General features: G+C 36.6%; 1 protein-coding gene across 1 annotated transcript; it reads left to right on the top strand.

The window, feature by feature from the left end:
* Nucleotides 1–31,476: 31,476 nt before the first annotated feature.
* Nucleotides 31,477–70,178, top strand: ANO5 (anoctamin 5; the record flags this gene model as incomplete). Its single annotated transcript, XM_084237304.1, has 20 exons — nucleotides 31,477–31,655; nucleotides 35,219–35,260; nucleotides 37,434–37,547; nucleotides 38,717–38,785; nucleotides 40,169–40,453; nucleotides 43,030–43,143; nucleotides 46,541–46,656; nucleotides 48,354–48,488; nucleotides 48,855–48,960; nucleotides 49,058–49,118; nucleotides 51,689–51,840; nucleotides 53,861–53,935; nucleotides 54,879–55,101; nucleotides 57,113–57,282; nucleotides 57,914–58,011; nucleotides 63,054–63,184; nucleotides 66,161–66,366; nucleotides 67,970–68,148; nucleotides 69,335–69,440; nucleotides 69,945–70,178. Exons 1-20 carry the CDS (start codon nucleotides 31,581–31,583, stop codon nucleotides 70,176–70,178), a joined length of 2,691 nt encoding a protein of 896 aa, XP_084093430.1. The 5' UTR covers nucleotides 31,477–31,580.
* Between the last annotated feature and the right edge of the window lie 1,911 nt (nucleotides 70,179–72,089).

The following is a 72,089-nucleotide window of genomic DNA, read 5'->3' as shown; positions in this document are numbered from 1 at the left end:
GCTCCTCAGGAATTTGGGAGGCCACAGAGGTCAACTGGGAGGAATACAAGAGGAAAAGTTAAATGGCAGGGAAATCTGCTCCACTTCAGCCAGGTTAATTTTGATTTTCCTTATTTTAAAGCATTAGACTGCTATAGAACACTTGTTTTGGATAAGTGTATACTCTCCTTCATCAAAAGGTTAGAAAATTTACTTAACTAGATAAATCTCAGCATACTGATAAGAAAACTGAAGCCTACACAAAATAAGTGAAATAAACCAAAGCTACAGAGTTAGACAATGTAGAATTTCTGTACTAGCTGGGAAAATAAAAAATCCTCAACAATAACAAAATCCCCCAGAAAGAACATAAAGTTAACCTGTAATAACAAAGAGTGATTCCTCCTTTTCTCTCCTCCTTTCACCTTTTTGGCACTGCCCTTCCCCTCTTGCTGCTTTTATTCTCACAATATTTGCTAAATTATCAAGAATGGACTTCACAAACCAAATGAAAGATTTCACTTTCTGATTTTATAATGAAGAGTCATTCTGTAACTAAGTTCCCAGGCAATTTTGATTCTACCATTTTCCAGATGTAAACTCTAGATTTTTTTTTCAACTGAGCCATCATTGGCTTACAACATTTTATTTGATTTAGAGGTATAGGATCACAACCAGATATTTTTTAACGTTGAAAATCTTCTAAAATAACTAGTTGACTGTCATTCATTTTTATTTCTGAAGTAAATTTGAAAATAATCAAGCCTTAGTTCAGTCTGTATAAGGACTCCTAATAAACAGAATTAGTCAAAATATATTGTTATTCCTGCCTTACAAACACCAGAGGGCACTAAATACTGGAAAAGCCAGAAATTTTAAGAAGTGTAACAAATTTATTTTCTCAGTAGAGGGATCAAAAAGGTAAAATAATACACTACTTATGGTCTTGAAAATGTCTCTATAAGTAGAACGTATCTCATACTTTATGATAGGGGACTAAATACTTATTTTAACCTAAACATATTTCTGTCAAAAGGATTATAATAAAAATTAACCAGGTGTCTCATATCTGCTTCTTCTTTTCCTCCTCCATTTTTATCTCCCATCTCTAGACAGAGTTTTACTTTTATACATTTATATATATAAACAATGATAGATCAATTATAGAAATCGCAAAAAGCAAACAATGAAAAAACCTCTCATAAATGGAAAAGTGCAAGGCATGGAAGCAAAATTCACAGAAGTAGTATGCAAGAGAAAATAGTTAGTTTTGCAGCTTATCTTATATGACCCTTAGTTTGGTTCCTCTATAGTCTACATATTAGTGACACTACCTGGTACTTATCATTCTACCCTCTCACTTATTTCACTTAGAATTATCCCTTTCAGCTCCATCCATGTTGCTGCAAATTACACAATTTTATATTTTTGATTGCTGCATAATATTCCATTGTGTATACATACCATATCTTCTTGATCCACTTGCCTGTTTGGTGGCTTTTATCTTATTTCCACAAATTTAACTATTTAAATACTGCTACAATAAACATGGGAATGCAAGTTTCCTTCATATTCGTGTTTTGAATTTGGGGGGAGTGAAATTAATGAGTCTTATAGCAGATACATTCTTCATGTTTTGAGACACCTCCCTACTGCTTTCCATAAGGACTGGGCCAGCATTCATTCCCACCAGCAGTGTAGGAGAGTTGCCTTTTCTCTACACCTTCACCAGCACCTGTTATTTCTGGTCTTTTCCATATGGACTATTCTCATAGGTGTGAGATGATATCTCATTGTGGTCTTGATTTGCATTCCATGATAAGAGATGATGAACATTTTTTCATGTGCCTGTGTGCAATCTGTATATCTTTTTTTTTTTTTTTTTGGAGAAGTGTCTGTTTAATTCTTCTCCCCATTTTTTGATTGGGTTATTTGTTTTCTTTTTGTTGAGTTCTATGAATTCTTCGGAGAATTTGTATATCAGTCCCTTGAGAGATGTGTGGTTTACAAAATTTCCCCCATTCAGTTGGGTGTCTTTTCATTTCAGTTAGGGTTTCTTTCACATATAGAAGTTTTTTAATTTGATTAGTCCTGCTTGTTTATGTTCTCTTTGTTTTCCTTGCTGTTGGCTTTGAATTCCTAAAGTCATCACTGAAACTTAGGTCATGAAGTGTTTTGTCTGTGTTTTCTTCTATGTATTTTATGGTTTCAGGTCTTATATCAAAATCTTTTATCCATTTTCTGTTTGTGTTGTTTTTTTGTATATGGTGTGAGATAGTGACCTAGTTTTATTCTTTTGCATGCAGCTGTCCAGTTTTGTATGAAAAAGTGATTGTAAGGAAAAATGTTTACTTGTAGAAATAGTAAAGCAATATACTAAGATAATGTTTAAGAGATAGTAGAGGACTAACATGAATTTGCTTTTCAGTTAAACAGAACATCATGTTTGTTTCTTATACTTGATATATGTCTACTTTGAACTCAAATGTGTCTGCTCCAAAATTCCTATGTTGAAATTCTAACCTCCAGTACCTGAGGATATGACAGAATAAGGAGACAGGTTGTTTAAGAAAGTAATTAAGTTGGGCTTCCCTGGTGGCGCAGGTGGTTGAGCGCAGCACTGTGAAGCTGTCCGCAGCCTCTGCAGCATAGGTTCAACCCTAGCCGGCCGTGAGAATCCCACATGGTGAAGCAGATCTCTCCTGTATTGCGCACTGCTCCCCTCAGCAGTGTATTTCCTCAGTCTGCCTGTTCTGTTCCCCACTCTGTCTCTGGTGAATCCTCTTACCCTCCCGCACATCTGGCCTGTACCCCGGTTCTTGTATAAATAAATCTTTTTTAAAAAAAAGTAATTAAGTAAAAATAAATCTGATATGATGGGCCCTAATCCAATATCACCAGCATCCTTTTCAGAAGAAATTTGAATGTACAAAAGAAATCTCAGAGGGGGCCTCCCCGGTGGCGCAGCGGTTGAGCGCTGGGTTGCTAAGCTGCCCGCAGCCTCTGCAGCGCCAGTTCGATCCCTGGCTGCTCCCCAGCCACCGGAGGAGGGTCCCGCATGGCGCGCAGACCTCTCCTGCCGCCCGCTGCTCCCCTCAGCAGTGTTCTTCGGTCCTTCTGCTTGCTCTGCTCCCTGCTCTGGCTCTGGTGATTTCTCTCATCCTCCCATGCTTCTGGGAGGATAAATAAATAAATAAATTAATTAATTAATAATAAATAAATAAATAAATCTTTAAAAAATAATAAAATAAAATGTCTCAAAGTTATTTAAAAAAAAAAAGAAATATCAGAGGGAGGATCATGTGAGGATATAGAGAAAAGATGGCTATTTGTAAGCCAAGAAGAAAAACCTTAAGAGAAACTGAGCCGAAATTCTTGACACCATAATCTTGGACTTCTAGCTGCTGGAACTTTGATAAACATAATTTCTTAAATGCATCCCACCTCCACCATCAGTGGTATTTTTTTTTTATGGCAGATAGCAGCCCTAGCAGATTTCTTGTTCTCTATTTCTAACCCTAAACTACTCCTTAAACCTAATTCACTCTCTTGCTCTTGTGTTAATATTCTTGTCTTCTTTCCTTAGCTGCAACCGGCATCTCCTCTCTTCCATTAGGCTACTTTTAGTCTCTACATATATAAAATGAACAGCTCTCAGTGGATACTGACACTGTTCCTGAGATCTCTTTTACAGAGCTAAGGCAACCACCAAATCCTATCTTTTCCATTCTCAACACAAAACCTGTGGTTGAGCCAAAGTCTGGCAACTACACCTTAGATATTTCTCATTGACTAACATCCCACCAAGACTTGGAGAAATGAACTTCCCTACCCTAAGCATCAAATATAGTAATGAGTCACAAAAAAATTGGAGTACAAGTTCAAAGTTTTTGATGACTCATTATTACAACAGGATCAGCTTCAGAGAGGAGCTATTTGTCTTGACAACCTCCTACCTGCTTTAAGGCAATGATTCTCTCCTTTCCTTCTACTTTTTCCTTGTGCAATGAGTATGTTATTTGGTCTGGAGCTGTGTGTGTGTGGTTAGGTGACACTCCTCCCTTTTGCCAAGAGTTCTCTTTATGAAATGGTGCTTTGGCTAGAATAAGAGATATTTTTGCCCCCCCCCTTTTTTTAAAGAAAAAGGCAGCAAGGCAATAGAAGAGAGTAAAAGTAGAGGCATTGAGGTAGTACTTATTGCCCAACAAAATCCTTAAGTCATATGAGAAGTTCTGAGTGGGAGGAATTAGGGACTGAGTATGACAGAGCTCCTGTAGGAGGAAGCTCAAGAGAGTCTAGGTAGGAACTGCCACTGCCACTATAAGGCTCAGTTGCCAGGAAGTTGAGAAGAGGATCATTTCCCCCTTTCTAGAAACACTGTGCTTTGACCTCAAAGACATCATGAGTTTTATCCTGACTGGATGCAAATATTATGATGGGCTTGCTGGGATTCCTTCCAGCAGGGTGAAATACTAGATGGGCTTTGACAAGGGAGAGTAGAGCAATGTGTGGCAGATGCTTATGCTGCTGTGGTTGATCTGAGAGATTGAATCTTAAACATGTTCTTCGGCTCCTACTCAATGAAGTTTAGACCATAAAGATTTATGAAGTGTGATATATTCTAGTCACTCATTCAGAGGAATATTGCTGACCCAAGTTAGAAAGACATTTTAATCTGTCTTATCCTTTTATATCTCCATCTTCTACACCAGCGCCACATCCTATTGTCTAAAGAGCTACTGATTTTTATACAAGTTGAATTTAAAGCCATTATAAAAAATATATTGCAGAATAATATTGTGTAGTATAGTAGAGCATAATATAATGTAATATACTACAGCTGAACTTGAGTAAGACTCTAAGTCTTACTCAATTTTCTGATTTTTTACAGATAAGCAGTGATAGGCAAAGACCCTGTCAAGCTGGAATGGGTAAAAAAAGACTCCTATATTTGAGTCTTAAGATCTACAGCCTGGCAGATACAAAGGCAAGAAGCCTTTAATCCTGTTAGGATTGCCTGGGGCTGGGAGGGTTTATATACAGAAAGAAAAGCAGGATAGTTCTCACTGAGTCCTACTATGCAACTTAGGTCACCAGTCAGTCAAGTTCTGAGTGGCACAATAATATGCAAATTCGGGAAAGGGTTAGCTGAACAGTGAGTGGTTGTTCTGGCTTCATTCCTGGGAGGTGTTTTGTGGGAGGATTTGTTTCAATTTCTTCCCTGACAAGTCTGAACATGTCTGATAATGCCTGGATGTGCCTGGGTGTGCCTGGAGAGGGTCCAGACTATTTTGATTTTATAGACTTGGATGGGTCTCTTTTGTTTTCTTTCTTTCTATTTTTATATTTCTTATGGGCAGTTGGAGAAAACATAGGTTAAGATACTTGAACAATATGACTGGGGAGTGGATCTACTTTTATTGAGCATATGTAATAGCATAGAGATTTAGAGGTCTCACTTACCCAGTTTTCAATAACTCTTCAAAAATGGTATTATGCCAGTTTCACAACTGAGAAAACTGAAATCCAACAAGAATTGGAGGTATGTGCAAGATGATAAAGCTAGTTCAGAACTATGATTTAAACTCCAGAATGCCCACGCAAAATGTCATATTTTTTTCCTTGGCTTCTCAACTTTTATCACTCTTCAGTAATTAGCTGGAACCATATAAAATTAACATGGACTTTATAGGTCAAAAATGGGGTTTTCATATAATTCAATATATCCTTAGAGATATGCTGTGCAGAAATCCTGGCAATTCTTTGCTTCTACTTTATCTTCCCTACCTTTTCCTTTGCTTTCTTAAGTTCACAACTTAACATCCTATAGGCTTGGACACTGATTGTAATAGAAAATCACTGGGAAGCATTTTGGAGGACTGTAAGAACTAGTCTTTGCTTTCAGCTGACTGTAATCTAGTTAGGGTGGTAAGAACAATCACACACACAAACACACACCCCACCCCCACCAGAAAGCAAAAGAATAAAGGATTCATCTGGTGATCAATTAATGAATATTCATATGCCAAGTCCTGTGCTTGCCTCGGGTGGAAACTGTAATGAAGATACGTAATTCCTGTTCTCATAGAGCAATCCAGGAGAAAATCGTGAACCAAATATGGAGACACAAACATAAAATTTACTCTGGTTACAGGACAATCTCAGGGAAAATAGGGGTCACCTGGGTGTGAATCCTCACCTGCGTGCTTAAAAACTCAGGCTAAGACCTGAAGCAGAGACTAATTTAAAAAAAAAAAGTTTATTTACCAGGAGAGTGGGAAGATATTAAGGGGCTGAAACTATCGGCAATACTGTCTGAGCTTAGACACCAGGGTGTGAGTGAAAGCTAGAAACACAGGGAGTGGGAATAATAGGGGTTTACAGTAGAAAACAGAGGATGTAAGTCTGACATGCAGAGATGGGAATAGAAACGATTTAACTAGTTGTTAAACCAGCTATGGAAGCTCTGCACGGTCAGAAACCAGAGGTGGGGCTATAGGCAATTGCCGTGATTACAAAAATGAGCATTGATCCTTACAGATCAACCCAACCAGACCCTAGATATGATGGAGTCCACAATAGGAGTGAATACCCCCCAAAAAAAATCTCCCTCAAAGAACTTAAGAACAAACCTTGCTCTGGCAAAAGACAACTGTCTTGAAAGGCGAGCTTCTTGCCCTTTAAGAACTGCCCATCTGGGGTCACCCTGATGGTGCAAGGGGTTAAGCACCACACTATGAAGCAATCCACAGATTCTGCAGCACCAGTTGGATCCCCGGCCAGCCAGGGAACAACCCACATGGTGCAGCAGACCTCTCCTGTCTCGCACGCTGCTCCCCTCAGCAGTGTATTTCAGTCAATCTGCCTGTTCTGTTCCCCCACTCTGTCTCTGGTGAATCCTGTCACCCCCTGCATCTCTGGCCTGTACCCCAGCTCTTGTGTGCATAAATAAATAAATCTTTAAAAAAAAAAAAACTGCCCATCTCCCTTCTCTGTTCCCTTTTTCTTAATAGACCTACCTGTAACAGGGTGGTCCCCAGGAAAGGGAGAGGTTCCAGGTTTCCTGCCCCACCCAAAAGGAGAGTGGAGCTTAGCAGGGAGAAGAAGTTGCTGCAGAGGAGATTGGTAAGGAAGGAAGCAGGATAGAGAGGTAGGAGACCTGGAGGAGGCACATGGAGCTGAGAGACGCATGAAGAAATTGCACTTGCCTTTTGGTCGTGGATTGGATGACACAGATGTGGGTGAGACAGTGGGGAGGTGACAATGGCGGTTTTTTTTTTTTAACATTTTTTTTTTAAGATTTATTTATTTATTATACAAGCACTGGGTACAGTCAGAAGCGCGGGAGGGTGAGAGAATTCACCAGAGCCAGAGCGGGGAGCAGAGCAGGCAGAAGGACCGAAGCACACTGCTGAGGGGAGCAGCGGGCAGCAGGAGAGGTCTGCGCGCCATGTGGGACCCTCCTCCAGTGGCCAGGGAGCAGCCGGGGATCGAACCGGCGCTGCAGAGGCTGCGGGCAGCTTCACAACCCAGCGCTCAACCGCTGCGCCACCGGGGAGGCCTGACAATGGCGGTTTTTGTCTTGATTTTGATTTTGCTCTTTTCCTTCCAGACTTGTCTGGTTGTTTCTGATCCATTTCTGTGGGTCCCCAATGGAAGATGCTTTAGACCTGGGCAAGCTTTGGGGCCTTGCTCTGGGCCAATCCTGCTTGGGTGGACTTTGACCCACGAGAGGACGGGTAACTCTGGGTGCTTGATTTAGAAACTATATTCTTTGCCTTTCCTGTATTGTTTCCTAATTGTATTAAAGTTCCTTTTCATTAAAGTCTCATATGTTTTGTGTTGATGCAGCAGATGGCAGAACCTATTTAGAGCAGGCAGGTTTGTGGGGTCTGGGGTGCCCCTCTCCCTGCCCTGTAACTTACCTTGTGCTGCTTAATGGGAAAGTTGCTGAACTCCCCACAGAAACCCAAGAAGTCCACTCACTGAACCCAAATAAGACACGTTCAGGTTTCAAGGCAAACATGGCTGCTTAACTCCACCCCTAGTTCCCCTATCCCTTCAAGAAGTCTGGTTGGTGGCATGCTGGGAATTGTAGTTCTGAGATCTCCTAGGCTCAGTGATGTGTGGCATCTGTAAAGAATTCAGGGGTGGCGTTTGTTCAGGACTTCATCACTGACTCAGAGTTTGCCCTTTAATGTTCCTCTAATACTCGGAGTTCCCATAAGTTCATTTCTCTTCTGTCTAATAAATACCCTAACTGGACAAGCCCTTGACCTTCAGATCCTGCCCTGGATCTAAAGGGACTTCTCTGCAGGGACTTCTCTGATCTCACTGGAATGGATGTTCATGAGTTAACGTTCAAAGCAGTTTGTTTATATTTTATCTACTCCCACTTGTCTTTCAACATGACTTTTTCAGCAATTCAAGGTTAGCACATCCTGTTAATGTAAAACAAATATGTAATTAAGCAGGATGGGCTCATTTTTTCTGTGACTGCTTGCAACTACAAATAAGTATGTAGTTTGGAGGAACTAAATAAAGAAAGTGAAGGTGATTAACCACTTTCTCTTTAAAACACAAAATTACAAACCACAGCAGACTCAGTTGCAAGCATATTCATGATCCGGGGAGGAGGGGAGCAAGAGTGGGCTGTCAAATATGTTCTTGATGCTTCTTTTGCTACTGGTGAAAACCATGTAGCCACTGGGTGGAGCACATAAAAAAGGATTTATTTAGGTAGATAGCCATAGATGTAACCACTGTGACAGTCAGAACCTTTAATTGCATTTCTGTGTACTCGTGGTTAAAACTGTAACAAAATTATATACTTTGAAAATGGACTGTACTTGCAAAACAGATAAAAACCCTAATTTTAGCATGCATTATATTATATGATTTCACAAACTTGAAGCTCTTTTATTTCAGTCAAGTTTGGTTTTCTATTTAACCCAAGTTTTAAAGACTCTTTTAGAATTTAAGTAGTGTGTATAATATATTTAGGGAATACAAACTGGCTGACAGCATATTTGAATCCATGTATGAGATCATCTTTTAATGGAAACCTATTTCTCAGAAGCTCTTATTTCTTTGCCACAGCACTAAAGATCAGCTGAATGCTACATAATGGAGTACTTTAGTCAATATTTTAGTCCATTGGGTCTTAAGAGTTCCTTTCATTGCTTCAAACAACATTTATATTGGCATTTTTATGCATCATGTATTTGATTTCAGAGTCTGGAAATCTTTCAGTTTACTTCCTAGAGTACTAGAGTATTACAGACTAACAAAAAATAAATTTCATGAAAATTAAAGGAATAAATATACATTTAACAATAAAAGGCTTGTTTCTACAAAAATCTACCACTTAAAATCAATTAAACAACAAACACAATAAAACGAAAATGACAGCCTGTGGTTTAATAATTGAGTAAGTGAAAACATACAAGTTATTACATCTATTACCTCAAACAACCCTTTGAGTTAGAAATCATTGTTATAAATAAGGAAGCTGAGGCATAGAAAGTTTGAGAGACTCACCAATTGTTATACAGGTAAGGACTAAGAAAACCTAAAGTCAACACACTTTCCCTTAAACAATATTACCTGATGAGAAGGAAGAAAATCAAACTTTGGAATATTATAGAACACAAAGATACCTGTAAAGTGATGACAGAAGAGATTTACTAATTGCATCTTCCAGTGAAATGAAATCATTCTTAGTAACTGCTGAGTGAGACATTTCAAAGAAGAAAAAATGAAAGAAAAATATAATTAATTTAAAATTTAAAATATAAAGCAACTGACAAAAAATAAAACTATTAGACAAAATCATAGTTTATTTTAGTTTCCACTTTGAAAAGCTATATGATGATTAAGAAATGAGCTTGGGAATCAGGTTGATCTGGGTCCAAGCTCTTGCTCTGTCTTGATAACTATTCATTTCTGAGCTGTTAAACTTTTGTTGCCTCAATTTCCTAAATAAGTTTTAAAAATATGGATGCAATATTAATTCTAAGGAAGAGGAGTAGGAGTTCAAAAGAGTACTTGGAAGTCAAACATGAAAGGAAGGAAAAGCTGATTCAAGGGCAAGAGGCTTACCTTGAAGATCTCTCCAAATGGACCTCAGATTTGCCCCTCCTTGGAATGGAAAAGGAGATTTTTTTTTTTTAATCCATCATTGCCTCTGGGTTAAAGTTGCCTCACACTATGCTTTTTTCTCTTTAAATGTTTGTACATGCGTCATTGTAGAAGAGTGGACATAGATAAGAAACCCACTTCATGAAGGAAGACAAAATCCAGGGCAAAATTTGTGAAATACTCATAGTGCTGAGCCACGCCCCTTTTTAATTATACATGTGTACATTAATTGCCCTGGCAAAAGCTGGAATCAAAAGATGAGCCAAAAATGTAGCTATTGTCAGTGGATGGAATGAGGGGATTTATTACAAATGCAAGGAGTAATTTTTGAAAATGTTCCATATTTGAATATGGTGATAGTTACATAATTGCTGATATGTCACAAACTCATCTAATTAGACACTTTGAAGTTGGTATATTTAATTAAAATAAGTATAACTATTAATATAGATTATACCTCAATAAAATTGATTTCAAAGAGTAAACCAAGTTGATGTGCAACATACCCGAGCAGTGTCTGATAACAAGTACTTGCCTCATATTGTTCTAAGGAGTCAATGTATTAATGTATGAAAAGTGCATTGACTGATACATTGCAAGTATTCAAATAGTAACTATTACAGTTTTTTGTCATTAAACTCAGATAATTCTGGTAACTTTAAAATAGTGGAAGAGTTGGGAAATTGTAATTTGATGGGAGATTGATTTAGTCTTGAATTTGTTCAATTTAGGTTAACGTTAGTAGATATAAGTAACTCATAAATTTTGTTAGGATCTAGGAATTTTAAGTGATCAGTAAATGTGGAATTGGATATTTTAGTGAGAGTCTTCCAAAGAAGGCATAGCTGTGGAAAAAAGAATAAATGAGTATAACAAGGAGATTTTGCTGAAAGATGAAAGAGCCAAGGAGATCATTTAGTATACAAAAGAAAGATGGAAACTAATATTGATTTAATGTCTCCTATGTGCCAAGGACTTAACATTATTATTTAAATTTCATAACCACACCATATGATGGATATGTTTGTTGCCATTATAAAGTTTAGGGGATTAAGCTATAGAAAGGCTAGCATACAAGCTCAAAGTTATACAGTCACTAGGTGGTTGAGTGGGGATTCAAACCTGGGACAGGTCTGCCTGATCAGAAGTTCTGACTTGACTTTAACCTGTGTATTATTCCTTCCACATCTTATTCTTGAAGAGTAGGAGAGTCAGAATTATAATGGAGACTCAGAATAGCACAGGTTAAGATAACCATTGTGAAGATTTGGAAAGAGGCACTGATTAATGACTGTTACAGGGCAATGAAGGGTAATCTTTAAGGAAACAGTTTCTTTCAGTGTCTTAGGTTAAAAAAAAAATGATAATAATGAAAATGTAGAAAGAGTGGGTGTAGAATCCCTTGATGGAAAACTTTATCTGTGAATGATGAAAGAGAAGTACAGCAAAATAAGGGTATTTTGCTCAAGATCCCGATTCCCTTACTTGGTACAGTGAATATATTGATAGGTCATAAGAGTTCATTTTTAAACCCTGATTTTGCATATTCCAAGAAAAGTAACAATCCTAGCATCTACTTAAACAAGAGGATGTGGTTGCTTTATACCAAAGGATACTCTTACTATAGGAATATATTAGCCCTAATGTGCAGGTGGGTCTTGGCTTGTCTCTTCTTGTTGACATTGCATGCCAAAGGTCCAGCATCTGTCTTCAAAGAGATGCCAGTACATTGCAGCTCTGATTTACTGTATTTAACTCTGATGATTATAGTAGTTTCTTTAGGTCCATTGATGAGGTTAAATTAAACTTTAGATTTAAACTGGGTTCTGAGCAAGTTGCCCCCATCAACACTCTAACCACCTAGAACATTATTTTGCCACAGTCTTAACAAAATGTTTATGCACCCAGAGCTTGCTAAGTGAGCAAAATGAAACCTCAAAGCAAAGCAAACTCAAATAAAAGCTAGACCCCAGCCCGTCACTTTGCATTCAGCCACTGTAGTCTGTCTGACTTCTGCCCTCTCCTCCCTTGGAAAGTACTTTCAATAAAACCTTGCTTCACTTTCTAACCTATTCTCTTTCAATCCACCCCCTGTGCTAAGCTAAACTAGACCACATCATAAATTGTTTCTTCAGAACTCAAAATTTATTTTTTCAGATTGGCATTTGGCATTTTCTGGGCCACTGCCCACTTAAAGTGTGTAATATGATAACTCGCCCAGCTGCTAGAAAGCAAGGGGCAGTGGAGGAATTAGCTACTGACTCAGGGAATACGAAATGTGATGGTATTAGTCATACAATTCATTCATCAAATATTTGTTGTCAGATACCGTTCTAAATGCAACAGTGAAGAGAACCAACAAAACCTCAGCTTCCATGTAGCTGATAAACAAATAAATATGGCTGAGCAAATAGAAAGTCAGAAAGAGGTGACTTCAAAAAAGAAAAATAACACTGGTTAAGAGGACAGTGGCATGAGAAAGCACTTAGTATGGTCAACAGAGTTCTTTCCAAGGAAGTGATAATTGCACAGACAACTAAATAATGTAAGAGATGAAGCATCAAGCATTGTGTGAAGATCTTTACGGAGAGGACAGCAAATACAAGTGCTTGCGCAAGTGATGGGGAAGTGCTTACTGTGTTTGAGGAACTACAACAAGAAAGCATGACTGGAAAGTGATGGGAGAGGCGAGGATAATATTTAACCAGGCCAGATTGTGTGAACAGAGTGTTAGAATCCTACTGACAAGATTTCCCCTATATGTGATAGAAAGCCTTGGCAGGAGGCAAGCAGAGGAATGTCATTTGAAACCACTTGCTTTTGCAAACAGACATGGGAGAACATATCCTTGTTCCTAATCTTTTACTGAGACAATCTTCCAACCCTTTAGTCTGAGAACTAATCTCATTTTTCTAGTTAGAAGGTAAACTAGACATGCCCTATTTTGTTAGATATGAGTACTAAGTATTAACCAGCTTTTGTAATGACAATTGGGCCAATCTGTAAAGCAACCTTATCTAGGAGAGAGAAGAGTGCAGGATGGTAGGCAGTGATGAAGATGCTAGTAAACAGCCCTAGCACTCACTCTAGGGGCCCAGGATTCAGAGAGATAAATTTTGCAAGTGAAGAGACTAGGCCTCTCATCTGAAAATAGGAGATAGCAAGGAGGTATGGGATTATGTACATCTTGCAGCTATTAATTTAAATTCATTTTGCAGCTTATTTCTATTATAATTAAAATACTTTTGTATGCCCACCTTGGTATAAGACAAAAGGCACATATTTTTTAAAAAGGGACTACCAGATGTTTGTAATAACATTGAAACAAAGCTTGAGTAACCTTGAAAGAAAGCCTGAAATCATTTGGAGTGGTAAGATCAACATCTTTTTGTCCCCAATCTAAATTTATCTGTGTTCAATTACATTAAAGGAACATGTATTCATTACTCGGACCATAATTTTGAGAAAGTATAGTTGAAGTTGGAAATCAAGAAATGTAAAACATAATTATAGAAAAATAATTTTATTATATTTATTTTAATCTATGTAAAGCAAAGATTGTATACTCATCTGTTTAATCACAATATGCACAGCACCTAGCAGAGTTCCTGGGGTAGAGGAACAACATGAAGTTAATCATGTTGTAAACATTTTATTAGAATTAAACAATGATGAATAATCAAGAGGTAAAAAACAAACATTGAAGGAGGTATCATAATCACGAGTCTACTGCTTGATTTATGTGTATTCACATTTCCAACACAATTCCAAAATAAGTCAAGTATTTCAAATCATTTGACCAGAACATTTGTATTCCTAGAGGTTTAAGTAGGGAACAGATGACAAGATATAGAGAAAACAAGGAAAGTTTTCCAGTTCCATTAGCCATTACCATCACCAAGACACTTCTCTCTGGGTCTTACCTGTAAAAGGCAATTCTCAGTTCAAAAATGACAATATAAAGGGGGGAAAGGAGAATAGTATAAAAATGAAGAAAGGTCAAATCTATCTTGGTCAGCTCCTCCCTGTTTTTAAATCATCTCATCCCTGGCCCAAATTCAAAGTCACTCCCCTATCTCCATTCAAGACCTTCAGCTCAGACCCTCACTCTTAGTCCATCCTTACTCCCTCTACCACCTTTAAACAGTAATTATTATCTTCCAATTATTGGGGAGCTAGCAGTTGATGGGGTCTGGAAACCACAGAACCAAATCAGAGGAGCATACCAAGGGTGGGATCATTCACTGCTTGAGGCTGACAAGCTCAAAGAACCTAGAGGCTCTTGGGAGATGGCTGAGGGCTGGATGTGACATAGATTAGTTTTAATAGAGGCTAAATATTGAACACCTTATTCCAAGCACTCAACACTATACTGACAACATCCTCAGGAGGTGGGTACTACTACATTCTCAAGTTAAAGATGGGGGAATGGAGGCTATTAGAAATGTGCCCAAGCGGCCTCTCCCTCCCCCCACCCTCACCAGTAGCACAGAGGGTTGAGCACACAGCGCTGTGAAGCTGTCTGCAGCCTCTGTAGTGTGGGTTCGATTCCCGGCCAGCAAGGGAGATACCCACATGGCCTAGCAGACCTCTCCTGACTTGCCCACTGCTCCCCTCAGCAGTGTCTTCAGTCTATCTGCCTGTTCTGCTCCCCCCTCTGTCTCTGGTGAATCCTCTTACCCTCCCACACCTCTGACTGTACCCCAGTTCTTGTATAAATAAATAAATCTTTTTTAAAAAAAGAAAGAAAGAAATGCACCCAAAGCCATTCCACTTTTAAAGAACAGAGAGAGGCTGAATTCGAACAGAGCTCAAAACACGATTCCCCCCAACCCCTAACTACAGCCCAGGCGGTCCGGTTCCTAGTCCAGGACACAGGCCCTGCCAGAAGAAATGTTACCACCACGTGCTGGACAACCGAGTGAGGGGGCAGTTAGAATCTTAGAGAACCCCAGCCAAGCGCGGGCTTAAAGGGGGGGTTCCCCTTAATGAAAGGGAGGCTTTTCTCACCCGACAAGAAATAACGCCCAAACTGGGAGTGCCTCAGTGAAGGCGCTGGGCTGGGCAGATGGACGAGGATCCGAACCAGAGGTTGGGGGAGCAAGTGGCCCCTCCACAGAGATCTGGGGAGGGCTCAGAGAGGGCGGGAGCCACAGCTCCTGAGAATGAGGAGTCCTGGAGATGGGCTTCCGACCCGGGAAGCCAGTTGGTCAGAGGGCAGAATGGCCAAGAGGGCGGGGCAGTACCGGGGGTCCCGGACCCCGACATGGGGCTGGGGGCTGCGCGCCCCGAGGAGGGGCTGGAGGCGGCGGGCTCGGAGCAGGGCCGGGAGGACCCCAGCCCGGAGCCGGCGGCGGGGCGGACGACGAGCCGGGTCAGACTGGAGTGGGTCCGCACAGAGCCCGCGGGGCCAAGGGGCGGGGAGATGGCGGCCCCCGAGGCGGGGAGCGCGGCGGATTTTGAGGTGAGGAGGAGGAGAGAGAGGCGGGGAAAGACGCGCAAAGCCGACGTGGGAGGAAAGCTGCGGAAGCCTCTTCCACCCTGGAAGAGGGTGGGGAAGCGGGGAGACAATCAGCACCGCACGGTTCGGGAGAAATACTTGGAGAGGTACCAGGAGCACTGCCGGGAGCGCAGGCTGAAGGTGAAGGCCAAGGGCAGGGCGCAGGGCGAGAGCAAGCTGGAGAAGAAGCCTAATTGGGTGAAGCTCCCGAGACTGGAGGAGACCGAGAAGGAAGACCCCAAAAAAGAGGGGGAGAAAATCCGGCGGCCCACGATCAGATTCAGTATCTTCCCACAAAGTCTCAGCCAGTCGGTGGGTCCGGCTATCTCCGCCTCGCAGTGGCGCCTCAAGCGCCGCGCCTCCACCGTCAGTGTCATTAACGAGCTGGCGAAGATGGGCGACCCGGATGTGCTGGAAATGGTGCAGGAGCAAGGTAGGCGCAAAAGGACCACTGGCACAGGGACCCCAATACCAGCGACTCGGGGTCCCCGGGGGGGACTTGGGCGGCTTTCAGGCTTGGGTCCCGGGAACGTTCGCAGGTTGGCGTGCTCCGCGGGGCCAGAGGCTGCAGCGCGCACAGGTGCACAGTGTCGGGGTGGGCGGGGTGGGTATTGGTGCCCCTACAATTTCCTCTTTTTCTCCCGCTAGCCCCTGGCCTGGGTCCTGTGACTGCTGTGGTTACCGGATTTCCCTGCTTGCTCCCCCACACGCCGTGGGGCGGTTGAGTAATACCCGGAGGCCATGGGAGCTCTGTGGGCTGGTGGTGTCAGGGCCCTTGAACCCTGGCCCTGGGGTGAAACGCGCCCTCCCACAGAGAGCCTCAGCTATAGGGTGCTTGACAGCGGTCTGTGTGTGAGCATCTGCCCTGGATACCTTTAGCCTCTTTATTTGCATATTACTGCTAGTGGTTTGAGGTGCTTGTTAATTATGGAGGAAAATACTAAGCTGGGTCAGTTTGTAATCCTCATGCCCTTGGGCTGTATTACCAGCTTTGACTCTTAGTTCCCTTGAAAAGTATTTGCTCATCGTTCGCTAAGGATTTTGGATTAAATACTGTAGATCTTTCAGTGTACCCATTTTCCTAAAAATGTGCATATTTTTCGTGGTATTGTCGGTATTTTAAGAAATAGCAATGACTCCAAGTTCCCTCTATCTTCATGTTTTGGTAGTAGATCTAAACAGGGGAACTTCTTTTGAGTAATAAAATGTCTAAGCAGTTTTACTCTATAGTCTTTAAAGGCACCACCCCCTTAAAATAAAATACGTACTTCCTTTTCTGAACAGCTTTATTGACTTGCATACCATTAAAGGTACTCATTTAAAATCTACAATTCATGTTCTTTGAGTATACTTAGAATTTTGCAATCATCAGCATGATCTAATTTTAGAATATTTTTAGGACCTGCAAATAGAAAATCCTTAGCAGTCACTATCCACCAGGGCTAACCTTCTCCCAACTCCAGGCAGCCACTAATGGATTTACTGTCTCTATTATTCTGTACATGTCATATAAGCAGACTCATACAAAATGTGGTCTTTTGTAATTGGCTTTTTTCTCTTGAAATGTTTTTGAAGTTCATTCATGTCAGAACTTCTATCAGTGGATCATTCCTTTTTGTTGCCAATAATACTCCATTGTATTGCTATACCACACTTTATCCATCCATCAACTGATAGACATTTGGGGTTTTTTACACTTTTTTTTTGTTACAAATGCTATGAACATTCATGTACAGTTTTTGTGTGAACATGTTTTCGTTTTTCTTGGATATTTACCTAGAAGTGTGCCATTGCTTGTGTAGCTCTATAATGAACATTTTGAGAAACTGCTAAACTGTTTTCCAAGTGTCTGCACCATTTTATATTTCTCCCAGTAATGTGTAAGGGTTCCAATTTCCACCTCCTCACTGTCATTTGTTATTGTCTCTGATTTCTAGTCACTCTGGTGATTGTCAATGGTATCTCAATGTGGTTTTGATTTGCATTTTTCCCAGTAACTTTTGTGTTAATATATTTTCCTCTCTCTATTAAGCAATCATATCTCTTCTTTGGAAAAATGTCTATTCCTTTATACACACCTGTTTAAGTATGAGTTACAATAAAAAATAAATTAAAAAATATAAAATGTATATATACATACATATATACATACGTATATAGGAAATGTCTATTAAAATTATTTGCTCATTCAAAAAAGGAGTCATTTACCTTTTTTTTATTATTGCATTGTAAGATTTCTTTACAGTTGATGTATATATGATTTGCACATGTTTTCTCCCATTCTGTGGATTGTCTTTCATGTTGATGGTGTCGATTGAAGCACCTCCATTTTTTTTTAATCAAACAATAATTTAAGGATAGAGGGAAACAAAACTATTGAAGACTTTAATCTTTGACTAATGACTGCTAATTATCAATAAATTTATTAGGGAAAATGATGGGTAGTCAGTGGCACAAAAGGAGTCAGATGACTTGCAGATGTGCAAAATTATAAATCCCTTTCTATATTTCTTTGATGATTTCTTCCTTTGTGGAGAATTGCTATCTTTGTAATTTTAATAAACTGATGGTCTCATTTTTTTTTCAGTTAAAACTTTCATTCATTCCTTATTATCAGTCCTTCTGAAGTAAAGCTATGAGAGTTACAGAAATTCTTCATTAAAGAAAGAGTGGAGGAAAAAAATGTGGAGTATATAACTTTCTGTGTACAAGGAAGAAAACAGTTCTCAATATATCATTACAGAGGTTGACCATAACTCTCTTTCACATATTACAGTGTGATCTAATTTAGATGCAGGATAATCTTATTATATTTAAGTTAGTATTACTTCAGCATGAGGTCATACTTTAGCTTGAGTCCGTCTCAGAAAGGTTTAGAACTTTTCCCAAAATGATTGCACTTTTCCTTTTCTTGGCAAAGGTGTTTGTAATTTATTTATATTCCCACTTGTGAGCAAAGCTTTTCCTCTAATTTGAACAGTAGGAGAAAAGGGTGTTGACGTGGAATATATATTTGATGACTGGATCTGTCCAAATTCCTGCTTCCTGCTTTGTAATAGATTCAGAATCCAAGCAGCAAAAAAAGTGTAGAATTAGTGAAAGCAGGGCCTAAGGAACAGACCCTTAGGTGACTTATTTTTCAAAATGTTTCTTAATAAATCACTTATTTTGCTGGGTTGGTTTTACTGCCCATCTTGAGACCTGTTTTATTGAGTTGTATGAAAAGTGCATTGCAATGAGGATGTATTTTTTAACAGCAACAATCAATGGATTTTTGGAAGCCCAGTTATAAATATGTTTCTTCTTGCAGTTTAATTATACAGTTTTGAAAACAAAAATATTGGTTGAAGAAGCTTGAAAATACTGAGTTCCGCGGCACCAATTTTTACAAGCCCACTTTCATTTCTGTATTTTTAAATACAAATGGATTTCTTAGAGTAAATTTACCAATGCAATAACTCTGGATCCTTTTTTTAATTATATATTTTCTGTATTGCATTTGAAGAGTAAATACAAGCAAGTTAAATATTAGATTTACATGTGATAAATCCCCCCCCAGGAAATGTTAACAGTTTGCATCTAGACCCCTTTGTTAATAAGACATTTCTAAGATTTTTTAATGTTTATTTACTGACAATTGAATACATAAAAGCAACTAGTGATAACACAATTATTTTCCCACTATCTCAATAATTTTTTAAAATGGAATTCTAAGGGTAATGTGTAATAGAATACTTAAATATTTAAGTAAATAATGCCAGTAAAATAATGCCAGTAAAACATCAGCTGTTGCTGAAATGGAACAATTGATTGATTGACATTATAAGGAAGCTCTCTGATTTGAAATTTTAGTTTTCTTGATGTGATTAATGACACATTCAGTAATGGAAAAGACACTTTTAGGGTTTAGTATTGAAAAGGCAGCTTTTAAGTTGTTTACATCTTTACGACTTTGAATTTAACCAAACCGCTTATCATTTAGTAATGTGAATATTTGATTGCATATCTTTTATTTAATGCTGCTGGATGGAGTGTAAACTGAGAAGACCATCTGGTAAATATGAGGGCTATTTTTGTGCTGTGGGTTTGCTGGGGTATATATTCTTAGTAATGTGCTTTCAGTGAGAACTCAAAGGTCAGTCTTGGGAATGATTTTACTTTGTTCTTATAGCTTATGATTCTCCATAGTTATTGGTATTAAATCCTTCATATCTCTGATATCTAGCCATAGAAAAAGTATAGTCATTTCTACCGATTTTTAGAGAAAGTTGGAGGGATAACAGGAAGTTGGTTTCGACTGGTTAACTTCAAATCCTGTATCTTCAGATAGGCCTCTGTTTTGACAGAGGTTTGGTGATTATGCTTCTGTGAGTGAATGTGAAAGTGTTTAGGTCTACGTAGGTGTGAACACAAGTGTGTATGTGAGAGAGACAGCTAGTAAGCATTAAGTGAGAGAGGGAGCATAATCTATGAGGAAGTATGTCTGCTTTTCAGAAAACAATACTGTTTACAAAGTGGTGGGTGAAGCTTGCAGTCTCCTCTGAGGAGGTATTTGGACTAGGTACCCAGAGAGGACTGTATTCAGGGTGAAATGGGGGTAGCTATGAGTTCGTCTGGAGGGCAGGTGAGGTGGTTTCAGGTGACACCTGAAATTAGGACATCATAACTGATAGAATGTGAAAAATAAGCAAGAGTTAACTGAGGAAGAAAACAGCTCAGCTTAGGAAAAAGAAGCAAGTCTGAAGATGACTTCCCCTCTCTTCTGTTTGTCTCCTTTGTAGTATTTTATCGTAGTTTTTGATCTCTCTCCTTTACAGTATTGTAAATTTCCTAACAACAGAGGATCAACAAGTGTCATCACCCATCCTTGTTATTAGTATTATATTGATAATCGTTGTCAAGAATCACACAGTTCTGAGATGTTCTGTGTGTCGTCATTAGACAGTAGCATGTCACAGTGTCATGGATAAGTGTAGAAGATGTGATACACCTGGGACAGAGACAAAGGACAGTTTAGTGCTCACAGCATTATCACTACGAGCTAGAAAGAAAAGAGATGATTATTTGGAGAAACTATCTCGTTCCTGTTCTACATTCTCAAGTGTATGAAGTTATGATAGCAGTTGGAAATGTGTTTTCAGCCAGTGGGGTTGAACAAAAATAATTTGAAAAGGAGTCACTAGGGCTTTCAGTTTTTCAACTTTCTAAAAAATAGAATTGCAAAGCACTCTAACCCTAGCTTAGGGCTTTGTACTTGTTGATCTGTGCCTAGAACTATATTTAGTTCTTCAGCATAATTGTTGACTGTTTTTGTCTTCAAGAAAATAAAAGCCTTTTCTAAGTCAGTGTTCGAGAACTACATAGTGATAGACCAAGCATGTATTTCTTAGAATCCTCTTATTTATCTACCCATTGTAAGAAGGTGTTACTTTGGTCTCCTTTTCATTCAAAAATCTGATGAGAGAGGGTCAAGACATTGTAGAGTTTTGAACTGCACATCTAGATATTGTTCACGGAGAGGACTCTGTGACGATGGTGCTATATGCTGTTTTATATTTTTCAAATAAAAACACATGAAGAAAGGTAAAGTAGCATAGCTACAGCTACACTTTTCATGCATTGCTTATTATAGCTATTAACTTTTTAATAGCAGGGCCTGCAAAAAAGAAATTGACACTCTACATCTGAGTGCTGACACTCTACCACTTATCCTAAAGAATTTAAGTTTTGAAAATTAATATACTATCTCTTAACAATAACAATGTCAACAAGAGTAACTATTGACAACATTAATTGACCTCCTATGTGCCCATGAGTGAGTGAAGTACTTTCACATGTGTTATCTTATTAATGCACAAACTTTATGAGATCATAATGTCTTTTATATGATATTAGATAGCTTCGAATTTACTTTGTATTCTTAAATAGCTAGGAATGGTAGGGAATGTAGGTGTTGTGTGTGTGTGTGTTGTGTGTGTGGTTTTGTTGCTGCATCTTATAATTAGGGTTTTTGGTTTTTTTTTTAATACATGAAGAAGGAAGGATATTCAAGGGCAACTGGTGGACTCTGCTATATTACTTACCCACCATTAATAATCACAATTTCATGAAGTGGAATCTTCTCCAGTTGCTCCCTAAACATGCACAACAGCAATGCCTCAAATTTTACATAAATATCTGTGATTGTTTTACATGTTTTCTCAAGCACTGCTCAGCCCAACCCACCGTCATCTCTGTGCTTCATTACAGCAGCCTCATAATTTGTCTCTTTCCTCCATTCTTACATTCTTTTTAATCCATTTGCTATTCAGCAACTAGAGCTATTCATAAAATGTAAATACTATTTTAAAGACTTTCTTATGGCTTACTATTTCATGTAGAAAAGCAATCCTGACATTCAAGGTTCTTCACGAACTGTCTCACTCCATAGCACTCCAACGTCTTATCCACTCTACTATTTACATATTCATCTTAGCTTGACATTAATTTCTTTGAATCCCTCAAGCAATTTCTGTCTTACAGTCTGTGTCTTCTAATACGGTCTGCATCCTCTCAAGTTTCAGATCTCAGCACAAACATTACTTCCTCGTAGAGATTTAACTATTCTCTCTGTCTCTCATTTGTCTCTTTTATAACATTTATCACAATTTTAATCTGTCTCCTTTATCATATTATAAATTTCCTAACAATATAAGATCAGCAAATACTACCCATTATCACCATCATCGGCGCTATTACTATACTGATGATAAATAACAAGAATTGTGAAATGGGCCTCCCCAGTGATGCAGCGGGTTGAGCACCGCACTGTGAGTCTGTCTGCTCAGCAGTGAGGATTTGATTCCTGGCCGGCCAGGGATATTCCCACATGGTGCGACAGACCTCTCCTGTCACACCCTCTGCTCCCCTCAGCAGTGCTTTTGGTCTGTCTCTCTGCCTGTTCTGCTCCCCACTCTGTCTCTGGTGAATCCTCTCATCCTCTGGCACCTCTGACCTGTACCCCGGCTATTGTACAAATAAAAAATAAATATTAAAAAAAAGAAATGTGAAAGATCTGAGATTTCACTGTGTGTGGAAGTTAGCAGAGTAGTCTGACACAGTGTCATGGATAATGGTAGAAGACAAAAGAAACCTGGTTCAGAGACACAGGATAGTTTATTTCTCCTAACATTAGCATTTTGTGCCAGTTTTTTTTTTTTTTCAATTTATTTTTTTTATTTTATTTTTTTTATAAATTTTATTGTTATATTCCCCATACAATTGCAGCCCCCCATTCTGACCCCAATCCCTCCCCTCCCGCCCCCGCCCCCCTAAAAGTGTCTCTGGTTCATAGTTTTTTGTTGATTTTGATTTTCACTTTCTTATAGTTATTCATTTTCCTGGTCCCTTATTTACGTTTTCTAGATTCCTGCTATGAGTGAGACCATCCGGTATTTTTCTTTTTCTTTTTGGCTTATTTCGCTGAGCATGATCCCTTCCAGTGCCATCCATGTTGCAGCAAATTGCATGTGTTTATCTTTTTTGAATGCTGAGTAATATTCCATGGTATATATGTACCACATCTTCTTGATCCAGTCATCTATTTTTGGGCATTTGGGTTGTTTCCAAAGCTTAGCTATTGTAAACAGTGCTGCTATAAACATAGGGGTGCAGGTGTTCTTTGGAATTGATGTTTCTGTGTCCTTTGGGTAAATACCTAGGAGTGGAATTGCTGGATCATATGGAAGCTCTATGTTTAGTAGGTCCAGAAATCTCCACACAGCTCTCCACAGTGGTTGGACCAGTTTGCACTCCCACCAACAGTGCAGGAGAGTTCCTTTTTCTCCACACCCTCGCCAACATTTGTTGTTGCTAGTTTTTTTAATATGTGCCATTCTCACTGGTGTAAGATGGTATCTCATGGTAGTTTTGATTTGCATTTCCCTGATGACAAGTGATGTTGAACATTTTTTCATATGTCTGTTGGCCATTTGCATTTCCTCTTCAGAGAAGTTTCTTTTTAGCTCTTCTGCCCATTTTTTGACTGGATTATTTTCTTTGCTGTTGTTGAGTCTGATCAGCTCTTTGCAGATTTTTGTGATCAGTCCTTTATCATTAGTGTTGGGTGCAAAAATGTTCTCCCAGTTGGTGGGGTTTCTCTTTGTTTTTGTTATTGTCTCTTTTGCTGTGCAAAAGCTCTTTAATTTGATGTAGTCCCAGCTGTTTATCTTTGCCTTCACTATCACTGCTTTGGGTGATGTGTCTCTAAAGATGTCTTTGATGTGCAAATCACGTAGTGTTTTGCCTATATTTCCTTCTATATATTTTATGGTTTCAGGTCTTATGTCTAGTTCTTTAATCCATTTTGAGTTGATTTTTGTGTATGGTGTGAGGTGGTGGTCAAGCTTCATTCTTTTGCATGTAGCGACCCAGTTTTCCCAGCACCATTTATTGAACAAACTTTCTTTGCTCCAATGCATAGTCTTTGCTCCTTTGTCAAAGATTAGTTGACCATAAATCTGTGGGTTTATTTCTGGATTTTCTATTCGATTCCATTGGTCTGTATGTCTGTTCTTGTTCCAATACCATGCAGTTTTGATGATTATGGCTTTGTAGTATAGTTTGAAGTCTGGGAGTGTGATGCCTCCATTCCCTTCTTTTTTTTTCAGGAGAGCTTTGGCTATTTGGGGTTTTTTGTGATTCCATATGAATTTCATCAATAATTGTTCTATTTCTTTGAAGAATGACATTGAAATTTTGATTGGAATAGCATTGAATCTGTATATTGCTTTTGGAAGGATGGCCATTTTAATAATGTTTATTCTTCCAATCCATGAGCAGGGGACGTCTCTCCATTTCTTTGTGTCTTCTTCTATTTCTTTGAACAGTGTTTTAAAGTTTTCTTTGTATAGGTCCTTTACCTCTTTTGTTAGATTTATTCCCAAATATTTGATTTTTTTTGTTTCAATAACAAAAGGGATGGTTTTTTTGATTTCTTCTTCTTCAGATTTATTGTTTGTGTATAGGAAGGCAACTGACTTTAAAGGGAGAAAGCACAAATAAACAGGATCATCAATGAAAGAGGAGAAATCACAACGGACACAGCAGAAATCAAAAGAATAATCAGTAACTACTATGAACAGTTACATGGAAACAAGTTTAACAATCTAGAGGAGATGGACAAATTCCTACAACTCTACAATCACCCAAAGCTAGATAAAGAAGAAATAGAACACCTAAACAGACCAATTACAATTAGTGAAATTGAAATGGTAAACAAAAACCTCCCCAAAAACAAAAGCCCAGGACCTGATGGATTTACAAATGAATTCTACCAAACATTCAGAGACGAATTAGTGCCTATCCTTCACAAAATCTTCCAAAAAATTGAGAAGGAAGGGACAATACCAAACACGTTTTATGAAGCCAACATTACACTAATACCAAAACCGAACAAGGACAACACAAAAAAGGAAAACTACAGGCCAATCTCCCTAATGAACACTGATGCAAAAATCCTCAATAAAATTTTAGCTATCAGAATCCAACAATGTATCCATAAGATAATTCACCACGACCAAGTAGGATTCATTCCAGGGACACAAGGATGGTTTAACATCCGAAAATCAATCAACGTTATCCAACACATCAACAAAAAGAAATATAAAAACCATATGATAATATCAATAGATGCTGAGAAAGCTTTCGACAAAGTGCAACACCCATTCATGATAAAAGCCCTTGAAATTCTTGGGATACAAGGAACATACCTCAACATCATAAAGGCCATCTATGACAAGCCAACAGCCAGTATCATTCTCAATGGTGAAAAGCTGAAAGCAATTCCATTAAGATCTGGAACAAGACAAGGATGTCCACTCTCACCACTGCTTTTCAATATAATACTGGAAGTCCTAGCTAGGGCAATAAGACAAGAGAAAGACATCCAAGGAATCCAAATAGGAAAAGAAGAAGTCAAACTATCACTATTTGCAGACGATATGATATTATACATAGAGAACCCCAAAAACTCCACAGAAAAGCTAATTCAACTCATCAATCAGTTCAGTATTGTGCCAGTTTTCTTAACCCAAGTTCTCACAGATCAATGCAAAGAAGGCCAGACAATATCTGCACATTCAATGGGTTGTAATACAGAAAGCAATATAGCTTAGGGAACTTGAGTCTTATATAGTGGTCAGTAATATGTCTGGAGGGGGACACTACTCTAATCTTCCAAGACTATAAACACACCTGCCCTTTGCTCCAGAAGACACCATATCTGCCAAGGCTATTCACTCAACCAAAATCCTTGTAAAAATAATCCAGAACATGATAGTCAATGTCTCACTTGACTCAAGGAGATTGTTTCTCAACAATATCCTTAACAGTATCCTTATTCCGTTAGTTTTGGACATTTAACTTTTTTTTTTTTAAAGATTATTTATTTATACAAGCACTGGGTACAGTCAGAAGTGCGGGAGGGTGAGAGAATTCACCAGAGTCAGAGTGGGGAGCAGAGCAGGCGGATAGATGGAGGACACTGCTGAGGGGAGCAGTGGGTGTGGCAGAAGAGGTCTGCGTGCCATGCGGGACCCTCCTCCGGTGGCCGGGGAGCAGCCGGGGATCGAACCGGCGCTGCAGAGGCCGTGGGCAGCTTAGCAACCCAGCGCTCAACCACTGTGCCACCGGGGAGGCCCAAACTTTTTATAATTGAAATATTATAGTTTCTGCCTTTTTTGTGCTTAACAGTGTTCTTTGGAGATAGCAAAACCTATCATAAAATTCATATGAACTACTTAGGAACCTTGAATGGCAATGAATCTTAAAAAATAACATAGCTGAAAGACTCACACTTTCCAATTTAAATTTGCTTCAAAGATACAGTAATCAACTAGTATAGCACTGGCATTAAGACAGACACAAAGGCAGGCAGAAAAGAATAGGAGGCTAGAAATAAGTCCTCATGTATGTGGTCAGGTGATTTTTATAAAAGTGCCAAAACCACTCATTGGGGTTAAGATAGTCTTTTCAACAAGTGGTGTGGGGAAATTAAATAGCCACGTGCAAAAGAATTAAGCTGCACAGTTGACAAAAATTAACTCAAAATGATTCATAGACCTAAATGTAGGACCTAAAACTGCAAACATGTTAGAAGAAAGCATAAGGAAAAATTTTTACAACATTGTATTTGGCAATGGTTTCTGGATGGGCTGTGACACCCAAAGCACAAGCAAGAAAAGAAAAAACTAAGTAAATTGTCCTCATGAATATTTAAAAAATTTGTATATCAAAAGATAGTATAGCAAGTAAAAAGGCACACAGGGGAACAAATACCTGCAAATCATGTGTCTATTCCAGAATATATAGAGAATTACTAAAATTTAACAATAAAAACCAATAAGCTGACTCATAAGTGGAAAAAAACTGAAATAGTTTAATCAACAGATATGCAAATGGCTAATAAGAATGTGAAAAAATACTCAATATCATTAGAGAAATTCAAACCAAGACTATAATAAGATACCACCACCTCAAACTCACTAGGATTGCTACTAGCAAAAATAAATAAACAGATAAGTAACTTGATTTGGTGAGGATGTGGAGTAATTGGAACCCTTGTTCACTATTGGAGGGAATGTAAAATGGGATAGCCACTGTGTAAAAATTATAGTGGTTAGTAAAACAATTAAAAACAGAATTACCATCTGATCCAGCAGTTACATTTATGGGTATACACCGAAAATATTTGATAGGGACATCCTGGAGAGATATTTGTACACCTATGTTGAAAGCAGTGTTATTCGCAATACCTAAAATGTGGGAGCAACACAAGTGTCTATCAATGAATGATGGATAAATAGAATATGGCTATACACCTACAAATGTGATGTGTACATAAAATAGTAAAAATCACAGAGATGCAAAGTAGAATGGTGGTTGCCCAAAGCTGGCAGAGGGGAGAAAGAGGAGTTATTGTTAATGAGTATAGTGTTTGAATTTTACAAGATGAAATGTGTTCCAAGGATGGATGGTATTGATGGTTGAGTAACATTATGTATGTATTTACTATATTTGAATTCCACAGTTAAAAATGGGTAAGATGGTAAATTTTATATGTATTCTATCATAACAAAAAAATATAAAAGGTAGGTTTATATTTTCTGTATTTTCAGAAGATATGATAACTCTTTCTGAAATTATAGTGAATGTGGATTACCCTTATGTGATAGCAGTATTTTATTATAGTCCCATTGTGATTTTCTACCAAAAAAAAAAAAAAAAAGAAAGTTCTGTATGGGAAGTTTTTGACTTAAGTATCTCTCAGTATTTCCTAAGTTGCAGTCTCTAGAAAATAAGAATATGAATTCTGTATTTTACATTTTTTGTGTCAAATTTATTTGAAGATGTATTATTATGTAGAGTCAGTCCAAATGACTTTACATATAATAACTACCGTGAAGATGTGTGTTTACTGTTTATACTGGTAATGTCCTGCTGTGCTTCACTTGAAATCAGTTTGGCTCAATTAAGGAAAATACTCCGACACAGTATTAAATCTCACATAGAGAGAACTAAAAGACAGCTGTGGCATCCATATTGTACTGTAATTTTTTCTGTTTGATTTTGAATTTCTAGTTTCTCTGTGGGCTTTTAACATTTGTGATTATTTAGTCATTTTAACATGTCTTTTTTCTTTAAATTAGATAAAATCGTCAGAGACACAGACTTTAGTACTCAAATGAGTGAGGTAAGTTAAATATGCATTAACTTTCTCTGAATCCAAACAAAAAATTAAGACAAGTTTAAAAATGTACTTCATATGTAGTGTTAGGTCTTGGCACTTCAGTTACTTACATACTATAGTCTCTCCTACTTTGTTCTTTGTTCTAGAAGTTATTCATTTTTTAGTAACTCAAGCAAATTCATTTTATGTAGACTTATGATCTGATCTTTCTAGATGTTATATGGGAGCAAATGTAATTTGGGTTTGTTTTGGGGCTCGCTGTGAAAGTAACTCAAACAAGCTGAGCTATATAAGAAATGCTCAGCTATGCAAGATCATGCTGAGCTATATAAGAAATGCTCAGCTATGCAAGATAATCTTATTTGGTTTTACGTTTTGCTAGAATATAAAGCAGGTATAATATGTGACAGCTTTATATATTACAGTTATTAGTAGGCAATTTGTGCTTATTGATAACTATGTTGAGGTTCAAGTGACTGAATCCAAATTAGGTAAACATATTAAATTAACGGACCATAAACTTAAATACAACTTGTTAAAAAAAACAATTTTTTTTTTATAAATTTTATTGTTATATTCCCCATACAATTGCAGCCCCCCCATTCTGACCCCAATCCCTCCGTTCCCGCCCCCGCCCCCCTAAAAGTGTCTCTGGTTCATAGTTTTTTGTTGATTTTGATTTTCACTTTCTTATATTCATTTTCCTGGTCCCTTATTTAAGTTTTCTAGATTCCTGCTATGAGTGAGACCATCCGGTATTTTTCTTAAAAAAAACAATTTTATTAGTCAAAAGCATTCTATTAGTTATATAAACTTGCAAAAATACTAATAATTCAGATTTCTTATGTCAGACTAAAAAATCTTGTAGTGGCAGTTCAGATAAAATAATCTTCTGCCAGTGGACCCAGAGTGTACCACCAGATAAAAAAATGTTCCTTTAAAAATAGCTTTTTAGGAATGACCGAAATTCCCACCACTGAAATGTCCTACCAAAAAGTGTAGAAAATTTATTGTGTGTATTAATCAAATGGATCAACTGTATGGATAAGCTGTTTAATGTTTTCAGAAGTTCTAGGATTCTTTTTTTTTTTTTTTTTTAAAGAGGCATGAATTTTTATTTATTTATTTATTTGTTTATACATGCACTGGGTACAGTCAGAAGCGCGGGAGGGTGAGAGAATTCACCAGAGCCAGAGTGGGGAGCAGAGCAGGCAGAAGGACCGAAGTACACTGCTGAGGGGAGCAGCGGGCGGCAGGAGAGGTCTGCGCGCCATGTGGGACCCTCCTCCGGTGGCCGGGGAGCAGCCGGGGATCGAACCAGCGCCGCAGAGGCCGCAGAGGCCGCAGAGGCCGCAGAGGCTTCGCAACCCATCGCTCAACCGCTGCGCCACCGGGGAGGCCCTGTTCTAGGATTCTTTTAAAAGTTCCTTTCTAATGTTCATTTTAAGGTTGAGTCCCTTGATTTTTCACCGTGTAATTTATAGACCACCTGAATTATAATTATGTAAAGAATTTCCTAAAAATCCAAACTCTTGGACCCACATTCATGTATAGTTCAGTACTGTAGGGGATAAAGCTAAATAAACCTGCTTTTTAAAATGTATCCTAGCTATTTCTTACTGATAGTAAAGTTTGAAAATCAGTGTTGTATAACAAAGTCTATACAACAAAATTGATGTAATGTGGCATTGAGAATGTATTTATTAAGTTAATCAAAATAGTTAAAAAGTTAAGAACATGAGAATCAAAGTTTGTTGACTTATTTGGAGAGGACTGAGTAGATTTATCTGAGTTGACTGATCCTATTTAATTCATAACAAATATATAGCCATTTTCATTTTGTTCACAATGACATACTTCTCACAGAACTTTTAAGTAATGCCACATTAACTTCAATGATAGTCCATATCCCTTGTTTCTGTGTGTATATTTCATATTTTATATAGTCTGTGTTTATAATTCTGTAACAGAGAAACAACCTCATAAAGTTAAGTTTATACTATTCTTTATTCCTTTGCACATTTCAGAACACTGAATATTGCTTCCTTGCTTTTTTTTTTTAAAGATTTATTTATTTATTTATTTATTTATTAATACAAGCACTGGGTACAGTCAGAAACACAGAAGGGTGAGAGAATTCACCAGAGCCAAAGTGGGGAACAGAACAGGCAGACTGACGAAATACACTGCTGAGGGGAGCAGCGGGTGTGGCAAGAGAGGTATCCGTGTCATGTGGGACTCTCTCCAGGGACCGAGGATCAAACTGGCGCTGCAGAGGCTGCAGGCAACTTCGAAGCCCAGCACTCAACCATTGCGCCCTGTTTCCTTGCTTTCAACCTCAGGTCTTCATTGGAAACATTTGGTTCAGATTTTTAAGGTTTTAGATTTGTCATGCCAAGCAGAAATATATTTAATTGAATTTAAAATGCATCATTTTAGAAATAACATTTGTCATAATTTTAATAGGTTTTTTTAAAGTTTTGCATTTAAAGGAAAACAAGTGACAAGGGAACTGATTCAGTTCTAGGAGATTAGTACCATACCATTGTCCTTTTAGGCTCAACCTAGAGTTATGTCTAATATATCATTTTTTAAAATAAAATACATTGAAGTAAAAACAGCACTCTCTGAAATAAAGATGAAGAATGGCTAATAAAGCTTAGAATTGTTAGATGACTGTATTATTGAATTAATCCATTCTAGAGTGACTGTAACATTTGTTTCTAGAAAGATGGAGTGGACAAAATCTTCCCTACTACTTTTGCTAAGTAAAAGGACATTGCATATTAAAAAATTCTGGACATTATATATATATATAACAAACATAACTGAAAATTAGAGCAAATAAGTCAAACTAACTAGTGACCTGTGAATCCAAATGAATTTAGTTCCCTGGACTTTCTCTTCCTGCATGTATTGCAAACTGGATACTAAGAAGCCAGCAATAAAGAAATGCTACCAGACACAGACAAATAAAACATTTAAGAAAAACTTACACTTTCCAGCCAATAGACTGGGAAAAGGTGACCAAGGCCTACAGAAAAATTTTAGTAACATTTTGTAACCAAGCAACATAGGAAAAAATAAATATGGTAGACTGTTTTCAGATGACAGCATAGGAGAATTCTGAACTCACTTTGTCTCATAAACACAACAAATCTATACCTGCATTTGGAATAATTTTTAGTTGTTGTAAGTCATGTGCACCCCACTTGCACTGTTATTAACAATACTATGTCTTCCTTTCGGTGCAACTGGCAGAGCTTAAGCAGCAGGGAGACCAGCTTTCTTATCTCCGAAGAACATTTGGTAAGTACCCACCAGCACTGCACTTGTATGGATACAAATGGAGTATCTTTTTGTTTTTGGTTTTTTTTTTTAAGATTTATTTATTTTTATACAAGAACCGGGGTACAGGCCAGATGCACCGGAGGGTGAGAGGATTCACCAGAGACAGAGCGGGAAACAGAACAGGCAGACTGACTGAAATACACTGCTGAGGGGAGCAGCGGGCGAGGCAGGAGAGGTCTATTTCACCATGTGGGATTCTCGCTGTCCGGGATTGAAGCCACACAGCACAGGCTGTGGACAGCTTCACAGTGCGGCGCTAAACAGCCTGCGCCACCAGGGAGGCCCTGGAGCATCTTTTTCTTGTCAGTGATTGTGATGCTTACTTTCATTTCCTAGTTAATCTCCAGGTCCTCATACATGATGTCAGAGTGTATTCTAAAAGAAAGCACCTTCTTATGGGAAAAAAAACAACATCAGACATTCAGTGAGAATGACACATAAAACAACACTTTACTTGATATGAATTTCTGTTTTACAAATGAGAAAATGAAGAATCTGAGTGATTTAATGACTTCACCAATATTTTCATGTTTAAGAAACAGATACTGAACTAGAACTCAAGTTTCTGATGCTTTGTTCAGTATTCTGTTTCCATACATCATTCTTCTTACCTGTCTGTACATGCCTAGGACTAATCATGAAGAAGTACAAACTATTTAAAATGAAATTTGAATTTCAATTAAAGAGTAGGTAAAGGGATTTAAAATTTTTCATTATTTGCTTAGTAAATAAAAAAATGCTGTTAGGGAATATGAAAAAAAGAGCTCTGTTCTTAAACTGATGATTTTAATGTTGATGGTGTTTTGCATTTCACTAGTGTACTGATTTTTAGTGTTCTGTAATGAACATTATGAGATTATGAGCTTATAAATTGTGTTTTTTCTTATTTATCTCATTCTATTTTTTTATCATAAACATTTACATGATTCCAACCTTGAAAACCATAGCAACAAATGAGGTTTAATGGGATGTAAAGCTTATGCTATCTCGGTGTCATTCTTTAAGAAGAATAATGGAACAATAAGCTACTTTAAAATCTTACAAAAATATTTGACATGGGAATACACTGCTGGAATCCCTCCTAAGTTCTTGGGTTGTACAAGGGAGAGCACCAAAGTTTAGACTTCATTAAGTAAACTTCAAAAAGTAAACTTATTTTTGGTTAAAACTATGAAACAAACAAAAAAACTCATTTTCCTCTTAATCAAACTGTAGTAATTTGGTTTATTTTTCCAGTGTGTTCTTTTGTCTTCCCTCTGTGTGTGTGTGTGTTGTGTTGTATGTGAGTGTGTTAGTGTTCTACAATGAAGATTGTGGGATTGTGGGTTTATACGGCATATACTGGTCTGTTCCTTGATTTTGACTTAAGGACATATCATGAACAGTTAAATCTATATGCGTATAGGTTTCATATTCCATTGTGGGGATGAACTTAGTATATTAATATGGTCCCTTTATTGATAGACAATTGAGTGGAGTCATTCATATCTTTATAAATAGGATTTCTGTAGCAAAGAGTAAAGGCAATTGTAATTTTGACATATATTGCCAAATTCCCCTTCAGTTTGCTACAGTCTTCCTGAATTCAACCCCAAGAAGGAAATCACTTATTCTTTTCCCTCCATTCAATCATTGTGGGAAGCCAGTAGTAAAGGAATTCCTTAATTATATATATATTTATATATATATATTTATATATATATATATATATATGAAACAGTCATCCTCATAAGAAAATAGCAGGTTTGAAAAAGATTTGCCAAGACAAAGATCCAGCAGGTTATCAGTGGACATTTTCATTTTGAAAAAAATGGAATTTTGTGGTTCCCACCACTACACTATTAGTGATATAATAAATATAGAATAATTAACATAATTTAACACTTTATTTAAAATAGTTAAGAGTGGATTTGATTGAGTACCTAAATTGCTAGTTAAATTACTAGCATAGGACACTAAAACATTTAAATGAAATAGAGAAAATTATACCTAAGAGTACTGATTTCTGAGGGAGTACCATTTGTGTTTGGGATAAGTATTAGAGTTTAACGAAGGAATGGGAATTGGAAAGGCAATACTACAGGCATGATTTAATAACAACAAACATGACATTAACAGTTTTTGAAGGAGTGTGGATCTGGTTAACTTCTGGGATGATATTACAAATATGTTAATGATTTATATGGTATAGGTACAAATCAATCAGAAATTACCTTTGAATAATTGGACCAGAAACAATCAGTATATACAGCATGGTACTTCTAATTGATCTTTGTATATATTTAGATTGTGCTGGAGCTCAGCACAATTTAATTCAGTCTCCTAGTGATCTCATTTCATCCAGTTTCATGGTCTTAAGTAGCATTAACATGCTGTCAGCTCTTACTGAAACTCTTTAAGTTTCTATCAATAGAATAGATATCACTCCTGAATTTCAAACTGAAATATCCAAGTGCTTTCCCATCATGTGCATTTGGATATCTAAAGACATCTGAAGATTAATATGTTTAAAATGTAATTGTTTTCATCCTCAAAAACAAAAGCGTTCTACTGAATTCTTGTATATCTCAGCTATACACAATCTATCCTTCTAAGTGTGCAAACCAAAAACTTTTAAAGAATTACCAACTTTATTGTTTATACATTACATACAACGAAATGCATCCAATTTAAGTGTACAGTTTGATGAGTTTTAAAAAAATACAACAGGCCTTCCTGGTGGTACAAGGGATTAAGCACAGCAGTATGAAGCAATCCGCAGCCTCTGCATCACGAGTTCAGTCCTCGGCCAGCTAGGGAGCCACCTACATGGCACAGCAGACCTCTCCTGTCTTGCCTGATGCTCCCCTCAGCACTGTATTTCAGTCATTCCACCTGTTCTGTTCCCCACTCTGTCTCTGGTGAATCCTTGCACTCTCTGCATCTCTGGCCTGTACCCTAGTTCTTGTATGCATAAATAAATAAATCTTTAAAAAAAATACTGCAATGAAGATATAGATTTCCATTACTTCAAAAAGTTTTCTTTAGCTGTTTCACCCCTGGTATGTTATTTTTCCTCTGGAAGTATGTGAAGAGACTCATAATGTTTATACTAATTTGCATTTCTCTACTGATTTGGCAATAGTGGACAATGCTCCTATGAAACTAGAAGTGCACAAGTCTTTTTTGTATTAGGGTTTTATATTCTTTGGGTACATACCTAGCAGAGGTTGTGGATTATATTCATTCTCATCAACATTGGAGGGATATTACTGTATAAAGGACTTAGGGAGATTTATTATGAAGTTTTCATTTCCCCCCCTTCATTTTTTTTTTATTCTGTCATGCTTCATTCCTTCTTGTTAACAGCTCCCACCCTCCTTCAACTTTAAAATCACACACCATGCACAACACACACAACACACACACACACACACCTAGAAGTGATCATAATGGCGTTTGTTTGTTTGGTTGTCTGGTTTTGTGCAATCTTTCCTTTAATGTGGGGAGGATTTGCTAACTGTCTATTGATTACTTCACAGCCTGCAAAGCGGTACAATTTGTTCCTGAGGCGGCGTCTTATGGTAAAACCAGTGCGGAATGATGCTTCTTATGCTCTGGATGCCTGCAGTGATAGACTGAGTTACTTTCATTCCAAGAAACAATACTGATTTAGGGGGTGGGTGGTTCTTTGTCACTGGTTCCTATTGCTCAGACAATTGAGGTTTTAGAATGGTGATCCTTAATCTTTTTTGGATCTGATTAAAGCTATGGAACTTCTTTCACACACACACACATGCATGCACACACACACGTACACACACTCTTTATATAAAATTTCAGAGGTCTATGAATCCCCACCAGTAATAAAAGTCTGTGAACCTCAGAGTAACTATGTCATTCAAAGAAAAGCCACATAATTTTACTTTATGGTAAATAGGTACTTCTAAGAATAAATCAAATATAAACACAAACACACATACTGCAAAATATGGTCATGTCTTGAACAAGACAAAGGAATGAAATGTTTTAATAGTATTCAATTAAATGTACCAAAATTAATCAGGTTTCTGCCCCCCTTGGATTCAACACATTTTGTTAATAGTCCTAAGGTATGAGCCTCAAGGCTACCAATGGTGTCTTTGTGTTTAAAAAAATGTGTGGTTTATAGTTAAGGTCCTGCATAATGGTAGAAGTTTGGGTTTTTCTAGGTAGCCTTTGGCCTTCTGTAGAAAGGAGGTATATAATACAAGTTTTGATGAATTTTATAAGATCTGATAAATACTGTGATGATTGTATAGGTCATATAATTTTTTCTTCTGTGTTCTTCTTTTAAGTGATTTGTAATCAAAACACAACATGATGACAGTTTGAGATTAAATTTTCTTACTTTTAGGAAAAGGGAGATAGCTGAGGAAATGTGATATAACATTTTAGTTAATATGTTTTGATACTTAATATTCAGACTCCCTTATTGTTTTGTTTCTTTACCCATTTTCTCACCCACTTCTGTGCATTGGGAGCTACTACTTTCTGAGACACATCAGCTATGCATTCATAGATAAAATGTAGTTTCTGTATTCACAGACAACATCACACATGAGATTTTTGTTATGTTTGTGTATGACTGATCTATATCCATTCCTTACTATGGATGGTCTGCTTGGCCTGACTTGGTTGAAACATATTTTAGAGTATCATAAAAAAAAAACTCACTCACAAATGAATATTAATTTCAACTATGAAAATTATAGTATACAGTTCCCCCATTCACAAGCTAATTAGGGCTATTAGAAAGTTGGATGTATTATAACTGCATCACTGGTTTACAGACATCGCTGACATCCACTGAAATATTTATTTGTATCATTCTAATTATTATATGTGGGCTATTCCAAGTATGAAATCACATATAAACTATGAAGAAGACCAAATCAGTCAAACATGAACTTCCGTGTTTTTGAAGATTTCTAGTGTATTCACAGTTTTAAAAGAGAAGGATAAGAAACTATACAATATGTGATAGTTGAATTTTAAGTTGGAGTATATGCTGAGTGGAATTTTAAGTTTGAATATATGCTGAGAATTTATAATACAAATATTAAACAAAGGTATGATTTTGGCTCACCTAGGAAATTGATGTTGAATGGAAATTTGCATGAGAATTTAGTTGTAGCAAAGTCAGCTGGCAAGCTATCAGCTTTCAAATTTTTATCTGCACCTTGATTTTATTTTAACCCTTCAAAGTTGAATTAGAAGTGACAATTTTATGAAAACATAGTATAAGTATTAAGTATAAGTTCATTTTCTTAATGAGAGATTCATTAATTGGTCTACAATTAATTCTACCTCCAAAGTGTTATGTAGACCATGAATATTTGTTCTACTACTAATAATTGGAATGTCATGTAATGAAGATAACAAGTTTCTCTCTGATATACATTGTGGGATCAATGTATATACATACTCGTTTTATATTTTGGTATAACTGCAGCATTCTTGTTGCATGTGCATGTAGTTTGTATACTTAATTTGTCTTGAATCTTTACTGTTTAGTATATATGTCCTTTATGGAATTTCACTTTCTAAAACAGCAAAATCTTCTTTGATGAAAATATTGGTTATTTGTCTTAATTTATCATTTCAGGGCTGAAAAAAAAATTGAATGGAAACCGGATTGCATTAATCCCGTTCAGTTTTTTTGTCATTTGAAAGTAAAACTGTAGATTAAAGTTGTGTCATTTATGTTTCCTGCAGTTTAAAAAAGATGAACAAAGCAAAGATTCTATCTTCTTCCGAGACGGAATTAGGCAGATTGATTTTGTGCTTTCCTATGTTGATGACCTAAAGAAGGAAACAGATGTAAAGTCAGTAAGTACCTACCTGAGAAAAAAGGAAATAGTAAAAAGAAGCACGTTCTATTGTTTCACATGTTTGATATATTCCCATGGAATTACACTGTAAAAGTCAGAGGCCTCTAAAATGTTTTTAAAAACTGACACTGAATTGAGAAAACTGCAAAATAGACAGTCTGAGAATGGAAGTATAAAGTCAGTGGATGTGTAAAGTCAATTTTATGTTTTGAACATTTTGGATATGAACTGTTTTTCTACTTTCAAATAGTATATTTTTTATATAGCTCACATTTAAATATTAAATGTGACCTTCAAAATTTGAGGTGTGTGTAGGAATATAATGTTTATCTTTCTATGCAAGTTTTATTTTGAAAATGTATGATATATATTTTATCTTGGTCTTCACATTAAATCTGTTCCTTATCTTAACTTTCATTATAACATGTCACATTCTAGACGTGCTTATTCTTTTTTTACTTGTTTACTGTGCCCAGTACCATAAATTAAGTTCCTAAGACTAGGGCATTTATCTTGTTCATGACTGAATATACACATGCCTAGAAAAGTGACTAGAGCATAATGAATACTCTGTAAATATTAGATATTTTAAATAATAAATTAGTACATTAATCCATGTGTATAAACATATATACCCAATTGTTCTCCCTCATCTCAACAACTTTAGGACCTATTTCACTGTCACTCTTTCCACCCATATTTATTTATAAATTATTGATAATCTCAAAGGTTACATGTATGATTATTTTGGCATTTTAGCCTCTTTTGTTCATTATTTTAGTCTCTAACTCAACATTTCACTCCCCTAGAACTTATTATTTCTAATAACTGCAACACTTTCCAATTAGGAATATGATATGTCTCTGTTTATCAAGTCTATTTTTAATGTTATTCAATGCAGTTTTATGCAGGTTTCAGACAGAGGTACTGCACATTTCTTGGAAATTATTCCTAGATGTATTAGATTGTTAGAGTTATATTGTGAATTCTAATACAGATGAAAAGCAGGACATGGCATTAAGATGAAGGTGTTACAGAGAGGACCTTCACAGGCAACCAGGGCGGAGGCGGAGGACCATCTGATGGCACAGTCACTGCACAACATGTCTGTTGGTCACCAGGCAAATGAACGTGTTCTACATAATTCTATTGCTTTGTTTTCCATAGGAAAGAAGAAAAGAGTTTGAACAAAATCTCAGAAAAACAGGTCTTGAGTTGGAAATTGAAGACAAAATGGTAAAGGAATTGTTAATTTAAATGTTGGTTATATGGGGACTACAACTGAGGTAGGGGTAGCAAATATTGTTTAAAAACGAATAATGTTGTAAAAAAATAAAAATTAAAAATATAAAAATAAATGTTGGTTTGTCCCGCTCTGGCCTGTGATGGGCCAGCTATGTGTGTGGTAGCGTTCAGTACCTCTGGCTACAGAAATGTACCATGGGGATGGCAAGGCCAGTGGCCTTCCAGTAAGTTGGCCAGTGCTCTGAATATGAGATGTTGAATGGAGGGCTTTAAAATAGACTTATAATTGTATTTGGGATACAGATAAATTGAAGACATGGCTTATTTTCATAAATAGAAGACATTTAGAATACTGCCTGTTAAGTCCAACACCCTAACTAACTAACCTGTTTTACAGCACAGCTGGCTATTTAAGTCAAGGTATTTTTAATGCTCATGAATATGTCAAATTCTTTTTCATTTTTTTTTATTTCAAATTCTCCTACCATTTACTGTTTTTCTAGAATTTCCTTCAAATATTTAATAAGATCTATTTCTAATCCCATTTTGTCCATAAAACTCTAATACTATCCTTCTACGGCTGTTATTTATCTCTGCTGTTACCAAACTAATAAATATGTAATACCACACCATGCATTACTTAATAATCTTGACAATTATGCTGTGTAATGAACCCTTATTACCTAAAGTTCTTCCTCTGGGTCCAGGGCAGCGAGTCTGTCTTATGCTTTCTATGTATCCCTCATCTACTCTTAGCACAGTTCTTTTTTTTTTTTTTTTTTTAATAGAGGCATGTTTTATTTATTTATTTATTTGTTTGTTTATTTGTTTGTTTGTTTATACATGCACTGGGTACAGTCAGAAGCGCGGGAGGGTGAGAGAATTCACCAGAGCCAGAGCGGGGAGCAGAGCAGGCAGAAGGACCGAAGTACACTGCTGAGGGGAGCAGCGGGCGGCAGGAGAGGTCTGCGCGCCATGTGGGACCCTCCTCCGGTGGCCGAGGAGCAGCCGGGGATCGAACCGGCGCCACAGAGGCCGCGGGCAGCTTCGCAACCCAGCGCTCAACCGCTGCGCCACTGGGGAGGCCCTCTTAGCACAGTTCTGAGTCATAGTTGATAACAAAGTAAGAGATTGATAAGAACCACAAAGGTATCTGTAAACTCAGGCTAGTGAAAATATGTCTCTGTCACACACACACACAAACATAACACACATACACACACATACATATTTTGAGCATTTGGTCTTAAAAGTTTACTGAAAATTTTCAATAAACTGGCAGGGCTATGACCTCTTTAATTTGTTTGAGATTTTATAAAATTTTGTCTCCTTAAGATCACTATTTCTTCTGTTATTTTTCCTTTTTTTATTCAGAACTCTGAAGATGGAAGAACTTATTTTGTCAAGATCCATGCCCCTTGGGAGGTATTAGTTACTTACGCTGAAGTGCTGGGAATGAAAATGCCTATTAAGGAGAGTGATATTCCCCGAGTCCGGAACATGCCCTTTAAATATATGCTTGACCCTGTGAAGCTACCAAGGAATGTGAAGTATCCTAAACCAGATTATTTTACTGCCCAATTCAGCAGACATCGGCAGGAACTCTTCCTCATTGAAGACAAGAACAGCTTCTTCCCATCCTCGTCAAGAAACAGAATTGTAGGTAGAGAAACCTTTGAGCACATCTCTTTGAGAAAGGGACTTGTGCCTTTGTATCCTCTTAGAAGTGTCGATGTAAATATTGTGTCTGCACGGTGTTTCTGCATCAATTTTTCTAAGTATTTGATGGTATTGATCAGGCTTCAAAGTCCATTTGAACCACTGAAAGAATCTATGACAAATTCTCTAAAGGAAATAATGAAAAAGGAGTTAGAGAAAGTCTGTTTTCCTTTTGGCACAAGGGAATTGCAGTACTTATCCTTACAATTTCTTCCATTTGTTATTACTTTATAGTAATAAAGGTCTGACACATTCTTCCACATCCCCCATCTTTGTTTTATGAATGGTTTGTTCATTGTACTTTTCTTATTGATCCTTCAAAACAAAGTACTTGTTAGCTCTATCAGTCAAACCTTAGTTAAACTTCTTTCTTAACTACAAGACCCTAAGCTGTGGCATACCCTCTACCTGAGCCAACACTGGCATATAGAATAACCATTCTTGACACAAGGAAAGACATTCCCTAAAATTGGCTTATTTCTTCCTAAAAAAAGTAAAGCCTGATTTTTCATATATTCACAGATTTCCCTATTGCAATGCCCTCCCTACCCTCTGCAATAATATTTTCAAATAAATTCTTTCTTAAGTCTGGATTTGTGTTATTTGAAAATAATATTCTGTATTTATTTATTGCCATTAACTCTATTATTAGTCTTAATATCTCATAGAGTAAAATTATCCATTTTGCTAACAACCTCAAACTGAGTTCTTATTTTGGTGGAACTTTTCTAAAGAAATAATCCAAAGTATATAATACGGTCAATATTATCACATTATTTGTAAAAATTAAAAATACCTTGCATAGCACTATTTACAATGGGTAAAACCTAGAAACAACCCAAATGCCCAAAAATAGATGACTGGATCAAGCAGATGTGGTATATATACACAATGGAATATTACTCAGCAATCAAAAAAGATTCACAGAAACATGGATGGAGCTAGATGGAATTATGCTCAGTGAAATAAGCCTGAAGGAAAAAGAAAAATATCCGATGGTTTCACTTATCACAGGAATATAGGGGCACCAAATAAGATATCAGTGTAAAAAAATAATAACAGTACAAAACACAACAAGGCAAAAACAGACAATTATAAATCAGAGACATCCTGCAGGGGAGGAGGGAGAGGAAGTAGAGGGAGGGAGGGAGGAGCATGGGGAACTGAGGTGATGGTGCACGGGTGCACTGATGAAGGAAATTCTTTTTTTGTGTGTGATTTTTTTTAATTTATTGATTTTTATATTCCCCATACAATTGCACCCCCCTTATTATGACCCCAATCCCACCTTTCCCTGCCCCCCATAGTGTGTCTCTGGTTTATAGTTGTTTGTTGATTTTGATTTTTTCTTTCTTGTAGTTATCCTTTTTCCTGGTCCCTTATTTAGGTTTTCTAGATTCCTGCTATGAGTGAGACCATCCGGTATTTTTCTTTTTCTTTCGGGCTTATTTCACTGGGCATGATCCCTTCCAGCTCCATCCATGTTGCTGCAAATTGCATGTGTTTATCTTTTTGATTGCTGAGTAATATTCCATTGTGTATATGTACCACATCTTCTTGATCCAGTCATCTATTTTTGGGCATTTGGGGTGAAGGAAATTATATGGGGACTACACCTGAGGGGGTGGGGGAAAACAAATATTGTTTAAAAATGAACAATGTTGTAAAAAAATAATAATAAATAAATAAATAAAACTACCCTGCATAATTTATCATTTATTTACCAAGATGAAATATTAAACTGCCTTCAAAATGAGCAAACAGATTAGATAATAATGATTCAAGGACAACAGTCACTCTAACAACAATTCCTTAAATGAAATATAAAAAGGGGTGGAGGGAAATGTATCTAAAACAGTTCAATAAACCAAATTCAACATCAGAAAGCAGAAAGTTGTTGGAAGACAAAAAACAGATGGATTGAATTGAAAGAAATATAAAAGTAGAGGACACCGAAGTTCAAATCACACAGAGCACAAACCCAGTATAACAATATAACTTGATTGCAAGGTAGACATTGGACACCCTTGAGTTAATAAATTCAGATTGCAGAAAAAGATCTTACACAGAGTAATTAATTGAATTATTAAAGACAAGATGGCAAAATACCAGTATCAATTCTACTCCAAATATCAATTCTACTCCACATTCTCCTAACTGCACTCCTAACTGCACTGTTGATAACAATGATAATAGATTCCATCTCAAAATCCTGATTATAGTAGAAATTCTGACCAACGGACTCCCAGAGGAGCTTGGGATGGGAGAAAAATTATGATTCATTCCTGCTCACCACTTAATGAGAGAATTAGAAAGTGTCCATACCCAGGACCTAAATAAAGCACCTTCAAACTCCACACAATCCTACTCTCTACATCTTTTCCTAAACAACAAAGGGAAGGTGCCTTCGGTAATCAGTTCCAGTATCTTTATTCATTGTAATTTAAATTGGTATTTTAAAAAATGTGCAATGTATAAAGTTCTGTGATGTGTGTCTCTTTATACTTACCTGATAGGTTTATTATATTCTCTCACGGTGTCCTTTTGGCGTGGAAGATGGGAAGAAAAGATTTGGGATTGAAAGACTACTAAGTTCTAACACTTATTCATCTGCGTATCCACTCCATGATGTAAGTATAAACTTGATTTTGAAATACTGAATCCACTTTCCCTCTCCCACTTTCAGAGTTTCCCTTGTTGGAAGATACTTCTATTTGCTTTCTTCTTTATGATAGATTACTAATTCTCTCTCTTTGGGAAAACCCCCATAGACCCCTTTTCTGAGCTAAGAACTGTGCCAACAATGCTGAAACATATAGTTAATATGTTTTCACATGAGTGGAAATTCATGTTTAAAAGTACATTTTCATGGGGCCTCCCCGGTGGTGCAGTGGCTGAGCACTGGGTTGTGAAGCTGCCCGCAGCCTCTGCAGCGCCAGTTCGATCCCTGGCTGCCAGACAAGGGTCCCACATGGCACGCAGACCTCTCCTGCCGCCCACTGTTCCCCCCAGCAGTGTACTTCATCAGTCTGCCTGTTCTGCTCCCCGCTCTGGCTCTCCTGAATTCTCTCACCCTCCCCCGCTTCTGACTGTACCCCAGTGCTTGTATAAATAAATAAATAAAATCTTTTTTTAAAAAAGTACATTTTCATGTAAATTTTCTTTAGCATCCATTTTGAAAATGGCAGTTATATTAAAAGAACAATTTAGGATATAATATCTGGAAATTTTACCTTAAGTCACCAGATCTTTCCTCATTTTTTTAAGTTTTGAAGCTAAAAAAAGACTTAAATTGCGTGTGTCCATCTATTTATTCATCAAATGCATAATTGGTTTTAATTATATATAAAGCAATCTGTTAAGCATTATGAGAATAGAACCAGGTTTCCAAGCTTACAGCCTAGGAATTTGGGAAAATAAGGATTGTGTACAGCTGCCAAACAAACTGAAGATTTCAGTTCATAAGAAAGATTCAGACAGGTAATGACATTCAGAAGAAGGATTCTTTGGGGTTGGTGGATCACTGCACAAAAATAACCTTTATAAGTTTAACACAAAAGTGAAATTTTCTATAACACACACTTAGCCAAACATGAAAACTTAATGGGACAACTAATTTAGCCTGAGTTCTGGGGATTTCTGAGGGGAACCTTTCCTTTTGGATAGCCAAAGTTTTTAGTGTTTCAGTTCCACAGTTGGCAGTACTGACATCATATTACTGAACATTTGTAGAATACTTTAGTTATCCTTTGGAATTTTCATTTATTTTGTTCCAGTTTTGTTCTTCTATAAGAATAAAATACGTTTTGATGATGTGCTCTCTTTGCAAGAAACATGTTTATTATACTGTAGGAGAACCAAGTGTTCCCATTTAAATAAGTAGCACCTAAATCACTGCACCTGCTTTTTACAGTAATGATGCTGAAATAGTTTCCAAAAGTCCAAATCCAAACTTTCTCTTTCCCTGGTCTTGAACTGTTGTGCCACCTTTTCTCTGTCAGTATTTATTGAAGAGCGTGATAATTGACTCTAGGTCATTTCAACACTGGTTAGCTGATTATATCTTTGATATTTCCCACAAGAGTGCAGAAGAATTGAACAAAGAAAGTGGCAATTTTCAACATGAGTATTAATTCAAGTGTATTTAGCTTGTGTTAGAGAAATAATCTCCTTCCCACCATCCTAACCCCCCCTCCCTCATTTTTTCCTTGGGGCAAAAGAACTTCTAGGGGACCGTGGATCCTAAATAATGCCAAGGGAATTTAATTTGATAAAATGGAGAGATCTTTCTTCATAGAGCTTGTTTTTGTTTTTGTTTTTGTTTTAAGACTGAGGATTTTTGTTTGTTTGTTTTAAAACATTAATTCTCCCTTTAGTATTAGTCCATAAAGCCAAACTATTATCCTTGGTCACTAGCAATTTTAGTTCTTTTGTCTGGACTTCCAAAAGATTCCTTCATGCTCACTAAAAAATTAGTATTACTGAGCTGTTGTTAGAGGTAGGTAAAATTAGTGAATTTTTTTATTGTCTTTCTGTTTATTTTCCTGAATGCAAATATAGATACTGAATTTCCCATATGTGCTTTAAAGAATTACTTTTTAAGATACCCAAATAAGCTGCCTTTTTTTTCCATTTTTTTCTATTTCATTTCTCAAGATTCCATAGGAATAGCTACAGAACAAGAAAAATGTTGAGATCTAGATGATATAAAGTCTTATACCTTATCTTACAGATTTCTGCATGTTTTTAATTATTTTTTAAAAGATTTATTTATTTATGCATACAAGAACTGGGGTGTAAGCCAGAGGTGTGGGGTGGGGAGGATTCATCAGAAAGAGTGGGGAGCAGAACAGGCAGATCTACTGAAATACACTGCTGAAGGGAGCAGTGGGCAAGACAGGCGAGGTCTGCCTCACCATGTGAATAACTCCCTGGCTGGCCAGGGATTGAACTTGTGCTGCAGTGGCTGGTGATAGCTTGACAGCTCTGTCTTTAACCCCTGCGCCATCAGGGAGGCCCTGTTTTTAATTCTAAATGCATATATATTTAACATTATCTTCAACAATTCACAGTTGAAAAGAATATATTGAATAGTTGTGAGGAGAAAGCACTGTGCTAGGTTCTACAGGGATGTTAATAAGTTAGTCTGCACTTGATAATGAAGAAAGAAATTATGATGACACGAGACTGAGTCTCTTAAGTGCTAAAGTTTGTAATATATATTTAAGTTCTTTGGGAAATGGACATCAGTGAAGGATATGGTGAGGACAAGACAGGATCCCTGGTGGAGAATCCTGCTGTAGCAGTGTGAATATCGGATCATTTACTTAAGTTTGTTGGAATTTAATTTTTCCAACTATAATATAAAAGCGTTAGCCTATTTCTAAAATCTTCCCCAGTGAGATGGTTAGATGAATCTCTGTACCATGAATATTATTATGGAATTTGAGTAGCAAAGAAAGGGCTTTTCATGTGAAAGGAATAGCTTAAATTGAGTCAGTTTCCAACATTAACTTTTAACTGGGTTCAAGTGTTTAAAAATAAATTGCAGTTATTATAGTTTATTGTAGATTTTAGTAAACAACTTCACATCAAAGAAATATGAAATGAAAACCCAAATCTAAAAGTAAAAAAGAACATTAGCCTTTTCCAGTAAACTTTTCACTAACTTATAACACCATTTATAAAAGCAGCACTCAGTTATTTCATTCTTTTTTTCTTTTAAGATTTATTTATTTATTTATACAAGCACTGGGTACAATCAGAAGCATGGGAAGGTGAGAGAATTCACCAGAGCTAGAACGGGGAAGAGAACAGGCAGAATGACGAAATACACTGCTGAGGGGAGCAGCGGGCGGCAGGACAGGTCTGCGTGCCATGTGGCACCCTCGCTTGTGGTCGGGGATCAGCCAGGGATAGAACCGGCGCTGCAGAGGCTGCTTCGCAACCCAGCGCTCAACTGCTGAGCCACCGGGGAGGCCCAGTTATTTCATTCTTTTGAAGTATTTTGTTCTTAAATCTCTACAGGGTCAATATTGGAAGCCTTCAGAACCTCCTAATCCTGTCAATGAAAGATATACACTTTCCCAGAATTGGGCTAGTCTTTCCTATTTTTATAAGGAGCAGCCTTTAAATTTGATTAGGTAAGTATTAGATACGATTGCACCAATTAAAGCTTGATGATGAGATTTTTATTTACAATGATATCATATTACACTCTTTTTTAAAATATTTATTTATTTATACATACAAGAGCTGGGGTACAGGCCAGAGATGCAGGGGGAGGGGGTGAGAGTATTCACCAGAGACAGAGTGGGGAGCAGAATAGGCAGATTGACCGAAGTACACTGCTGAGGGGAGCAGTGGATGAGTCAGGAGAGGTCTGCAGCGCCATGTGGGTTGCTCCCTGGCTGGCTGGGGATCTAACTCATGCTGCAGAGGCTGCGGATAGCTTCGTAGTGGGGTGCTTAACCCCTTGCACCACCAGGGAGGCCCCTCTGCCCCTCCACTCTTTTTACCATTTCACCCATTACATTGTAATCCTTACCAGTGTTCTAACTATTCTAGACATGATAGTGTGCTGTTTACAAAATGTTCTTAAGTACCATGCAGAGATTGTTCACTGGTTCAGACGATGGACCTTGATGTCTAGGAATTCTGGGATCAGATCCAAGTCCTTCCTCTTAGATGGTATACCAACTTGGTCAAGTTACTTAACCTCCTAAAGAAGTGTGACCCTATACTTCTGAAACATATACAGTGTTGTAAACCCATGTTACCTCAATAAAAAAAATGAAATAAAAACAAACAAAAAGTTAATCTCTATGAGACTCACCTGTGAAATGAGAATAGCAATAGTACTTTCTTTATAGGGTTATTTGATAATCAGATGAGGTATGTGTATCTATATAGCAGAGGGGCTAGCATTTAGTACATAATATGTATTAATTTAGTTCAGTTTTTCTGAGTCCAGCAATTTAGAAGATGACAGAAAGATTGTGCTCTGTGTGTGTGTGTGTTTTCATCTTAGAGAGCTGTAAAGACAATGTGTATTTTTTTTAAAGATTTATTTATTTATGCATGCAAGATCTGGTGTACACGCCAGCAGCTAAACAGTGCAGAATGCTCTGTAGTTATTTCAAAACACTTAATTCTCATTCTGGCTAATTTCACTTAACAATATCCCTTCAAGCTCCATGTTGCTGCAAGTGGCATGAGTGTCTTTTTGATCACTCAGTAATATTTCGTTGTCACAAATATGTGGAATATACAGTAACTCAACTAAGAGTCAGATAAAGACAAAATGAAAACTAATCCTTAATAGCTGATTACAGAACTGAAGCATCAAGAAGGGAGGGATCTAGGTGGAAAGTAGAGGTAAGAACAAAGAGGAAAGGAATCACAGTGGTCTATGGCGGTGGAATATGGGTGAGTTGATGGTGGGTGCACAGAGGTGGTGCTACCTAATGGGGACATGCCAATGTTACTTCAATTAAAAAATGGATAAATAAAATATTTAAAGAGCATTTATTTCTCTTTCAAATTTAACACCATTTTTCCATCTACCTTATTATTTTAAAAATAAACAACTTCTGCTCCATTGATTTCCTGCTTACATTTTACTTTTGTTAATTTTTACACCAATTCGGTAGAAAAGCATCATCTTACATTTTGTGATATGGAAAATAAAGTTTAGAGAGTTTAGTAAAACTTTACCAAAATTACATAGCTAGAATGCAATGGAGATAAGATTACTAAGCAGACTTGTCTGGATATAATACTGAGAATCTCTAGGCTATATCATTCTGCCTATAATTCTAATTATTGCCCTCTTTCATAGGAATTATTATGGAGAAAAAATTGGCATCTATTTTGTCTTCCTTGGATTTTACACAGAAATGCTCTCCTTTGCCGCTGTGGTTGGCTTAGCTTGCTTTATTTATGGTTTATTTTCAATGAATAGAAACTTAAGCAGGTAAGAGCAACTGTTGCAACTTCTTCCCTGGCATTTGCTTCAGAATGTCTCTGCATATCAGCAGATAATTGATACTTCTAAAAAAGACCCAAATTCAGTTCAGCATTGATACTTCTAAAAAAGACCCAAATTCAGAGCTTCCTCTCACATAGTGCTTTATAGAAAATCGGTTTTTAACCACCAACTCTGCAGCGTCTGTTACTCAAGCATGACTTGATCTCCTATAGAAATCTCTGCTTCATTACCCCTTCTGATGAGCTGTACAGTTAGGCCAATAAGAACAGCTTTGCATTTTCACCCAAACACACATCACTTTAAAAATAACATTTTTATTCCCTTTAAAAATAAATTCTATTCCCTTTGCAGCAATGAAATCTGTGACCCTGAAGTTGGAGGTCAGATTATCATGTGCCCACTCTGTGATCTAGTGTGTGATTATTGGAGATTAAATACTACATGTTTGGCTTCAAAGGTATGTATGTATATTGATATGCTGAAAAGAATTGGAATTTCCCTCCTTTTGTAATTGATACTAAGTACTCTTTGCAATGTTATTATTGTTTTTACAGTTCTCCCATTTATTTGATAATGAGTCAACAGTGTTCTTTGCAATATTCATGGGAATTTGGGGTGAGTAAATAGCCACATTAAAAAAAAAAAAACTTTTCTCCATGTTATTTGTTAAATGGCCCATCTGAACAACATATTCAGATGACACACCTAATGTACCAAAAGTGATTTTATGTCATTGTGTCTGCTAGTATCCATACACTGATAGAAATCTACATCAGTGGTCTTTATTACTAGTCTTTGGTCCAGAAAGCTCTCTATTAACCATTTGCTCAACTGAGATATAAATTTTTAAACTCCTTATATATTTAACTCATATGTTAATAATCCTTCACATGTATCAGAATTCCCCTTAATTCTGGAAATGTCCCAGTATTTCATCTCATTTGGGAATAAGAAGTGGCATAAATTTGTTTCTACCATCATTTAGGAGAACATTTTTGGAAAAGTAACTCAGCAAGAGAGGCCTAAAGGCTTCTTAAAGATGTCTCAAAATTTGGGAGACTAGGAAAGAATAGAGTTAAAAACACTCTTTAACAAACAAAAATATGTACACTTAAAGGCTGGACAATGGAGCATGGGTAGTCCCTTGTTATCCACAATGAGCAAGATAATAGAAACAACCTAAATGTCCATTGACAGATTGACAGATGAATTGATAAAGAAACTGGTACACATACACACAAAATGAATATACTATTCATCCTTAAAAATAAGAAAATCGGGGCCTCCCCCGTGGCTCAGCAGGTTGAATGCAGCGCTGTAAAGCTGATCACAGCCTCTGCAGCATGGGTTCAACTCCCAACTGACCAGGGAGATACCCACATGGCGCAGCAGACCTCTCCTGCCTTGCCCGCTGCTCCCCTCAGCAACATATTTCAGTAGATCCACCTGTTCTGCTCCCCACTCTGTCTCTAGTGAATTCTCTCACCCTCCTGCACTTCTGGCCTGTACCCCAGTTCCTGTATAAAAATAAATTTAAAAAAAAATAAGAAAATTGTGCAATATGTAACAAGATGGATAAACTATGAAGACATTATGCTCTGTGAAATAAGGCAGGCAGGTACAGAGAAATATTTCATGATTCCATTTATTAGAGGTATCTAAAAATACTCAAATTTATAGAGTCAAATTGGAATGGAGGTTGTTGGGGCTGGGAAGGGGAGTTAATTGTAAGTGCATATGAAGTTTCAAGAGGAAGATGAATTAACTGTAGAGATCTGTTGTACAATATATGTATTGTAGCAAACAATAATGTACAGTAGACTTGAAAGTTGTTAAGAGGGTAATAATAATGTTAAATGTTCTTACCACGATAAAATATTTTTTTAAAAAATGAATAAAATAACACATGAGCAAATGTTTACATGAGTGGATGAACAAATAATAAACTTTAGCAGTCAGGATACATTTGCATTAAAAAAATGATATTAGAAGCAGAGAGACCAATCAATTAAATGACTATGCTAATAGTTAAAGATATCATTAAGATGTTTTAAATGTATAGAGAGAACACTTAATTCTTTACAATTTAGAAAGTAGGGAATTAGAGAAAACATGGAAAGTTGAATCTTTGAGAAATTTATAAGTTAATATTGCTTGATGTTAGTATTATAATTTTAAATATAAATCCAACAGAAAAACATGTATATGTCCATCAAAAGATGTGTACAAGGGGCCTCCCCGGTGGTGCTGTGGTTGAGCACTGGGTTGCGAAGCTGCCTGCAGCCTCTGCAGCGCCGGTTCGATCTCGGCCACCTGGTGAGGGTCCAACATGGAGCGCAGACCTCTCCTGCCGCCTGCTGCTCTCTTCAGCAGTGTATTTCAGTAGATCTGCCTATTCTGCTCCCCACTCTGTCTGTTGTGAATCCTCTCACCCACTGCACCTCTGGCCTACACCCCAGTTCTTGTACGCATAGATAAGTAAATCTTTAAAAAAAGAAAAAGAAAAAAAAAAGTTGTGTACAAGACTATTCAGCAACACTACTTATAGTCATCTTCCTGTCATCCATCCATTCATCCTCTGTCCATCCATGCAACCATCCATCTATCCATCTATGTATGTATGTATGTATGTATGTATGTATGTATGTATGTATCTATCTATCTATCTATCTATCTGTCATCTGTCTATCCATCAATCTATCCTTCCTTCTGTCAAGGGGAGAAGGAAGAAATACATTGTACTTTGGAATGGTTCTTATGTTTTCCTTATATTTCTCTAAGTCTGAGAAGTGTTATAATTACTTGAATATTTTCAGTAAAATATATGCAAACAAAAACTAAATATTAGTAAAAAGTTAAGTTTAGCTATTACTTTAAATTTTCTGAATGTAGGGAGAGTAACATACTTGGAAAAAAATGTTCTTACATGAACTGCTGTCTGAGAAATCATCTTTAATTTTTATATATTCATCATTTCAACATTATTCTATAGTTATTATATAATGTAGTTAATATATTAATATATTAACATTATGCTAGAGTTAATTGTTTTATAATTTTATCATCCAACATAATGGTGGAAGAACCATCATGCAACCAAATAATTTTTAAAGTAAAGAAAAGCTGAGATATTCTCTTACTTTATTTCTCCATCTCTGAGTTTTCATACATTTCTTTTCCTATAGTCACATTGTTTTTGGAATTTTGGAAACAGCGGCAAGCCAAGTTGGAATATGAGTGGGACCTGGTGGACTTTGAAGAGGAACAGCAGCAGCTTCAGCTGAGACCTGAATTTGAGGCTATGTGTAAACACAGGAAAATGAATGCAGTGACTCAGGTATATCAGGGAACTGAAGCCAGCAGTATATCTCAGTGGACACACTGAGCTTGTCTTTCAGATAATGATATATATTCTAATTTGCTTTTAAAATACTCCACAACATACAAATCATATAGACTCTTCCCTTATTTCTAACATATATTTCAAACACATACAAAAGTAGATAGAAAAATATAAGGAATCCAGGATGAATCTATCACCCTGCTTCAAGTAATATTAATTTATGGATAATCTTGGTTCATTTATACACTTACTCTCCCTGTAAGTAGATTATTTTGAAGCAAATCCAAGGCATCTTATCATGAAGTAAATAGTTTTAACAGTGAGTAAAATAAGAGCAAACATGAAATAATGTGTATGCTGTGGACTTTGTATGTAAGTAAATATGCATTAAAATGATACTGCATTAATATGCAAATTTTCTGTAAGTATAATTTGTTTAGTTCCTTTCAATTGATTATAATGAGAAGATCATTGCTTTGGTGTCTAGGATGGGAGAAGTCTAGATTTTGGAATCTTTCACTGATATATCAGCTTTATGTTGTTCATGTTGTTCACTCAGTAATTTGACTTCTTGATAATTTGAATTTTTTTCATGTGAAAATGAAAGGAACTTTGCCTTTAAAGATCAAACTCATATATATTCTAAGATATACTCTGTAATCTCTGTGTTGCCTGATGCTAATAACAGGAAAATAGAATATGTTTGTAACATAATCTCTTCAGTAGAATTCCCTAATCTGTTCTAGACACTATTCCATGGTATACTATTCAAAATTCTTTTCATAGTTTAGGTACTCACAAAATATCTATTGAAGTACATTGAAACATTATTTAAAAATTAGTAAAGGAATCAAGGTAAAGAAACATCTCGGAAAATAGATTTACAGGATGGGTGCTGTTTGAAATTAAGAAGCTATATTAAAGTGATAGTGTCATAATAATGATATGATGTGTATTGGTTCATATTTCATGTAATTAAAAAAAACACACCAAAGCAGTCCTATTGACATTCCAAAAATTATTGACATAAAACAAGATGTACTGAAGTTGACATTTAAAAAAAGTTGAAAAACTATGTGTGTTGATTCACTGTGAATCATCTACTTAGTTTTAATAGTTTTGATTTGGAGAATTTTTGGATTGCAGTACTTCTTCAGTGGTTAAATATACCAGAACTCTCATATTTGAGTCTTTATTGAGAACACATTCAGGCATGCATGAGTACACACATCTGCACACACAAATTGAATACATACACATACATGTCTCATATGTACACATTTACATACATACATGCGTACATATCCTGGTGTTTGAAAAACCTCCTGAACAGAGACTATTCTGCTGATAGAGTTATGTTTGTGTTTAGTCCTCCCTGAAAATCCTTAATACGATATGTAAAATCTTTAGTTTTAGGTACCATTACATGATTTAGATTTCTGCTGATAGCTATTTTTTACTGTATGGCAGTGTCTTTTGATATAGCTGAGAATTTCAGCTAATATAGTTAATATCTTCCACTAGTGGTTTAAAAATCATGGAGTTAGAAAGATTTGGGACTTTCAACTGTGTAAAAGAACACAATTCTATAAATATAATGAAGGCACCTTGTTTAATCATGCAGAGCTACAGAACAATGAAATTCAACTCAGTTCAGTTCATTTCAATTAAAATAAAATTGTAACATCATGAAATAATGTTCACATAAACAGCTGCACTCAGGTTTGAGTTTGGTTCCTGTCTACCACACTCTGAATACCACTCTACTGCAACATTCAGGAAAGAGTTGTATAGATTATATCTCAAATCATGTATAAAATACCTCTTTTAAGAGCCGTGTAAGTTTTTCACTTAAACAGAAGGAACAACTGGTAGACTATGGCTTCCCACGAGCTGCAAGGGTCCTTTTGGGAGGCTTCTACTTTAAATGGGTTTTTGACATTTGACTTACTGCCTAGAGTCCTAACTTAGAGTATAGATTTTTAATTTTGCTGTGATTTCTTCAAAATTATAGGAGATGGAACCTCACATGCCTCTCTGTAATCGTATCCAGTGGTACCTTTTATCAGGAGCTACAGTGACCTTGTGGGTGAGCATTGTTTAAAAACTGGTATATTCTTTTTTTTTAAGATTTATTTATTCATTTTACACAAGAACTGGGGTACAGGCCAGATGCGCGGGAGGGTGAGAGGATTCACCAGAGACAGAGTGGGGAACAGAACAGGCAGACTGACAAAATACACTGCTGAGGGGAGCAACGGGCATGACAGGAGAGGTCTGCCTCACCATGTGGGACCTTCGCCGGCCTGCCAGGATCGAACGAGTGCTGCAGAGGCTGTGGACAGCTTCACAGCATGGCTCTCAACCACCTGCGCCACCAGGGGAGGCCCAAAACTGGTATACTCTTATGGCAAGCATTCATACTATAGTTGTCTCAACAGTTTCATCTGCAATGACTCTTGGTTCCTTCTCCCCTTCCCCTCTCTAATTTTTCATATTTAATTGAGTTCTTATATGAAATTAATTATAATCTACATGGATATGGCTTAATTGAACTTTTGAAAAAGGATTAGGGGAAAGAGAAATGCTTTATCTTAGAGCCTGTCCACCACATATATTTAGACTTTGTGGGCTACAAAATAGTCTCTGGCAGGTGACTGTCTCTATTTTTCTTTAAAATAAAGAGAATATAACCTTTAGAAATATGAAAGCATTCTTGATTCAAGGACTATATAAGAACATACCATTAGCAGGATTTGATTTTCTTACTAATTTTCCAACCCTTGATAGAGAATAGATATAGAAGATAGTCAATGAATGCTTTTGTATTTTATATTCACCCAACTGTATTTCTCATCTCTAACCCGTTTTCTTACCAGTGTTCATTCTCTGCTATCTATGGTGAGAGATGGCTTGGTTCACTTTCCACATGAGAATTGCTAAACTGAGATGAACAGAACATTATGATTAAGATATGTATGCATCACAGAGACACAGAGACCAGTGACTGATTTTTTGTTTCCCTTGTCTAGATGGCCCTTGTCATTGCGTGTATGGTAGCCGTGATTGTATACCGTCTGTCAGTCTTTGCTACGTTTGCCAGCTTCATGGAAAGTGATGAGTCCTTGCAGCAGGTCAGACGTTTCCTCACTCCCCAGTTAACCACTTCACTCACTGGATCATGCCTGAACTTTATTATCATTTTGATCCTGAATTTCTTTTATGAAAAGATATCTGCATGGATTACAAAAATGGGTAAGCTGACCAAATCATTAGTATAACTCTGAAAAAGAGTTGCTGTATATCCATTTTGGTTTTGGTTTTTGTTTTTTTTAAGATATATTTATATATGCATACAAGAGCTGGGGTATAGGCCAGAGATGCGGGGGGGGGTGAGAGGATTCACCAGAGACAGAGTGGGGAACAGAACAGGCAGACTGACTGAAATACACTGTTGAGGGGAGCAGCAGTGGAGACAGGAGAGGTCTGCTGCACCATGTTGGTTGCTCCCTGGCCGGCCGGGGATCGAACTTGTGCTACAGAGGCTGCAGATTGCTTCATAGTGCAGTGCTTAACCCCTTGTGCCACCAGGGAGGCCCCTGTATAACCATTTTGGATTATTTCCCAAGAGGTAATTTTTCAAAGGCATATTTAATTTCATTTTTGCTGTACAGGTTGACCCATAGTCTGGAACTTCAGAATCTTATAATGAAACTGTTTATAATGAAAGTAGGAAGAAAAACTTAAAAAAATAAATTAGGACTCCCTAGATATTTCTGAGTGCTCTTGTCTTTATTCTCTCTTAATGGGACTAGTTGAATCCTGAGTAAAATCCTCTAAGACACAGATAATTTTTTATATCATGCATATGGTTTCTAAAAACTATTTGATTTTTGAAAAACATTGTGAGAAAACAGCACAACCAAGCCCTCCTGAATAAATCTAAAAATTAGAAGCAATTTTCTCTTCAGTTGCTGTGCCTTAGCACCTAGATTATTTTCTCTTGAGAATATTAAAATTTATCAGAATATTACAATTTCTCAAGTTAAGAGAAAAGCTGAAGTGGGGGTAGCGTGGTGGGGTCTAGGTCTCAGATGAAGTGAGAGTTTCAGTGAGAGAATACCAGAACACAGTGGCTTCTGGTCTTGCCCCAAGCAAGTTGAAGGTAAGATCAGAAGCTCAACTCAAGGCCTCAGCTTCTTCTCTTAGTGCTGTCTTGAGAACTCATGACCCTCCTCTAGATGAACACTGGCATGGTGTCCAGTGGCAACCAAAGAAGGGCACAATATTCACTGGGCTTGGAATAACAACTGGGAAGTAACTTCATTAAATACTATCCTCAAATTTTGAGTTCTCTCTCAATTTCAATTATTATTTTTCTGCTAGCAACACACACACACAAAAAAAATCATAGCGAAGAGTACCTAAAATAAAAGCATCTGAAAAAATATAGCTTTCTTCCATGAGAAAGATCACTTGTATTCACACTGGAGATTTTGTAGGACAAACTAAATTTCACTGAAATAGGGGAGTTATCTATGTCTCTAAAATAATATGTTGCTATTTCAGTATTGCTAAAAATGTCATGGATTTGGCTGGATCGATTTATGCTCCCTGGAGAGCATTACCTCAGCAAATCACACAGCCGTTCTCTTAGACTGCGTGGTAGTCTACTCTTTTGTGAAGAAAACCTAATATTTTCTTATCTTTGGAATTCATTAAATGATAGATCGTGATTGGGTGTTTTAAGTAAGGAGAGGGAAAATGTGTACTATTGCTGCCACCACCTAGAGAAATTGCCTTCAGAATTGTTAGAGCCACTTAACCTGTAACAGAAAAGCACAATTTGGTTTGGCAGTCTTCTTTTCCCTTGATGTGAGTTTACTTTGTTTAAGCCTGAATGAAAACAGACAAGAGAGAAGTACAATCGGTTGTCAATATATTAAATGAATATTAAGTTCTTCAGTTTTACATGGTTTTGAATTCCATATTCTGATTTCACAAACCCAAGCAAGTATTTCACCCCTCAGTATGTAATAATGAACACTTCCTAGGATTCTCCTTTCATTAGATCAACAGGTAGCCTAATATAGAGCCTAAAATATCCACAATTACTTAATATTGGGCTGTTATGACTGCAGTGGGGAGAATTTCAACAGGCTCTCAGAATAATATGAATAGATATCTACTTGTACTAAGGAGTGCAACAAGAAGGTACATTATTAAATTTTGTGGGGTTTTTTTTTTTGTTGTTTTTACTTACCAGAGCTTCCTCGAACTTACCAGGAATATGAGAGCAGTCTCACCTTGAAAATGTTCCTGTTTCAGTTTGTCAACTTTTATTCATCCTGCTTCTATGTAGCTTTCTTTAAAGGGAAGTTTGTGGGCTATCCTGGAAAATACACATATTTGTTTAATGTATGGAGAAATGAAGAGGTAAGAATTGTTTGAGAGCGGAGATTTATGGCTTCGATAACTGATTGCTAACAGATGCCCAGAACTAACTCAGGTTTTATCAAGTTGCAAGTCTGAGACACTGTCCACACAGAATATGGGCCTCATAATCCCATCATCTGATAGACTTTCCATATCCTTTGACAAGAAGTCATATTGTGCTTATTGTTTGGTAGTCACATGTAAGCTAAGGAGTGAGACAAGTAAGTTCCATACCTCGAAAGACTTCCTGCAAAGGATGAGTGATTACTTTCTGGAGATATAAAAGTAAGAGTTCTACCATGGGTTATCGAGTTAGACCAGATCATTGGTTTCCAAACCTGACTATGCACCCAAATCACATGGAGAAAATAGTGACTTTCAGTACCAACCCAAACACAAAGATTCACAATTTTCTAAGAATGAGACCCAGAACTCTGTTTTTAATTTAATCTACAGCTAATCTAATGTAGCCAATCTGATACTGGTCACACTTGCGCTTGGAACTATTGAGCTAAATATCCTCTTATGTCCCTTCATTATCCATTCCCACCAAAAGTCTTCAGGTTCTAATTCTCTGTTTTGGGATTTCTTTCATCATTCACTTCCTTTTTCTCTTCTTGCTTCTGACTAGTGTGATACTGGAGGCTGTCTAATAGAGCTGACAACTCAGCTGACTATCATAATGACTGGCAAGCAGATCTTTGGAAACATAAAAGAAGCTATTTATCCGTATGTATGACTTACAAGTTTTGCTTGATTTAAATTACTGTGATTTCCCTAGGAAGAAATTGGGATGGTCCCTTGGCTAACAGATGTTTATATCAACAAAAAAACTTCACTTTTATTCAACAGTCCAGAATGCATTGTGATAATACAGTCTTTTAAATATTCATTTCTATTGCTTAACTAAGGTTGAGGGAGAGGTTGAGGAGATTCTACTAAGAAAAATAAATATCATCTCTGTAGATTATTCTAAATGTTGCATACTATTTTTGAACACTACAAATACTCATCTTGTGAGCATATCTAGGCACAAAAATTGGCCAAGAATGCAGTGCCGGTGCATGAAGGGATTGCTCTCTGCTCCAAACACATAGCAATAATGAAAACATTAAAGAGAAAACCAAGCTGGCAGTTAATCTCAAATATAAAATGAACATTCTCATAGCTCAAAAAGGAAAGAATTACAAACCTTGATCTTCTAGGAATCCTAATTAGGAAATGACAGTATCCGGGTTTAGCACCTGCAGTATTAAGTGCACTAAAAGTGCTCCACTTAAGACAGGAGAAAGACTAGTTCAGCTGTACTTGAACCAGGGACTGGGAGAACTTATTCATGAAAGAAGTTTGAAAATACGTCCAACCTGTAGTGCTCCTGGAGTTCTGTTTCATGTGCTAACAAAGGAAAATCATAGATTTCTCTTTTCAGACAGTATTTGTTATACAACATTGTGAATATTTACACAAAGAAATAACTACAAATTGTTATTTTAAGACTGACCTCTATATTGGGAACCCACAGTCTGGCAGAGTGGAAACAATCCCCTAAAACAAGAGATAGAATAAATATAAGGAGAGAAGAAAGAGACAGGCAGACAGGAGCAAAAAAGAAAACAAAAGACAGGGAAATAAAAGAAAGTATGCAAGAGAGCGGCAAAAAGAAAAAGAACAAGTAAAATCCATTATACAAAATGAAAATTTAATATTCATGATGAAATTTAATGCTACAAAGATTGCTAACAAAATCTTTGTGTACAAAGCTAATTTGCCTAAATTATTCTGGCAAAGGCTGAAAACATAAGAGGATATTTATCATTAAACAATTCAGGGAATAATTTAAATTAAAAGCAGATACAAAAACAAGCACAAATTAATATGAAAAATGATTTTACATAAATAAAAATAACACTTTAAAAAATACAATACCTGGGATCAATTAAAGACTGAATACAGTTAAAAACTGAATTAGTGAACTGGAAAATAGTACTGAGAAATTCATATTTTGTACAATACAACTGAGAGGCAGTGAGATTTAAAAAAGTTAAAGTGACACGAGTCTGTATTGAGAGGCTTCCTTATTAATGAACTACTAGTACTTCTAGAAAAAAACAACTGAGTAGTGGTAAAGGAAAAATTACTGGGTTGTTGGAAAAGCCATGACACATTTTGAAAACAAAAAATACACATCATGACTTTTCTGACAACCCAGTATTTAAATAGATACTTGTTGAAATTTTTCCAAAAATTAAGAAAAATCTGAGTCCCAAAAGTTAAAGTGAATTTTGCATATGAAGCAAGATAAATAAAATCAAACCCACCCCCAACTACATTGTGCTGAAACTGTAGAACATTAGAGATAAACTAACAATATTAAAGTCTTTCAGAAAAAGGAGTATCATCTATGCACTCACGGATTTCTCACTAATAGCAGTAAATGCAAAAGACAGCAGAGTATTTCAAATCTCTGTGTTATGGGGGGAAAAAAACCTATATTTTTTTAATTAATTGATGTATTTTCTTATATCATTGTTCTCCCTTCAGGTATAGTCTCTGTAGTTCTCCCACCACCATATATAGCATCTGTGAACTGCCACCATAGTCCCTTTATGCTCTTCCCTCCTCTATCTTAATCCCTCCTCTTCTTCTCTCTTGCTGTATGCCTCAAGTCTATGGTCGGTTTGCAAGTTTTGTCTATTTTATGACCCTTTGTTCGGTTTTCCTTTGTTCTGCCTGTAAGTGAAACCATTCAATATTTTTCTTTTTCCTTCTGACTAATTTCACTTAGCCCAATACCTTCCAACTCCACCCATGGTGCTGCAAATGGCATGTGTTTATTTTTTTTGTTTGTTTGTTTTGACCACTGTGTAGTATCCCCTTATGTATATATGCCGCATCTTCTTGATCCATTTTTTCAATCTGAAAAAAAAAAACCTAGATTTTGACTTCGATATTAGTGGTAGTCATAGCTCACCTCTCTCTGTGAGCTTAAGTTACTTTACTTCTCTCATTGCCGATTTCTAGATTCAACATTCTATTTCTCTGACCACTTTCTTTTTTTTTTTTATTTTTATAAATTTTATTGTTATATTCCCCATACAATTGCAGCCCCCCCATTCTGACCCCAATCCCTCCCCTCCCGCCCCCGCCCCCCTAAAAGTGTCTCTGGTTCATAGTTTTTTGTTGATTTTGATTTTCACTTTCTTATAGTTATTCATTTTCCTGGTCCCTTATTTAAGTTTTCTAGATTCCTGCTATGAGTGAGACCATCCGGTATTTTTCTTTTTCTTTTTGGCTTATTTCGCTGAGCATGATCCCTTCCAGCGCCATCCATGTTGCTGCAAATTGCATGTGTTTATCTTTTTTGAATGCTGAGTAATATTCCATGGTATATATGTACCACATCTTCTTGATCCAGTCATCTATTTTTGGGCATTTGGGTTGTTTCCAAAGCTTAGCTATTGTAAACAGTGCTGCTATAAACATAGGGGTGCAGGTGTTCTTTGGAATTGATGTTTCTGTGTCCTTTGGGTAAATACCTAGGAGTGGAATTGCTGGATCATATGGAAGCTCTATGTTTAGTAGGTCCAGAAATCTCCACACAGCTTTCGACAGTGGTTGGACCAGTTTGCATTCCCACCAACAGTGCAGAAGAGTTCCTTTTTCTCCACACCCTCGCCAACATTTGTTGTTGCTAGTTTTTTTAATATGTGCCATTCTCACTGGTGTAAGATGGTATCTCATGGTAGTTTTGATTTGCATTTCCCTGATGACAAGTGATGTTGAACATTTTTTCATATGCCTGTTGGCCATTTGCATTTCCTCTTCAGAGAAGTTTCTTTTTAGCTCTTCTGCCCATTTTTTGACTGGATTATTTTCTTTGTTGTTGCTGAGTCTCATCAGCTCTTTGCAGATTTTTGTGATCAGTCCTTTATCATTAGTGTTGGGTGCAAAAATGTTCTCCCAGTTGGTGGGGTTTCTCTTTGTTTTTGTTATTGTCTCTTTTGCTGTGCAAAAGCTCTTTAATTTGATGTAGTCCCAGCTGTTTATCTTTGCCTTCACTATCACTGCTTTGGGTGATGTGTCTGTAAAGATGTCTTTGATGTGCAAATCACATAGTGTTTTGCCTATATTTCCTTCTATATATTTTATGGTTTCAGGTCTTATGTCTAGTTCTTTAATCCATTTTGAGTTGATTTTTGTGTATGGTGTGAGGTGGTGGGCAAGCTTCATTCTTTTGCATGTAGCGACCCAGTTTTCCCAGCACCATTTATTGAACAAACTTTCTTTGCTCCAATGCATATTCTTTGCTCCTTTGTCAAAGATTAGTTGACCATAAATCTGTGGGTTTATTTCTGGATTTTCTATTCGATTCCATTGGTCTGTATGTCTGTTCTTGTTCCAATACCATGCAGTTTTGATGATTATGGCTTTGTAGTATAGTTTGAAGTCTGGGAGTGTGATGCCTCCATTCCCTTCTTTTTTTTTCAGGAGAGCTTTGGCTATTCGGGGTTTTTTGTGATTCCATATGAATTTCATCAATAATTGTTCTATTTCTTTGAAGAATGACATTGAAATTTTGATTGGAATAGCATTGAATCTGTATATTGCTTTTGGAAGGATGGCCATTTTAATAATGTTTATTCTTCCAATCCATGAGCAGGGGATGTCTCTCCATTTCTTTGTGTCTTCTTCTATTTCTTTTAACAGTGTTTTATAGTTTTCTTTGTATAGGTCCTTTACCTCTTTTGTTAGATTTATTCCCAAATATTTGATTTTTTTTGTTTCAATAGCAAAAGGGATGGTCTTTTTGATTTCTTCTTCTTCAGATTTATTGTTTGTGTATAGGAAGGCTACTGACTTTTGCGTGTTGATTTTGTATCCTGCCACTTTACTGAACTGATTGATGAGTTCAATTAGCTTTTCTGTGGAGTTTTTGGGGTTCTCTATGTATAATATCATATCGTCTGCAAATAGTGATAGTTTGACTTCTTCTTTTCCTATTTGGATTCCTTGGATGTCTTTCTCTTGTCTTATTGCCCTGGCTAAGACTTCCAGTATTATATTGAAAAGCAATGGTGAGAGTGGACATCCTTGTCTTGTTCCAGATCTTAATGGAATTGCTTTCAGCTTTTCACCATTGAGAATGATACTGGCTGTTGGCTTGTCATAGATGGCCTTTATGATGTTGAGGTATGTTCCTTGTATCCCAAGAATTTCAAGGGCTTTTATCATGAATGGGTGTTGCACTTTGTCGAAAGCTTTCTCAGCATCTATTGATATTATCATATGGTTTTTATATTTCTTTTTGTTGATGTGTTGGATAACGTTGATTGATTTTCGGATGTTAAACCATCCTTGTGCCCCTGGAATGAATCCAACTTGGTCGTGGTGAATTATCTTATGGATACATTGTTGGATTCTGATAGCTAAAATTTTATTGAGGATTTTTGCATCAGTGTTCATTAGGGAGATTGGCCTGTAGTTTTCCTTTTTTGTGTTGTCCTTGTTCGGTTTTGGTATTAGTGTAATGTTGGCTTCATAAAACGTGTTTGGTATTGTCCCTTCCTTCTCAATTTTTTGGAAGATTTTGTGAAGGATAGGCACTAATTCGTCTCTGAATGTTTGGTAGAATTCATTTGTAAATCCATCAGGTCCTGGGCTTTTGTTTTTGGGGAGGTTTTTTATTACCATTTCAATTTCGCTAATTGTAATTGTCTGACCACTTTCTTTTTAACTCTATTTCATATGTTTACTTTTATCATTTTCAACAGCATGATGCTGAACTGGTGGAGACGCCGAAAAGCTCGAACCAATTCTGAAAAGCTGTATAGTCGATGGGAGCAGGATAATGACCTTGAATGTTTTGGATCTCTTGCACTTTTCTATGAGTACTTGGAAACAGGTAACTTTCAACCACTGCTTTGAACCATAATCAAATTGAGTAAAATAAATGTTTTTTCAATTCTTAACATTGCTTTCTTCCTTGTATATCGTAGGTTCATTGGCCAGTGGATGAAAATATAGAGACTGTTATTCAATACTGGTTCAGTATTTATAATTCCCACCAGGTAGAATGCAAAATGAAGTTTAGCTCCAAAGCACTAGTCTTAGAGGATTTTTCAATCAACTGAATGTTAATATTGTTGAACCAAATAAAATAGCTATCAATTCTTAAATCTGTCATAAACTACCATAGACAGTTTTCTCATTTTGTTTGTCTTAATAGCAACTAAGAGAGTAGAGTCAGTTGAAAACCATTTCCAGAGTCTTGCATACATTTAGTGTGTATCCTTTATTTCCAGACCGAAAAGAAGAAAACTAACAACAGCTGTGTAAGGGAAACCCAAAGTGAATGTAAGGAACACAAAAGGACATACTAAGGACTAAAGACTGGATATACTAAAGACTGAACATTGAGGATATACTAAAGATTGAGGCAAAATTTTAGGAGAGAGAATGATGGGTATTACTTGTATAGTCCGCTCAGAGTGTTCCCTCTTAAGTGACCTCTGCTTCTCTTATGGAAGAAAAAAGAACAATTTTCTTAACTTATTCTCAAGGCCCATAAAATTATGGTGGAATAAATGAGATGACCTGGTATTGGTAATCAGTCTCCACTGATATATTCATAGATATATAGAAAGAAGTTTGCCTCATATAGCTGGTTGTAAAATTAGGTCCTTTTTTCATTGAGGTTATAAGATTATAATTTGTAATTAATTGCAAAAATTTCAAAGTAATTTTTGCATTAATGCATCATAGATTATCATTGAAGTTGAGATGAAATCAAGGTTTCCTAACAAGATTAGCTACCATTTATTGAGAGACAACTCAGTATGATTCTGGATGTTCTGCACAAATTATTCCTAATCTTAAACATTGTACAGAGTAGTCATTATCTGCTGCATTTTATTTATTTTTTTAGACTCTCAAATATTTATTGATTTTTTTTAAATAATAAATTTTATTTTTATATTCCCCCATACAATTGCAAACGCCCCATTCTGACCCCAATCCCTCTCCTCCCGCCCCCCACCCCCCAAAAAGTGTCTCTGGTTCATAGTTTTTTGTTGATTTTGATTTTCACTTTCTTATATTCATTTTCCTGGTCCCTTATTTAAGTTTTCTAGATTCCTGCTATGAGTGAGACCATCCAGTATTTTTCTTTTTCTTTTTGGCTTATTTCGCTGAGCATGATCCCTTCCAGCGCCATCCATGTTGCTGCAAATTGCATGTGTTTATCTTTTTTGAATGCTGAGTAATATTCCATGGTATATATGTACCACATCTTCTTGATCCAGTCATCTATTTTTGGGCATTTGGGCTGTTTCCAAAGCTTAGCTATTGTAAACAGTGCTGCTATAAACATAGGGGTGCAGGTGTTCTTTGGAATTGATGTTTCTGTGTCTTTTGGGTAAATACCTAGGAGTGGAATTGCTGGATCATATGGAAGCTCTATGTTTAGTAGGTCCAGAAATCTCCACACAGCTCTCCATAGTGGTTGAACCAGTTTGCACTCCCACCAACAGTGCAGAAGAGTTCCTTTTTCTCCACACCCTCGCCAACATTTGTTGTTGCTAGTTTTTTTAATATGTGCCATTCTCACTGGTGTAAGATGGTATCTCATGGTAGTTTTGATTTGCATTTCCCTGATTACAAGTGATGTTGAACATTTTTTCATATGCCTGTTGGCCATTTGCATTTCTTCTTCAGAGAGTTTCTTTTTAGCTCTTCTGCCCATTTTTTGACTGGATTATTTTCTTTGTTGTTGCTGAGTTTCATCAGCTCTTTGCAGATTTTTGTGATCAGTCCTTTATCATTAGTGTTGGGTGCAAAAATGTTCTCCCAGTTGGTGGGGTTTCTCTTTGTTTTTGTTATTGTCTCTTTTGCTGTGCAGAAGCTCTTTAATTTGATGTAGTCCCAGCTGTTTATCTTTGCCTTCACTATCACTGCTTTGGGTGATGTGTCTGTAAAGATGTCTTTGATGTGCAAATCCCGTAGTGTTTCGCCTATATTTCCTTCTATGTATTTTATGGTTTCAGGTCTTATGTCTAGTACTTTAATCCATTTTGAGTTGATTTTTGTGTATGGTGTGAGGTAGTGGTCAAGCTTCATTCTTTTGCATGTAGCGACCCAGTTTTCCCAGCACCATTTATTGAACAAACTTTCTTTGCTCTAATGCATTATCTGCTGCATTTTATTTTTGAGGGTACTGATGCTTGAATAAGTTAATTAATTTACCATGAACACAGAGTTTTTAGGTAGATATCTGGGATTTGAACATAGAAAGTTCAAGTTCAAGTCTCTCATCTTTCACTGCTATTTCATTTGGTAGGTTCTTCAAATCTGCAATAATGCTTTTTCTCTTAAGACTTTTAGTTGACTGTACTTTTATATGGTGGCTTTTGGAAGCCTACAAATGAATCAGACATTTTTCCTGATCTCAAAATGTACTTATACAAGACAGGAAAACTTGATTTTCCCACTAATATACCAAAGCCAGTGTAAATAAAGGCCACACCAGCATAGACCTAAACACAGCTCCTAATGTAAAGCAAAGAAGAATCAATGTTTTCTTCAAGTAAGCATCTCTCTAAAAACAAAAAAAAATACACACACACACACACACACACACACACACACGGAACTGAGTTCTCATGCCCAAATGTCACCTTCCTATTATAATAAGCAAATAAATAAGCAAATAAGTCACTATGCTTCCAAATTCGAGGAGGAAGTGGGTAGATGCAAAGAGGTCTAGAATGTTGTGGTTGGTGCTAGTTCCTCCAAAATGAAGGAAGTCGCAGAGGGTGGGCAATGTTTCCCCCGTTCACGGCTAAAATAATGAGTTGATGAATTTTTCTTTTTTCCCCCACAGTGATCCAATTTGGATTTGTTACATTATTTGTGGCCTCCTTTCCTCTGGCTCCTCTTCTTGCTCTCTTGAATAATATTATAGAGATCCGAGTGGATGCCTGGAAACTTACTACTCAGTACAGGAGACCTGTAGCGGCTAAAGCCCATAGCATAGGTGTTTGGCAAGACATTCTTAATGGAATGGCTATCCTTTCTGTTGCGACTAATGTAAGTGCACTTATTTTGGTAGGGTGACTTGAAATTTTATTTTATTTTCTTGGGAATGGGAAAATGCGAATGTTGTTTAACTCAGTCTTTATTACATTAATTTCATCATGGTGACATTTCCTAAAGATAGGATATCCCCAACTTTTATGCATTAAGCAATATAGAGAAATCTATGACATTCAAACTCTTAGAAATACAAGGATAATTGTAATCATGTTCATTAAAATACCATGACACAGTTTCATAACGTGTCAAAGTAGACAGAAAAATAAGCCATGGCCTGAAGGACTTGAATAATACAATCAAAACTTGCTTATATGTAAAGTTATATACTACAAACAGAATGCACAAAATTTACCTGTTATGTCTTGAGCACTTATTAAAAATGATGATGACATAAATTTCCCAGGGCACAAATTCCATAATCATATTTGCCTATAATAATGGTTTGAAAATTGAAGTCAATTCATACCAGAAAATATAACTCTTAACATTAACCCTTTAAATAAGCTTTATTGAATAAGATGAAACAAACTGAAATTATATAGAAAGCTTAATTAAAATGAAAATCTATAGGAGTCACCTCAAACCACAAATCCCTAGTGATCAATGTTTTTATTATTAAAAATTAAGATTGAAAAACCTGAGATGAGAATGTAACTTAAGAAACTAAGAAAAATATATAATTAACCAAGAGAAAGTAGTAAAAATTAATAAAGAAATAATCAAAATAGAAAACAAATAATAATCAACATAATTGCTAAATAAGTCAAGTGTGTTTCTTAAAAATACAAGTAAAGTAAGCAAACCCTAGAAAATCTCAAACAAGAAAAAAAAAGAGTTACAAGAGACAGGGAAAAAAATATGAGAAAATGCTTATATATGTATTTATTCCAGTAAAGTTTTAAATGTATTTGAAATTGCCACTTTTTTAGAAAATTATATCTGCCAAAATTTACCCTGTGAGAGAAAATATGAATGGACCAGTAGCTAAAGAAGTAATAGTCAAAGTTTTTTAAAGTTTGCCACTGAAATCGTAGATGGTGGAGTCAGATAGTTTTTAAATGGCTCATCTATTGTAAAGGAAATGTGCTATTTATACTATTCCAGATATTGGGAAAGTATGGGGAAAGACCACTCCTTTGGAATCAAATGTTAAAATTAATTGCATCAAACTGTGGGAAATCTATCAGCATATGATCTATCATCTCTCATGTCCTCCCTGCTAACCTTAAACACACACACACACACACACTTAGTTTATGGAGTTAGACCAGGTAAGTAAATTTGGTGAAGGATAGTAGATCTATGCATGAAACAATAAAAAATGAAAGCATTAGTAAGACATGGTGAAAAGAGCATGATGGAATACATTAATTTAGTTACAATTTTCACTTTAGTCACACTACATAACCATGTTGTATTGCTAATCGTGTACTGTAAGGTTAACTGTTTCATAGCTTAGCCCAAAGACTTTTATATTAACATGATTTGTATTAGCACTTTAGTCATTTTGCATCCATGTGGCACATAAAACTAAGAGATAATCAACATTTAAAAAATGAGATTGTTAGTTCACTATCTCGACTTCTTTGTCCTTCAGGCTTTTATTGTTGCATTTACATCGGACATCATTCACCGCTTAGTTTACTACTATGCCTATTCAACAAATACCAGCGAACCTATGAAAGGATATGTCAATAACAGCCTGTCAGTATTCCTGATAGCTGATTTTCCTGAACGCAGTGCACCTACAGGGAAACGAGATTTCACTACTTGCAGGTTTCCTTTTTTATCGTTTTTAATTTCTCCATTTAAATATATTTCTTAAGTTCTCTATTTATTGTCTTACAATGTAAAGAATTTATTTGGGAGTAAAAATCCTGGATAAAGTGCACCATTTTTAGAATTTACACCTTGTATGATTTTTGAATTGGAAAGGTAGAATTTCCAAAAATAAGAGAAAAAATAATGTCGATTTTGTATTGGTTCTTATTTTTTAAATTTATTAGAAAGATTTTTCCACCAGCATTTTTTGGGACCATTGGTCCCAAGTTGTGATATTGCAGTCATACAGCGTGAGCAGATTACATATGCATTTATCCTACTTGGATTTGACTGTGTGTCCTTGAAAAGAGAAAGTGAGAGAGAAACATCAATGTGATTAATTCACCAGCCATCCTATTTAAGATTTTTCCTATGCAAGAAAGGGTGAAGGTTTTTGTATCTCATGTACTATGAGGCTATTTTTACTCTCAAAATTAAATTTTATGTGTGTATATAAATATACACATATATACATGATATGTATACATGATATATGTACATATATGTGGTATATGTGCACACAAATTTATTTCACAAGTGTGTCAGATTTCTTAATGCCATGACTTCCTAACTGGAGTAAATCTTTGAGGAATGTAACTATCTAGCAACCCTTTTAGAAAACAATGAGCTCACAACAGTTGAGCACTTAGAAAATCCAGAAGAATAGTAAGGAAAACAAAACAGTGCAGTGTCTGTTAAGCCAAGAGAAAATAGTTTCAAGAAAATAAAAATGGTCAACAATATCAATTTCTATTCTTGAAATATCAAATTAGGTGAGGATTTAAATTCATCTTCAATTTTATGACAGGAGACAATTGATTTAGTGTAGTGAGTGGATAGAACTAAATGTGTTAAGGAGTAGGAAGAGAGGAATAGACATAGCAAATTTTGCTAACTGGAGTAATTCATCTTTGAAGGCAAGGAGAGAAATTTCAGTTGTGTCTCCTGCTAAAGCCATATTATACACAAGTAAAATATAGCTAACCATTTATCTGTACAAGAAAAGTAAATGTTTCACAATTGCAACTACCTTCTTGTGATTTGAATTTTGTGATTAACTGAAAGGATGAAGAAATATAATTTATGCTAGGGCTCTATTTGAAGCATTAACTAACTTTTTGCATTTACTTTTGTTTTCCAGGTATAGAGATTACAGATATCCTCCTGATCACGATCAGAAATATTTTCATAATATGCAGTTCTGGCACGTCCTTGCTGCCAAGATGACCTTCATCATAGTTATGGAAGTAAGTCTTTCCTAAAGGTAACTGCTCAGGTTATAAGCTTTGTATGCATACAGGAGAAATGTCACTTGTGTTTCTCTGTAGGGTGATAATAGAGAGAGGATACCTTTTTATTTAAGACCTACTAATTTTTGATATCAGTAGTTTTAATTTTACGGACTAGTTATCTTCCCCAGAGAACAATTCTCCAACCTCTGTCTTTTGAGTCCTTAAATGGCAGTCTATAGCCTCAGAGCTTAGCAATGCAAAAGAGACTAGGAGAATCTCACGATTCACTTTGTTGCCCTGTTCTGAATATGGGGCTGCCCTCCATCCTTCGCTATGGCTGACACCCCTGAATCCAAAATTTCTGGTTTAATTTAATTTCCAGGATGGGGACCATATCTTGTTTTTCTTGCACCTCCTGTGTCAAACAGTTTATGGAAGAAATGAAATGATTTGTAAGAACTTCCTACTGGACACTTGGCAATTCTAACAATGCTTCTGATATTCTTTTGTTTCCTCCAGCACATTGTGTTTTTAGTCAAATTTTTGTTGGCCTGGATGATCCCTGATGTTCCAAAAGATGTTCGGGACAGAATCAAGAGAGAAAAGTTAACGACCATCAAGATTCTCCATGACTTTGAGCTTAACAAATTAAAAGAGAACTTGAACGTTAGCTCTGCTGAATTTGACAAGGCAGTCATGATTCAGGAAAACAGTGTCCAACTGAGTCAATCAGTAATGTATTCATCATCATGAGCAAGGAGCTGGCTGCCTATCTGGCATCACAGTCTTCCTTGAGTTTAGGGCCAGAGGCCAGTAGCCTTGTGTCAATTTCTTTTTTAACTCAAAGTTTTTTACACTTTTATAGAGGCCGATTTTGTAGAGTTGAAAAGAGTATGACTTTTCTGTTGTCTTGGCTAGAACCTCCCCAGGCATTGCTTCCCGGGGTTCTATAAATGATTGTTAAGAATTTATGTGGAAACAGAATATTGGAAAATCATGGAGTGTTGCAGTTTAGAATGAAACATCACTTGAGCCATCCTATCATCTTCCAGTGAGTCTGCACATTCTCATGGCCTTCTATTGGGGTGGTGTATATTTCCTTCCCACTAAGGAAAACATTGGGGCAAAAAGAAATAAGAGGCCTATTAAGTCATATATTTCCTGCCATTTTAGACCATGCAAATTGAAAAACTAAAATCAGATGACATGAGAAAATTCACACATTAAAAATATTGGATAACTATCATGGTAGGGGCTTATTCCTGAAATTGTCCAGAATAAGTTAAACTTCCATCTGAATCCCAGACAATCTTTCCAGGTAAATGCAAAATTGATTTTTTATGATACTAAATAGTTGGGTTTCAACAAAAAAACTAATGATTCAGATTTTTAAAGATAATTTTGGTAATTCCGGTATCAAGACTGGATTGTCTTCACTGAAAAACAGTATGAAGAAGTTGTTATCTTGCTACAAGTCTTTAAGTAAATGAAAGATATAGAAAGAAAATATGTTTTCTTAGTAGTAAACAAGTACAAAACAATGAATATTGAGTAATTTATTGACCTGAATCTAAAAAAATCGTTGAATTACTTTTTAAAATTCCTTTTTCTTCTACAATGCCTATTTTGCATCATGAAACCTGTTTGAGCATTAGCTATTTGTATGTTATGTGCAGGTTGTTTGTGAAATTTGCTTCTGTTTAAAACTATCTTAAATCTTTTAATGAGTTTACAATCTTTTATTTTGATTCATCTCTTCATGCATTGTTCAGTGCCTTGTTCCTCTGCCTGTGACACAGAAGAAATGCTGCTGCCTCATAGTTGATTTAATGTGATGGAACTCAAAAGTGAGAATGTTTTAGAGAAATTGTCATTTTATCATGAGTCAGAATTTAAGCACCAAAAATGGATCGATCAAGTGAGAGAATAAGGTGATGAAAACACAATATTCATTGAATCATTTCTTTCATACTTAGGCCCAGGGTCACGTATGCCAGTTCTGTCTTCTTTAAAAAAATTGCTTCATATATGGTTTAACACTACAGAGTGAGAAATACAGTTCAGTAATATAGTATTTGAATCTCTAGTTTCAAATCACACTTCAGTTCCAAAAGAAGGAACACACAAAAGAGTAAACTCTTAGAAGATTTTTGTCTCAAGAAGTCATGATTCATTTTTTTAAAGATTTATTTATTTATTTGTTTGTTTGTTTATTTATACAAGAACCCAGGGTACAGGCCAGATGCGTGGGAGGGTGAAAGGATTCACCAGAGACAGAGCAGGGAACAGAACAGGCAGACTGAAGAAATACACTGCTGAGGGGAGCAGCAGAAGAGACAGGAGAGGTCTGCTGCACAATGTGGGACCCTCGCCAGTCGGCCAGGATTGAACTGGCGCTGCAGAGGCCACGGACAGCTTCATAGCGCGATGCTCAACTGCCTGCGCCACCAGGGGAGGCCCTCATGATTCATTTTTTGATGCTCATATATTTTTGTGGAAATGCTAGTGGATGGCAGGTAATAAGTACTAACTAACAATATTAAGCACTTAGAAGTGAGGATTATGAATTCTATCAAACCATGGGACAGTTACCCTAATACTGACAATAATGGCTTATCATTCGCTGGGTGGATTTTATGAACATATTCACCTACCTTGACATGC

The sequence above is a fragment of the Talpa europaea genome (genome assembly GCF_964194135.1).
Source record: "Talpa europaea genome assembly, chromosome: 1".
Lineage (NCBI taxonomy): Eukaryota > Metazoa > Chordata > Mammalia > Eulipotyphla > Talpidae > Talpa > Talpa europaea.
This window is presented reverse-complemented; position numbering and strand designations above follow the sequence as displayed.